Source organism: Prosopis cineraria, unplaced genomic scaffold (genome assembly GCF_029017545.1).
Source record: "Prosopis cineraria cultivar Desert tree isolate PC_DT_omini unplaced genomic scaffold, ASM2901754v1 PC8, whole genome shotgun sequence".
Classification (NCBI taxonomy): Eukaryota; Viridiplantae; Streptophyta; class Magnoliopsida; order Fabales; family Fabaceae; genus Prosopis; species Prosopis cineraria.
The window spans coordinates 15484610-15549042 of record NW_026555339.1 but is presented as its reverse complement, the minus strand read 5'-3'; the positions used below and the strand labels follow the sequence as shown (position 1 = coordinate 15549042).

Sequence of the window (64433 nt, the reverse complement as noted above, 5' to 3'; positions counted from 1 at the left end):
AAAAAAAAAAGTTAAATCATGAAAACTGTGGATCTATTAACCTTTTATCAGATGAATTGGATCGGTCTATTTATATCCATTTTCTCAATTTATCAATCTTCTTTACTCTTTGCATAGACCTGAACCAATAATGTCATAAAAACACCTACATAACAACCAAACCAAGTCATGCTGATCAGCCACATGAAGAAAAAATCGGAAACTCAAACAAGATTACATCAGGATATGGGTCATTTGGATTTCTTCAGAGATTAAGAACTCATTTGGTTGCTGGAGAAAATAGAATGAAATGGATTAAAAAATAAAAATAAAAATGAATTAAATCACCTTCCCACTTATAATAAATATGATAAACCTAATACCACATATTACAAACATAAGAATCACCATGTACTCCACAAATCTTATGAATGATTCTCAATCTTATAAAATAATTACCCTTCGCTTCTATGAACATGGTTAATTTATTTTTACTCCACAATCATTTTAATTTTAAATATATTTTTTTAATTCATTTTATCCATTTCTTTTCAGTAATCAAATGATATCTTTTAGAGAGGCAATCACAAAGTGTATGAGACTCCTGCAAATTGGGATTCATATTCTCTGCATATGGGTGCAGTGCAAAGCCAATCCAACAAATATAACGACCAGAAATTGACTTCTTGATTCAATAGCCATGGCAATTGCAAATGTAAACCATTGGATCTCTCAAACCAATGCTGGCATTGGTTGTTGCATATCCACGGATTTGGATCATCTCATTATCCTTTCTCTCCTCTTCTTCTCCTCATCTCATAGTCACCCATGGATTAAAAATTCAACAGTTGAGATTTAGTCAAATTCATATATTAATCATAGTCTACAGTTAGTTTACATTAGTGAAATGCTCAAATCAGATTTTAACAGTATATATCTATTTATTTATTTTTTCATTATATAGTTAGCAAGTTTGGCTTATAAAATTAGCAATACTCCTTATTCCAAGAAAAAGACAAAAATAGAATGATGACATGAAAAAAAAAACAGTGAAATAATTACCAACGAGGGTTGAGTTTAGCAAAAGATACTAGTTCCTCACAACATAGCAAATCAAGATTCAAATCCATGTAATAAAAAACAGTGAAGTAATTATATCAATAAGGATTTCAAGGTTGGAAAGTTAATGGAAAATTTTTGTCAGAAAAGTAAATGCATTAGTTTCTGAAAAGACTTGGAAAATTAGGAAGACAACAGCACTTAGTTCCAAAGACAAACACTACTTGAAAATATGCAAGGTGAATGCTTTATTTTCTACAACGCCTCCCAAAGCCAAGGCTTTTTTCTTGTGACGCAATCGACATGCATGATGAAATGAATTAAAGGATCGATCCTCAGATGAGTTCTGATAACTAAAATTCAGACTTTTAGAATAACATAGAGAATCAATCCTCAGATGAATTAAAGGATCAACTCCCAAAAGCATTTCCTATAATTTTCTACGAACGGCCACAAAACACATCGTTCCTGAAATTTTTAATAATTTTAATCTTTTTTCTATTTCGGTGATGAGAACATTGTTTTTTACAATATTAGAGAAACTTGATTTTTTAAAAAAAATAATTTAAAATTTACAAAGAATTGCAAATAACTAATATTTAGACTTTTAGATTAAAAACACTAAATGACAAAACTAGCTAGTCTTATTGGACTTGAGTGGTTCGTTAAAGGTGGCAAAAAGATTTGATGGCCAAAAAACAAAGTTGGCAAAATGATAAACACATGATGCATTATTTTATAAAGCGACTTGCAAAATTGGATGGAAAAGCACTTTGCTCTAAAGATGAACACTGAAGTATTTTCTACTCATGTCTTCCAATAACTATAGAGGATTTTTCTTGTGATGTGCGATATGCTGATGAAAATTATCAATTACAGGATCCTCCGACGACTACAAATAGTAAATGCATTATTTTCTACGGAAGATTTGGTCCAACACAAAGAAAAAGCAAGGAAGACCTATAGAAAGAAACTAGACCCTGTCAAAAAAAAAAGTTTTTTTTTTAATGACACGGTCCCTGTATCCTTTACAAATGCATAATGCGAATAAACAAATTCTGGGATTTGGATTCTCTCATTTTCTATCAGGAAATTAATTATTCTAACCCAATTTCTATTGGCGTACCAAAGCGCTTCTACATAAAAGTGCTCTGATATGTTGTTATCCTATTGGAGCACTTCTTTCATAAATGCTCCGATAGAAATGTGTTTTTTTTTCTCAATTTCATGTGCGCCTACTAGAGAGCTTTATATGTTATGCATGGAAGCATTTTGGAAGGAAAGACCTGGCAGAGCGCCATAAGCATTCCCATAGGTTCCGATTCAAATTTTAGGAGCATTTCTCTATAAAAGCGCACTCATTAGAGTGTTCCTATAATTTTTTTTTTTGTAATAATGCTAGATTACTTGATTGTTATGTATTATTGTAAATAATGCATAGAGTAGCAAAATGAGGGGTAAATAATTATCTTTCTACAACCTTGAGTAGGTAACTAAGGGGTTATTATAGAGTAGCTTGCAAGATTGTAGACACCAAGGGGTTATACCTGTAATTGCTCATAGATAGTTCTGTCATAAAGAGGAAGAAGATGTATATAGTGTGGAGACAAAACATTTAAATAATGACAAAACATTGTCAAATGTGGACATATTAAATTTGATTTTTCTTAAAATAACAATGATCAGCATACAAAATAACCATTTGAAACTAACGATGTTAAGATTAAGAGACTTAAAGATATTTTATAAAATTAAGGGATTAATTGAAATATTGTATAAAGTTAAAAGATCAAAAGTATATTTTAACTTTTTTATATAAAAGAAAAAGTTTAAATTTGTATGTATTTTATAAGAGTTTTAAGACACAAAAACTCTTATAAAAGTACATACAAATTGCTCATTGACAGTCCTCACATCGCAAGATTTGATCACATGTCCTTGTTTTTTAAATCCACAATCGCACTCACGTGAGTTTTTTTTTTTCTTTTTTTTTCTAAAATCAAATAGGCTTTCCTTAATCTTTGTAGCTTATAGTTTTAACACCCTTATAATTTATTCCATAAAATTAAATTTGATACAACTCAGGCTCTTTAATTTCTTGATCCTTGCACTTTATGACTCAACTACAACTAGTCTTTCCAGAAATAAATATTTTCTAAACTTGTAGGGACTGATTTATTAAATGACTTAAACTTGAAAAAGTTTAAGTGGAACTAGTTAAAGTTTAACGTCTAAATCATAAACGAGTAAAAGTACAACAACTAAATAATATAGTTTTTTAAGTATAAAATCATTGTTAAACACGTTTTTAAATATCGTTTTCCCTCACTAATTTATTAAACCCTTGTCGCACATTTTTTTTTTGTTCAGGAAGCGGTAAAGATACAAAGAATGAAATATAAACCCTTTGATCAATCCCATGTAATTTTAATTTTTATAATTGATTCTTATGAATTATATTTATTTTTTCAATGGTGAGCTGATTCAAATGAAATAACCAACAAACTAACCAAAGTTGCTTAATTATATGTGGCAAATGTGCCAATTAACATGGAAAACAATTATGATTGGCCTCAAATACTTAAACTTCAATACATTCACCTTCAAAAAGTAGTGATAACATAATACACTAATCTTAACGACAATACTTAACTGACATGATACAACAAGCCAAACATAGAACCAAACAAAAAAAAAAGACAAAAAAACTCATAAAACCATCCAAAGCCCGAATCTCTATCTGTTTCATTCTTCTTCAATTTGCATGAGCCCTCCTTCTTGTCCTTTTTGCTTTCACAGGTTGACTTCCAAAAATTTTAACAAGCCAATGAGGTTTCCCAATTGAGAACACAACATGTCCCATGAGGATTCCGAATACCATTCCACATCCATATCCCAAGGCTACTGGTTTCCAATCAAATCCAAATTTCTCATTAGATTCAAAAGTTGATGAAGGTCCATCCGTATTGCAAGTTTTTGACAATGGAACACCACACAATCCTACATTTCCCTCATATGAATCACTTTGGAATGTATCAAATTGTTTACCTCTTGGTATGGTTCCCTCAAGCTGATTTTGTGAAAGGTTCAAAATAGAAAGAAAGTTGAGATTTGTCAATTCTTGAGGAATGTCACCCACAAGCTTGTTACTTGATAGATCTAACCATTCTAGGCTTGTCAAATTCCCCATTGATTTTGGAATAGAACCAGTGATTCTATTGTGGGAGAGATTTAGTCCTATTAGTGCATGTAGCTCTCCAATAGCTTCTGGAATCTCCCCATCCAACCTATTATTTGACAAGTCCATAGTGCCGAATATTTTCAAGATCCTTTCCAGCTCTATGGTAAAACCTTTCCATGTGATCACCACTGAATCCTCATATGAATAATTTTTACTTCCCATATATTGTGAACCATCTTCAACATCATCTATTTTCATCATTCCTTTAAACTCCTTGATGTATGTTGTTGGCAAAGATCCATTAAAGTGGTTGTTGGAAATGTCAAAAATCCTTAACTTAGGGAATTAGGAATGGTCCCATAAAATCTATTTTCTCTTAAAACAAGCACTTGTAACTCTGGAAAACTTTCAAGCAACTTAGGAAATGCATCCTCAATCTCATTCTGTCCAACATCAAAAATTTCGAGCTGATTGCAATGAGCCAAAGATAGAGGCAATGATCCCTTGAATCGGTTGCTATTGAAATGTAGAGTTTGTAGGACATTTCTCTTTAAAAAATTGTTTGGTAAAGTTCCAAAAAAATTATTCATCTGTAGATCTAGAACAACGAGATTTGGGAGGGCAACAAGGCATTGTGGAATGGGACCTGACAAGTTGTTGTGAGACAAGTTGAGTATCTCAATTGAGCTTGCATTGCAAAAATGAAAGGAAATATCTCCCTTAAATTTATTGTTTGAGACTGAAAAAAATCTAGCTCTGAAGAATGGAATTGGGAGGTTTCCTTCCAACTTGTTGAAGCTAAGATCAAGAATTGTGACACTTGTATTTGAAAGGGATGAAGGCACTTGACCATTGAAATTATTATTATTAAGTTCCAAAGAGTGTAATTTATTGAGCTTTCCAAACACTTTTGGTATTCCACCACTAAAATTATTTATTGAAAGATCTAAATCTTGGAGACGTTCAAGGTTTCCAAGTGAGAGTGGCAGTTGACCACTAAAACTATTATTGGAAAGATATAAGGAAATCGGATTTACAAGTGTTGAAAGAAATGAAACCCCACCACTAAAATTATTGTTTGAAAGAACTAAGTCATTGAGACGTTCAAGGTTGGAAAGTGATGGAATTTGACCACTAAAGTTATTATTGGAAAGATTTATGTAAGTGAGATTTACGAGTGTTGAAAGAAATGAGATCCCACCACTAAATTTGTTCAACGAAAGGTCCAAAGAAGTGAGTTGAATGAGATTCTTGAAACTTGGAGGAATAGGCCCTTCAAATTGGCAATTTTTGAGATCTAACTCTTCAAGAGACTTCAAATGGCTTATAGAATTTGGTATCTTTCCTGAGAAAGGGATCCCAGTGAGAATCAAACTTGTTAGAGGAGAGCTCCGGTTGAGCTTTGAGATTTGTACCTTGACATCTGTATTCCAGCTCATATCTAGATATTTAAGATTTTCTAAATAGAAAATTCTATTTGTGATATTACCATGCAAAGAAGTTTCTTCAAGAGAAAGTTCAATCAAAGATGATGACAAATTCATGAGCAAAGAAAAAGATTTTGTGTAATAGAGGACATGTTCACATGGTCTAACCTTAGTACCTTTAAATTAGTTAAGTTTAGAATCAGCATTTCCCAAGTAGATAGTTCAAGTCTAAGTGATGAACTCCCCTTCATACCAAAATTTGAAGACAAGTCAAGTGAGGCTAATTTAGACAACTGTGAGATCTTAGATGGGATTTCCTCAACAAAATTATTGCCTTCAAGGTTTAAGAAAGTGAGATGTTCTAGGTATGAAAAGAATGAGATCTTGCCACTAAACATGTTGTCAGAAATGTCCAAATAAGTTAGTTGGGTAAGATTCTTGAAACCCAAAGGAACCCGCCCTTCAAATTTACAACTACTAAGATCTAAATGACTAAGATATTTTAACTTTCCAATGGAATCAAACACTCCTGAGAATGCTGCGTAACTAAGATCCAAAAATGAAAGAGAAGAGCTCCAATTGGATATTGGAAGATGATTGTTGAGATTTCTATTCCATGACAAATCTAGTTGCTGAAGATTTTTCAGACAAAAAACATCATTTGTGATTTTCCCTTGCAACTCAGTATGTTGAAGTCTAAGGGAGACCAAAGAGGATGACAAATTCATGAGTAAAGATAAGGAGCTTGGTGAAATAGAAGACATATTTACATAATTTAAAGCAAGTTCTCGCAAATAAGTCATGTTTAAAATGAGCTTCTCCCATGTGGATGTTTCTAGTCTCAAAGGACTCCACTTCTCAAATGAGTAAAATCCATTCCAAGACAAATCAAGAGAGACCAATTTTGACGAATATGCAAATTTTGATGGAATTTCACCAATGAAAAAAGAGTGGCTTAAGTTTAGATATGTGAGAGAAGGAAAATTACCAAACTGAGATGATATCAAAGACCCACTAAAATTATTGAAAGCCAAGTTGAGTGATTGGAGATGAGATAGTCGGAAGAGGCTATTATTTGGAAGGAGTTGACCTTGAAGCCAGCTACAACTAAGATCAAGGCCAATCACATGGCCTGACATGGAGTCACATGTGACCCCATCCCACAAGCAGCAATTTGAATAATTCCCCCATGAAGCCATCTTGGGGTAAGATGAATTCTCAAACCGAGTGGTATATGGGTAGTAGTCATCAAAATCCTCATCACATTCGATTGAAGCAGAATGATTAAGAGAGAAAGAGTGTTTGAATTGGAGAAGTGCAGAGGAGTCATGAGAAATACAAAAAGGCAGGTTGAGAGAAGAAGAAAGGGAGGGAGAAAGAAAGAACAAGTAGAAGCAAAGCATCATTGCAAATGCCATAACTGAAGAACATAAGAAGGAAATGATTGAGTGAATTGGCATCCACAAGATGAAGCTTCATTTATAGAAGGAGTCTCGTAATGGCGCGAGGGACCTACATCAAGACTTTTCATTTTTCAAAGCCTATAATTATTGTGTCTTGTTTTTCGTCTTTTGAATTCATGAAATCTCAACTAAACTAAAATGTCTAAATACTTTTTTCTTTAAAATTTTTCAATAAATGTTCTTTCAAAGGACGAATAGTAAAAATAGTTGTGTCTATTGCAAATTAAATTGGCGTATCCTCAAACTATAAGATCGACCATTGTACAAAATGGTTCTGTACTTTTGTTAAAAAAAATAAATCAGTACTGTGTTTCTATATTGTGGATGAGGTTGGAGAGCTATCTGGAATTTGCATTCGCATTATTGCTTAACTTGTTTAAAATAAATGAATTCCAAATTTGATTAATCAGTGTTAGTTGATTAAGAAATTAAGGAAGCTATTACTCTTAAAATTTTTTTAATTCATCTCATATTTTTTTATTTCTTAATTCGCTACAAATTAAAATAGAACTTCATGACGTGTGGGAATTTGTCACTAATTAGGACCATAAAATTTCGTTTGAGAGCGTGGAAAAAGAACGACTCTGCTGCCAATATGTGCCGTAATTTTTTTTTTAAAGGAATAAAAGGCATGATTCTAACATGCTTTCTGTTGATGTATTTAATTTAGCTATAAATAGTCTCGTATAAATAATTTTTTCCCTAAATTATACATAAAATTGATCTAAACTGTTAAGGACTGTAGTAAAAAGCATATAAAAAACATATAGTTTGTAAATATTAAATCTGGAACATTGAAAATTTAATTTAATGGCTAAAATGTGCAAAGAAAAAAGTGGAGGAACAAATAAACAAAGATAAGCCAAGTTCCAACAAAACTAGTAGACCTTTTTTCGCTATTAGTATAAATATTAAATACAATAAATAAATCACTTCGATTTCTTTTTCAGTTGACTTGGAAAATATTTTGTCATTTTTTATTGACGACTTCGAAAATATTTTGTGCACGTAATCTATGTGTAAAAGAATATTGTTCCTTTATAATACGATGGGCTTGGAAATGAATCAAAAGAATCCCATTCACTCATTCAAAGTAAATAACACGTTATAGAGGTCTATGAGATATCTAATTAATTTATAGCAAATTAATGGTGGCTAATATTTTGTCTATAATTTGTTAAAAATGCTCCTTATCAGATTTTGTCGAAATATTTTGTGCACGTAATCTATAGAAACTTCTCTGTTATTTCTAAAACACACACTTGTGTCTTTGAAGAACAAAAAAAAGCAAGTATGGATGTATTTATATAACTAAATAATCGAAGACTGATTTCTTTTTTTCTGGACTAAAATATACATTTAATTCTTTAACTTTATATATCATTTTATTTTAGTTTTTAATTTTATAAAATATCTTTTTAGTCCTTTAACCCTAACACTGTTCATTTTATCCCAATAAATTTTTATAATGAACTTTCAAATATTGACAAAACATTCTTAAATGTTGACATATTAAGTTTAATTTTTTTAAAATAACAATAATTGATACAAGAAATAATCATTTGAAACTAATGATATTAGGGTTAAAGGATTAAAAATATAATTTGCAAAATTAAAGGATCAAATTGAAACCTTATATAAAATTAGAGGGCTAAAATTATTTTTAGCCTTTCTTTCTTTCTTTCTTTCTTTATTTGAAGAATCGACATGTGCAACTTTCTACACACTATCATATAAATGGCCTAGAAATTAAGAAAATAATGACAGGAAAAAAATTAACGAAACTTGGTGGCTCTTTCTTACTTGACTTCAAAGTCTTCGCTATGATATACACAAATATTAGACAAATGATTTTACAAGATTTTGCAGGGTACCTGGGTCTTTCTTACTTGACTTCGAAGTCTTCGTTATAACTTTTTTAATATATTTTTGTTATAAAATTTTGGGTTAACTGTCATTTTTTTCCCTCTCAACTTTATACCTTGAAGGATTAGTGGACACCCTCAACTGACATATTTTATAATAAACAAATTAAAAAAAGTTAAATGTTGAGCCCAATAATAGTGAACAGATAATGAGTAAATAGCAAGGTGATGAGGGAGGAAATATTTAACATTGACAGATAAAATTGATCTATAGTTGAGTTAAGAGTGTCCAGCGACCCTTTGAGTAAAATTGAGAGGCAAAAATGATACTTAATCCATCATTTTAATGCAAGTGCTTACAAAATGGATGGTTTCTTTTTCTTTTTCACTTGACGTGGAAAATTTTTGTGTAAGCAATGTTAATTGATGTTTAAGACTTTTCCTTATATATAACTTGACCAGTGTGAAATTGCACCAAATGCATTGAATTTAATTTGAATCATTCTAATCCACTCGTTCAAAAGTAAATAACACGGTATCTAAAAAAAAAAAAAACTTTTCTTTAACATAAAAACATGCCCCATAGCTGCTAAACACTATATCTATCAATTTACTCTATTTTACTCCATCCGTTAAAAAATGTAAGGTATTTTTAACTGAATCTCACCCCCCAATAAAGTTCTTACCTACTTTCAAACTAACCCTCTCTTTCCATATTTATCCCAATTAACTACCCTATAATAAATATAAAGTCACCATCAATAGAGGCACTTTTGGAAAAAAAACAATGATTACACCTCGAAAAACTAAAAATATCTTACATTTTTAAACATCCAACTCCTCAAAAAATACCTTACATTTTTGAATGGAGGGAGTATTTTTTTTTATGATTGAACTCTATTTTATATTTAAATATGGACACAAACCACAAAAATTGAAAATCAAAATTATTTCCATATACTCAGACTTCAGCTTTACTTGAATTATTTCCAAGTAACTCCGCTTTTATTACTAGGAGCATTAAGTTAAAATATTAATCCATTGTGACAAAGAAATCATAATAGCATCCAAAGCTCTAATCTCTAGCTGCTTCATTCTTTTATTTGCAAAAAAAATTTGATATATCCTCCAAAACCCATATGTTGAATAAAAAGAAAGAGAAACAATTCCATCCATTCTCAAATAAGATACAAGAGGGAGGATTTCTTTGGTACTGAATATAAGACATTGGAAAGGTTACTTTCATGCATTAACTAATTATGTTTCCAACTTTAATGCAAAGAAATCTGTTGAAGGTACCAGTGTAGAGAGTTAAATATATTATCTTGAGTTTTTTATTATAATTTATTAAGTTTAATAACGAGATTTTCTTATTAACAATATATCCAAATATTTAATTGTTAATATATCACAATAAAGTTGTATAATTCATGTAATTGATCTCACTTGCTTATGGTTATTGCATAAATCTTCTCCCAAATAGGAGTTTTATTATAGAGATAAAATTAACTTTGAGGTTAAGGTGCAAATATATTCATAAATATATATTAACATGAATATCAAAAGCTTCTCATGTTCAGTATATAGACTTAGTATCCCCCACTATGGGCAGATACTAGCAAATGGATTACTTCAATTTCTTTTTCAGTTGACTTGGAAAATGTTTTGTGTATGTAATTCCTGTCTAAAAGAAGATTGTTCCTTATTATATCACGATTGGCTTGAAAATGAATCACAAAAATTCATTCACTCATTCAAAGTAAATAACACGGTATCTAGATATTTGAGATATATCTAATTAAGTTGAGAAAATAATAATGTTGGTTAATAATCAATTGTCTATACTTTTTCAAAAGACGGTACCCTATAAGACTTTGTAATAACTTTAATCGACGTAATTTGATTTTAACTCATGTTACTTTTATTATATATGCATGAGATTAAAATATATTGACTTTTCTTCGGTTTTGCTTAAATTAGTTGTTATAGAAACTTCTCTCTACTTTTTCTACACACACTTATGGATAGCTTCTATTTCTTTTTCACTTGACTTGAAAAGTTTGTGCAATTAATGTCAACTGATGTTTAAATAAAAGCCTCAATGTCATGAGCACTTCCATTGAAAGGCTGGTGGTGTCACTTAAATGGGCTACCCACAAAGGTTTTGACCAATAGAAGGCCGAGTAAAGTGAAGTACTGTGAAGTGGAGTTGCTAAGGATATCAGCTCTTTAATAGAGTAGCATTGTCATGAGTCTTATATCGAGAAGCCATACAAGTAGAGTGAGATTTATAAGCATAAAAGACTTTCTCATATAATAAGTTAGTCTTTTGAAATTGACTCTCTCTTTGGACTTGTAATCATGATAGAGTATTAAGTTAAAATATTAATCAACTGTGGATGGGGATTGTGGATTAGTCAAAATATCAATTGATTTAATTTCTTATTTAAGACTTACATATAATTCTCCCTTGATTTATACAACCTCATAAGGTCCTGCTGGTTCCCACCAAGAAATTACAAAAGCTGTTAGCTGAAAAGCATTGTTCTGTAATGAAGCTTGAGTCAATAAATCAAGACTCCCCGAAACAATTATATCAGGCATTGTCAGAGTCAAATAATAAAGACCATATATAAAGGCCAAGCATATGTTATTTAATTCTTGTTAAATATGGAAGAATGAAGCTCATGTTTTGTCTAGATTTCTTAAGATTTATCTCAAATATAAGATACTAGAGGGAGGATTACTTTGATTCAGAATATTTAAGTGTAAATAATGTTCGAGTGTATGTGAATTTGTGTTAATGCGAGAAGTCTCACAATAGATAATTTCAAACTTCATAACTAATATACAATAAAATGTAAGCACTCATAAACTTGAGTTTTGATGTTCTAAACTAAGATGTGATGTTCTTCCATTCCATTGTTAATTGCACATTTGTTCATTGGGTTAAAGTGACAAAAGAAACACGCATGACAATTTACAATATTTTATTATAATTATTTGATAATTTCAAATCTCCCATACACTTAAGTCATTCGAAATGTCATTCACTGTAGCTTTCTCTTTTCTTCTTGTTTTCATTTCCACCATCTCCCTCTTTTCATTATTTTTGAATTTGAATTCGAATTTTTTATACTACTCAAATAAAGAATCTTAAATGAAAATTTAAATCAAAATCCACCAATCTAAATGCTTCCTAAGTTTTTTTTTCTCATCTCTATGTTTTATTGTAAAGCGGTTGTGGTTTAATATGAATTGGGTGTTCTATTAAACTTAAGGATAGTTCCGTTAATATTATTACTTCATCGGTGCAAAGATCTTAATTAATTAGTCCATACATAAAAAGCTTGACCTCGCCCGCTAATCAATTTGATTATATTATCCATCATATGAAAATTAATATTTAAGAAATTATTTTAGATAAAAAGTCATTATATGAGGAGAAATTTCAAAGCGGTCCCTTGCTAATAAAAACATTTATAGTTTATTATCACGCTGAACTAATTAGTTTACTCGAACTAATTTCTTTACCATTCAAATATACCCCTCGATTGAGATGATCGATCCATTGTCCTTCAAGTCACTCTTTACTTGAAAATCAATAAAGAATAACAAAATTGAATAATGATAGTTTACTCTATTTTAAATTTTGATCTTGACATAAGCTTAGAATATTCAAAGTAATTTTATTTGCTCAAATGTTCATTGCCGTGTTTCTTTTCACTTGACTTGTAATAATCTCATTGATGACTCCATAGTGAAAGACGTCCACTGAAATTGGTAAAAAATGAACACTGATTTTCTTTTTCCAAGCATGACTTGGAATAATTGAAAAACTATGAATAACTACAAAAACTTTTCTTTGTGATGTGATATAGCAATGAAAATGCATTAAAAGGAACCACACATGACTCCGAAAAATGAATGCCTTATTCTCTACGATGCTTTGGACAATTAAAAAAAAAAATGAAGAGTGGAAGAGTAAAATGACTTGTCCCTGCCAACTTTATTACAACTTATAATGGGGGAAAAGCAAAATTTGGGATTCGCATTCTATCATTTTATGAGAAAATTATGGGCCGTTTAATTTTTATTTTCACTTTTTTAAAAAATTATTTTGCAATACAGTTTTAATTTTTTTTTTCAAAACAAAACAAAAGAAAAATCTGTTTGATTGTGTTAATTTAAAAATAGGGTTTATAATTAAAAAAATTGGTTAATAGTAATCGTCGCCGATGGTTAATGGTTATAGCTTATGATAATTATTAGCTAAAGTAACTATGATCTTTAATAATCAAATGTAATGTATTTTGAAAACAAGAAAAATAAAATAAAAATAGCTTTAAAATGTTTTCATTTTTTATTTTTAAAAATAGAACAATTTTAAAATCAATTAAATTCAAAATACTCCTCCAAACAAGTTTTTTGCTTAATTTTTTGTTTTAATTTTTTTAAAATAGAAACCAGACAGGTTTTAAATGATTTGTATTGAACTGGTGGTTTATTTCTCCAATCAATCTTTTCACAAATTATAAACAGGTCAAAATACTATGTTTATTTTTTCATTAAGTTTATTTTTTTAATTAATGATATGAGAGGATCGTCTTTTATTATTTAAAGATACGTGATATTATCCTATGATTAAAAAACTAAACAAATTCTTACTATTTAAAAAATTGAAAAATGGCAATGAAAATTTTATTATATTTAGTCATACATAACAACAGTAAGTCAGTAACATAAGAGATAATCAAATGGTTGATCAAGTTGTTGATAAAAAAATCTGTTAAAAATTTAACAAATTATAGACAAAACATAGCCACCATTAATTTTCTCAATTTAATGAAAAAATAGCAATCATCTTGTAAGGAACAATCTTCCTTTGAACATGGATTAATTACACCAAATATTTTTCAAGTCAACTCAAAAAGAAATTGAAGTCATCCGTTTGTTAGCATTTGATATTTATATTAATGGAGCAGACTTTGAAGTCAAGCCAAAAAGAACCAACCACCCAGTTTCGTTCATTATTTTATTCCTGCAATTATTTTCTTTTATGGGTCAAGTCAAGTCTATTGCATGGAGTCAAAACTGAGCATATATATGCTATTTCCCTCATGTCTGTATGTCAGACCTAAGGAGACAAGTTTTTATTACCATTTACGTAACGTCTTACCAGTTTTTCTAATAAAAAGAAGAATATTTCAAAAAATCCATATTCAAAAACTTAGAAGAGAGTTGTCCTTGTAAATTATATGATTTATGAACATCAATTAACAATTAATGCGTGTGTGTTAGCTACATTTACCTATGTCCGGACAAAAGCAAAACTTAGAAGACTTGTCCGTGCAAATTACTCTCAATGATTTATAAACATCAATTAACAATTAACATGTGTGTGTTAGTTATATTTTTTACTTTGATGTAAATTATGAATTGGCAAGGAGTTAACTAAATTAAGAAACATAATAAATCAAAATTTTAATTTAAAAAATTAGTTTTCCTTGTACCACAAATATGTCATTATTTCTGCATCTTTTGTTATGAATCTGGAATATGAATTATAAGTCAAATCAATTTATTGCCATATTTTGGCTTAACATTAATACAAATGTTTTTCAATTTTACAAATGCTTGTTTTAAGAGAGAATAGATTTTGGGGCATTCCTATTTCCAATACCAAGCACCCATTTCCAAACTTAAGGATTTACATTTCCAGCAACCATTTCAACGGATCTTTGCCGACAACATACATGAAGGAGTTTAAAGGAATGTTGAAAATAGATAATGTTGAAAATGGTTCACATTATTTGTTAAGTAAAACTTATCCAACATATAAGGATCCAGTGATGATTACATGGAAAAGTTTTTACCATAGAAATGGAAAGGATCTTGACAATATTCATCACCATTGACTTGTCAAATAATATATTTGATGGGGAGATTCTAAAAACCATTGGGGAGCTACATTCACTAATAGGGCTAAATCTCTTCCACAAAAGAATCACCGGTTCTATTAAAAATCAATGGAACATTTGACAAGTCTAGAATGGTTAGATCTATCATGTAACAAGCTTGTGGGTCAATAGATTCCTCAGGAATTGATGAATCTCAACTTTCTTGCTTTTTGAACCTTTTACGAAATCAGCTTGGGGGGAACATACCAAGAGATAAACAATTTGATACATTCCAAAATGATTCATATGAGAGAAATGTAAGATTGTGCGGCGTTCCATTGTCAAAAACATGCAATAAGTCATCAACCTTTAATCTGATCAGAAATTTGGATTCGATTTCATGGGATATATATTGTATTCTCAATTGGAAAACCTCATTGCCTTGTTAGAATTTTTGGGGATCAATCTAAGGAAAAAGCAAAAAAGGCAAGAAGGAGGGCCTGTGCAAATTGAATAAGAATGAAGCAGGAAGAGATTAGGGCTTTGGATTCTGCCATGAATTCTATGTCATTTTCTTTGTTCTTCGTTTGGCTTGTTGTATCATGTCAATTAATATTGTAGCGAGAATAGGATCAGTGTTTTATGTTTTCTTTTAAATGTTAAAGCCTGAATATTTTGTATATGTAATCTACATGATTTGTTATCACTATTTTTCTTTTTTCTTTTTTTCTTTTTGCATGTGAATGTAATGTAGAATAATTTGAGGCCAAACAGAATTGTTTTCCATGTCAGCACATTTGCCACATATATATAAACAACTTGGGTTAGTTTCTTGGTTATTTCATTTGAATTAGCACATTATTGAAAAAGTAAAAATAATTTAGAAGATTCAATTGCAAAAATTAAAATTACATTCGAATTGATCAAACGGTTTATATTTTGATTCAAAAAAGAATTTCAAAACAAAATATGAAGAAAATTGGTTTCAATTATATAAAAATAATTTGAAGATGTTGTAGTTAATGTGAGCCCTTTGCAAAAACAAACGTCACCCACAAATTAAACACGGATTTTGCAAATGTTTAAACACGGTACAACATCATCCACAAACACGGATTTCCTTTCAAACCAATAAATAACTATTAGTAGTGGTGAAGCCATGACCCTGAATTGATCAAGAGATGTAGGACAATGTAATTTAAAAATTAATAATTAAATAATAATATTCTAATTTTTTAAAATTAATTACAACAGGCAAAAAATAATAACAAAAGTAAAATTATACATACTTCTATTTGGGCAAAATGTATTGAGATTTTTTTTTGTCAAAAATATATCATGATATAGAATTTAAATTGAGACCTCAAATATATATATGTAATTTTTTTCATGTGAGGGGATGTATTTGCCCCTCCTCACATGAACTTGACTCCACCATTGATCATTTCTAATTAGAACTCCCTCATCCGATGCACGGGGAAGATTTCATCATATGTTAGGGAAGTTATTTTAGTTTAAAAGATATTAATATGTAATATATAAAAACAAAAAAAACTAATTAAATTTGTTGTATAGGGTGTTCAATCAAATCAATTCACAACAACAGATTACATGAGTTAAAAGTTATTAGATTGATATATATATATATATGCTTAATACAATACTCAATTTTGAGTGTTTAATATTTTTTATGGTCTATCCATGTTACAGTTTAAAAGAATGTGTTTGAAACTCAATGCTACTTTGCTTCTCAACATTAGATTTTCACAAGAATTTTGGGTCGATTAAACATTAAACGTATATAATAACAATTTGGTCTGCCAAAACTAATATGCATGATCTAGATTTAAGCTTGTTATACATTCATCAAGAAAGCGAAGCTCTAACACTAAAACAATTTGCTGGAAATGGAAGGCATGTGAACAATCAAATACTTTTCACCAGCTAAATTTAATTGTAAGCAAAAGAAGCATAACAAAAACTAAGATCCGCCATTCCACCTACATGCGATGTACAAGGTTTTTTTTTTTTTTTTTTGGCCACACAAATGCACAAGGTTCAGTAATGAGGGAAATCAATGTTTCAACTATTTTCAACAGTTTAATTTGTTTCAAATTTCTGAAAATAAAAAAATAAATAATTCTTTTGATAAAATGGATCAATATATTAAAAAAAACAAGAAAATTAAAGTACAGTACGTAGTCCAAAAACAAAAAAGATGGAAAGTAGAAGTTAGTTTAACATTTAAAAAGAGGAAATAATTTGCAAGGGTAGGTTAAGTAATGTGCTATAGAAACCTATGAAGAATTAATGTTTTTAAAAAAAGGAGGGGGAGGGGCATTTGGTTGAGCCTAGAGGGAAAAGTGGTGGCTTAAGTTTGTGGTGGACTAATGAGGTGGTAGTAGAAGTATTAGCTTCTTATGATCATTCTATTCATGTACAAATCAGGTCTGCAGAGTTTATAACTTCTGTAAATGACCCTCCTAGAGAGAGAGAGAGAGAGAGAGAGAGAGATAAGGTGTGGACAAATCTTCAGAATTTGATTGGGGTAGTGAGGGATGAATGGTTGTGGACGGGGGATTTCAATGACATGACTTCTCAAAGTGAAAAGTTAGGGAGAAAGCCAAGGGCAATAAGGAAGATATTGAAATTTCAGCAGCCTATAGCTGATTGTATTTTGAAAGATATGTGGTATAATGTCTCAAATTACACCTGGAGTAATAAGAGAGTAGGAGATGATCATATAAAATAAATAATTGATAGTGTTTGGTAATGTGGATTTAAGGAGAAATTTCCTAGAGCACAGGTTTTTCATCTTGAGGCTATTGGTTCTGACCATAATATGATACAAGTGGATCTGTGCTACAAGAGTTTTACCACTCCACAGAGATTTAAGTTTTAGAATATGTGGCCTACTCATCCTGATTATGCTGAATGAAGTGGTGAGACAAGGTTGGAAAGAGGTTAGATGGGAAGCTGGAAATGGTGTGAATGATGTTATTAAAATGTTGAATCACTGCAGGAAGGTGTTAAAGGAATGGAGCAGAAGAGAATATCCTTATAAGAAACTTATTGATGAACTAATGAGAAAAAAAAGTTGATGACTACTCTAATGGTTCTTCCGCGGCAGATAAGTTGTGAAATATGGAAGAAGTAGAAAAATTTGGCAGAGAGAGGAGGAATATTGGAGACCAAGGTCAAGAATTTCTTGGCTGCAATCGAGTATAAGAATTCCATTTTTTTTTTTCCACCTGTCCACAGTCCAGAGAAGACAGAGAAATACTGTTTTGAAGATAAAAGGTAGGAATGATCAAATGGTTGGAGGAAGAAAGTGATATTTCTAGGATGATTTGTTGTTTATTATGAAGTTCTCTTTTGGCCTTCTGTTACTTGGGATTTAGTAAGGTGCTACAATATGTTGACTGTAGAATAACAAGAGATATGAATTCAGATCTGGTGAGGCCTGTTCTTAGAGAAGAAATTTATGATTCTGTATGTCAATTGGGAGGGAATAAAGCTACCTGGTGGGTTTAATGGCAAGTTTTTCCAAGCTTCTTAGAGTGATGTGAAAGAAGAAATTTGTAGCATGGTGCAAGATTTATTTGAAAGCAAGGGTACCATAGCTAAGCTTAACTAGACAAATGTCACTTCAATTCCAAAAGTCGAAAAATCTGACGATGTTTCACAATTTAGACATATGTTTATGAAATTTTTCTTACAAAATTGCGTCAAAAGTCTTAGCTAATAGACTAAAACCCTTATGAAGCTTCTGTATATCTCAAAGTCAAGAGTCTTTCATACCTGGAAAATTGATACATGATAATGTCATTATTACACGAGATTTTTCATTATTTGAGGAATAGAAGAACTGGTTTGACAAGTGAGTTTGCATTAGTTCCTATTGTTCCAGGGAGAGGTTTGAGGCAAGGTGAACCTTGTCTCCATACATCTTTATCATAATGGCAGAAGTCTTGTCTTGCATGATTAGTAAGAGTGCTGAAATGGGTCTGTTGAAGCGTATAATAAATCGCTTGGAAGATGATATGGAATGTTAAAGCTCTTCCAAAAATAAATCATTTCCTATGGATATGTTTGCTAGAGCAGTACCTGTTAGAGTAGCCCAAAAAAGGAGGAGTTGCTGTTATTTTGATATGTGTCCTGTATATCTTAAGGAGGTAGAAATTTTGCAGCATGATCTATTCCTGTGTCCTTGGGCAAGAAATGTCTGAACATATATAACGGTCTCTAATCTTGTAAATACCTTAATATTTACCATATTTCAACATTTTATTAGTAATCCTTTCTTATGGAAAGATAGATCCATTGAATTACTTTCAAACTTTAAATGTAGGACTTTTTCCTACTTTAGATAATATAGACACACATTCTTAACAAAAGCATATACTTGTGAGAATAGCCAACAACTATTTTGAAAAGAAAAATTCCAAACAAGTCTTCTAATGTCACACCCCTAAAACAGAGAGTGACCGGCATAGGATGTGAATTATATTATACATCCCTTAAGCCTCAAATTAAGTAAAATTTCACTTTTCAAAAAACATAATTATATTTTTATTGAAATTATGATATCTTTAACAATGATTGTTTTAATAAAAGTTTTAATATTTATAAAAATTTCGGCAAAACTTTCTTTATAAATAAGATTTTCCGAAATCTCTATAACAAAAATTACTATAGTATGCATTCAACAGGTTGAAACTATGTTTCCCAGATATAAACAGTCAACATAATAGAACAAAAATCAGGATCCTAACTATAGTTAACGTGGAGCTCCTAAAGCATAAATTTTTTTTAATAAAACATCTAATTGAATATTTACCTTAAAAGAGAAGGGATTTACAAAAATAAATATTTATCCAGCATAGTTGCAGGCCCTTAAAGGTCGGCAAGAGGTCCAGCGTCAATTAATAAATCTGAGACAAAAATAATTTCCAGTGAATAGCATCCCCAAAAATAAAATTTAACCGAGCAAAATAATAAACTTACTATTATGTGAAATAATTGAAAGGAAATTAATTCAGATTAATAACTCACAATATCTAGAAATATTAATTATAATAATAAAACATGAATGCATAAAAATTTCTCGAATCTGATATGTTAAAGGAGGATAATTTACTCATAATTGAGTAAAAGTAGCAAACTTACTAACTGCAAGCATTGAAAATTCAATTATACTAGCTGAAAACAATCAATATAATATAATCATGAATTTGAAGATTAAGAAGTTCCATATAACTTCAAAGTACTAAACCACCAAATTGATACTAACAAAACAGTTCAACTCTTTGTGCTGGTAAAGAAAATTAAATAAATAAATAAATAAAAGTACCCTTTATTAAATAAAACTAATGAAGCATTTATTCATAAATCAATTAAAAGCTAATATTTTTAAGGACTTTTGCAGAACAAATATCAAACGTGGACACACAGTCCACGAGGGTAAAATAACCAAACGCGGCTTATGCCACGAAAACAAACGTGGACACACCAGTCCACGAGGGTAAATAACCAAACACAGCCGAAGCTACGAAACAAACGTGGACACACAATCTACGAGGGTAAGTAACCAAACGCAGCTCAAGGCCACGAAACAAATGCAAGTGCGAGGCTCGCGAATAACAAACGTGAGAACAGAGCTCACAAAAACCAAACTAGCTAGTCATTAACCAAGGCGCACCAAGGGCTAACGGAACTGCCATTAGCAACAGTGTTCTGCTTAAAGTCCTCGTGAAATCACTTTTCAAACATGCGAGAATAATCATTGTTGAAATACACTTTGTGTTCTCAATATCAAACTCGCATGAATCATTTCAAATCTCAGAGTTTGCCAAAACATTGTTTCATAGCAAATGTATAAGCTTGTACTAGTTGAGTAACCAAGAATTTCAAGAGTAAAATAAACAAAGATACCTCCATCGATCTTGAAAATATATTTCGTAAAGGAAATACATGCATATACCATAATTTAATTAACTTTTACCATCATTCTAAAATTTTTAGAACCAAAATGATTTCATTAACAAAGTACGTAATAATTATCGTAGTTGTAAAAATGATTTATATGAAAATGTAATATTTTCAAAAACAGACTGCTTTAATTGAAAAATGATGGGATGCTATTCACTTACCTGTTAAATTCCAAACCCAATGATTTCCTTCCTCAATTCTTATCAAGAGACTCATCTTCCACATACCCTATATGAATAAATGAAACCTCAATTTGCTTCCTATAGTTATATAAACTTTATTCCATTACCAACACAATCCCAACCACTTAGAAATATTCAAGATTTCAAAAACCAAAATTTATATCTTAATGGTCTCCAAACATCATCACTTACCACCAAGTTACCTCATATCATACCAATCATAACTTCTATTTAAATGAGATATGATTTTTCTTATACCTTGTGTCAAACACCTTGGGTGCAAAATTTCCAAACACCTACAATTAAATTTATCATGCTTATTTTGCCCATTTCTCAAATATCTTAAATGTATTCTTAAGGTCGAATGATAAACACCCCTTTTTCGTATGAATTTATAAAATACTCAACATAAATCTTCTAAAAGTTCAGCTAACCACACTATAACTCAAGAATCAAACTTCTTACAATGCTCAAGTTAAAACTCACATAAATAAAAATTTGAATCGGTCATGCCGCTCATCCTACTAAATAGAATTTCAGAAAAGTCTAAATCTAGCAAAACTCTTCAAACAAGCATCTTACCGAACACCTTATAAACACCAATCTCAATCTTATGCCTAAGCCCTTCCCTTCCAACTTCATCCCACCAAATCCTCAAAATCAATCAATCCAAAAAAAAATTACTTTATCATAAAATTCAGACCCACATATACCATCATGAACCTATAAGATATTTTTTTTTGAACTCAACTTTGAATTTTCATTCATTTTTTTTATTTTCTACACAGCACGGACGAAGGCAGAACCAAAAGAAAAATTTGAAATTTCATCTCTATCACTTCACCCAGTCACACGCACAGAATTTATCCAAGAAAAAGAAAAGAAATCAAAGCTCCTCACCTCATATAAACCCAAACGCACGAACAGGGAGAGGAAGAAAAACAGAGCCTGTACAGAGGAGGAAAGGAGATCATCGTTGAGTGCAGAGAAGAGATGAACAGATCGGTGACTGATAAAACAAGGAAAAGAAAGCAAACCATCTTACACTCATCCACACAGTCACCGACAGCGCAGAAGAACGAGCTTCGGCGAGCTGAAACAGAGGAGAAGAAAGGAACAGAAGCCATGATTTGCTGGATCAATACCGGACGGAACAGCGACAAACATACACACGCCGGCGAAGTTGTAATCGGAAGGATGAAGGAGAAGGTAAAGCAGAAGAACCGACATTAGAGCCTTTCTCTCTCTCTCTCAGTCGCGAGTCTGGAAAAATCGAAGGAGCAGAGGAGAATATATCAGATTTGAGAGAGGGGCAAATTGGTAATTTCACAGAGGAAAAAGGCAAAAATAATTCTCCTTCTGGCTTCCAGCAGATTTGAACTTAGGACCTATCAGAGCAATACTTGCACAGCCACCACAACACCAGCTTTCCTTGTTGACATATTTGTTCCAATAATTACTATATTTACAATCAATACACATTATTACATATTTTAAATTTTTTTTTAGGTTATTACATCTAATTATTTTAAAATAACCATTATATATTAGGGGTATATATAACAGTTATTTTGAAATAACTGTTATATAATTTGGATATTTAACAATTATTTTAAACCAATCACTATATAATTGGAACCATACAACGGTTATTTTGTTAGGGACTTAATTATTATTAATTCAATACTCTAGGACCTAGCTGTTATTCTCCCTTAAAAATACCCATGTCCCTATTATAGACCACCTTTCTAAATAATTTCTTGATACTTAATATAAGGCATTTAGTGGGTATTAATTATTATAAGTATCTTAGGTATTTCAAGATGTAATTGATAATTTTTTTAAAAAATATTTTTAATTAGGAGGTGTAATTAATAATGTTTTTCAATTAAAATATTTAATTAAATAAGGGTAAATATGACCAATAGAAGTTGGTTATAGTAAAAAGGGTTATGGCTGCTTAAGTATGAGGTATTAAATTCAAATCCATATAAATGCAAAAAATGTCTTTCAAAAAATTACTTTCAATCAAGCACGACAATGCTCGAATTAACCCTATCAAATGCCTATATTAAAAAAAGGTAAAAACAGAAAAATATGATCTTTTAAAGAAAATTAACTAATTCATTGAAAATATAATTTAGTTAAATGTGATTTATAATAATAGATAGATGAAATACTAAATTATTGAGTAATTGATTCAATTAATATTTTATTTTTTGTTGGTAAAATTAATATTTGATCTTGAGTTAAGGCATTCAAATTACTTTTTTGTTCCTCCAACCAAGTTTCTTAATCGAATGGGCTTTCCTACATAAAGCCCAACCAAACGATGGACAAACGATGAAATAAAAAATGCAATTAATTCCAACATGTATATGGCCCAATGACCAAGAGATGATCAGGTCAGGAAAAAAAAAGGCCAAGAGAAGACCGTTGCTTGGAATCTGTCTTTAAAGACAGAGATTTGACAACTTTTCTTTTTTAGTAAAAAGGCAATAATGTTAACAAAAGTAAAAAATTGACAACTGTTTAATTTTAATAATTAATCAATATATATTTTTTGAAATTTACGGCTATTGTAATTAATTGGAAGACTGGCAAAATATAAATGCCATTGCTTTAATCGATATCCTGTTCAATCAATTTATATTATATTTTTTAAAAGTTCACAGCAGTTATAACTTTAATACTTAATCAATTTATATTACTCAAAATTTACAGCAATTGTAAGACTGTCAAAATTTAAATATTTATAATTGTAATTGTAATCAATTTATGTTTTTAAAAAAAAAATTGACAGCTGTTATAACATTAACCAAGAGCTGTTATATTTTGACTTGATTTGATTAATTTGGCAAGTTTAAATTTAGAGCACTCTAAAAACATATATAAGAGCGAGCCCTTCGCTTCCTTTCCGTTCCGGAGATACTGAAGTTCCAACACACTGTTGCTATGTGTCTTCTATGGAGTCGTTTGCTCCAGAAGAACAAAGCCTCATGGCGGATCGGTTCCCCCGGGAACCAAGTAAAAATAAAAGAGGGATTTTCTTTTTCTTTTTGTTGTAAAGTAATTTGACGTAAAAAAGAATTGTATGATTAGGAAAGATGATCACTAAGCTAGATTCCAATTTGAAATTCAGTTTCATTGCTACTGATCTCCAACAGCACGAACTAGCAAATACGGAATCAATTTTGGCCTGTTGAGACCGCTATCTGGGGGAATCTTGAAGCTTAAGTTTTAATGCGTGTGACGGGTAGAAGTTCAACCCGAACTCCTGAAGCAAGTCTGTCTGTTTATCCTACAGAATAAGAGACTGGGAATGATCAACGTTTTCAATTTTAGGACCTTCATTGAATTTTTCAGTGTTAAGACTATTAGCTTCAGAGTCGCACTCCTCTTCATTTACAATGCGACTGATTTTGACAATGGCATCATTTTGTTGCTCATTTCCGTCTGAGTCGATGCCTACTTTTAAGCTGCTAACGGGATGCCTCAAATAGTTTCTTCACAAGACCTATGAAATTTCTGCTCATTTGGTTTTATATTTGAATATTATTTCTATATTCCTCCTAGGTCTCACGTTGCATGTATGTTTCGTAGCATCAATATCTATCATTCTTGACTTTAGGTTGAGTTTTTTATTTGGTAGTTGTGGCATTCTACTTTTTTATGTATCTCATAGCTATAATATCTTTTTACAGTAAAATATCAAGCGAACCCTTTGGTCATTTACAGCAGCACTAAATGTGGATAAGCCCTCTTGTCTGCTTTGCAACGAAGTGGTATAATGCTTATTATGTGGTTGAGGTAACTATTTAAGTGATGCAGATGGTCAAGTAGACAATGCTCCTACAGTAAAGCTTGTGAAAATCTCAATATTTAGCTATGTACAAGCATGGCACTGGTATTGAAGTTGTCATGATCTTGAAGGGAAGATATGGTTTTGTATCTTTTTGGTGTTGAAATATATAAATACTAAACTTGGATGTCCGTTCTTCATAATTCACAATGATATGTTTGCTCTTTGCAACGCATCAAAATTAAAGTGGTTTCACTTACAAAAGTAACAAAAGACCTATGTTGTATTCTTGGTTGACGTTTAGTGATTTGTAGACACCTTCTAGTTAATGGTGGATGTTTTTTTTATTTTTTACCAAATAATGGTGGATGTTTAGGGCCATCCTTTTTAGCATATATAATGGCGACCGGGTATCATCACCTCTGTTACTACATGTGCTGACGTGTATGCAGGAGAGTTTCCTCTGTTAACTTTAATGTATATTCTTTTTTAATTATCCAAATCAGGTGCGTAATGGCAGTGAACTAGTAGGCTATTATTATTATTATTACTGTTGTTATTATTATTATTATTATTTAATCTAGGTGCTACCCTATAATTTTATAGTAGCTTCATCAAAACTTCTCAATTCTCATATTAAATTCCAGTTTATTTAATCAGAACACATATAACTATTATTGATATTATGACACCTTTTTCATGAACCTACCGCGAATGGAAAATTAATCTATCTTCAGGTAGCAGGAATGGATGATGGATTAAATGTCACGGAGAGGATTTGCTACATGAGTCAGGATATATCTAGTATTGTGCTCGATCATCTATGTCTAAGGATATCATAACAATGGATGGTCCATTTCCTGAGGTTGTCATCCAGTAACTAACATAAATGCATGCACATGGTTAGTAATTGTAGTCTTTGTTCTTGGACTATTTGTTACTTGCATAAAGACATGATTCCAAAAACTGGTGAGCATTTAATAGCTGGACCCACAGGGTACATTGTATATTTAATCTCTCATCACTATGAAAATTAAGGAACTTTTATTGTTGATAAATTTGTTTTATGTTCTTTGCTTAAGTTAACTAGGTATTTTATATGGTCTCTTTTTCAATATGTGTTCTTACTGAAGGCCCTTCCTTTGATTTTGTAAAGTGATCTAAATGTGTAATATTCCTATGTTTGCTTACCCAATCATTTTGTTTGATTTCTGCTGTCAATCTCAGTTTTCTAAACTTCTTGTGTGTTTCCATGTTCTTACTTCCTTGTTGCAACTGCAGTTGAATTCCATGATGGACATGAGAAGTGAAGTGCAAGTTCGGGCCAGCAGTGGCCTTCTTGCAATATTAGAGAGAGAGGATTGTAGACACTCTCGAATAAAAGGAATCTGGCAATGCATCAATCACAAGAGATTCTGTACGTCATGAATAAGGTTTGTTGCTTTCAAATTTAGATTATGCCAATGTCGTAGCATGCATAACTAACCATTTCTACTTCATGCAGTGTGTGACACCACCTGGTATAAGCTCTCGCTATAATTTTGTTAGCTTCAGATTCATGGGAATGAGGTTAAACTACAATATTATTTTCCTAATATAAAATCCCTCTGTACATCCACTGAATTTTCAATTAACCATTAAATGCAAATTTTCTTTGGTGGAAAATAGATATTTTTCTTTGTTTGCTCAGAAGAACTGGTTGCTTCTTTACACAAAACCCTGAAATCTGTGAAGGACATTCCTTACTTGCTGAAGTTAACAGATTAATTCAATTCCTTTTTTCTTTTCTCTCACTAATCGGACTAAATTTCTTATTGTAATGACCCAAATTTTTTAAAGTTAATGTAAATTAATTTTTCTCTCAACTAATATTTTATTTAAATTAGTTTTATAACAAGTAAAGAGGGATAATTTAGAGAAACTTATCTTAAAATTTTAAGGGCCAGAGTTTGAATTTTATTTAAAAACAATGTAATTTTATCTTGTTTTAAATTATAAAAAAAATTTGTGCCAATTTTTGTAATTTTTCCTTGTGATATTCTTGTAGTTTTCCCAATTATTCATTTTGTTCAGAATTTATATCACTTACGCGAAAACAGAGCGCTCGTCCAATCCATTTCCTTCCTTTCCTTCACCGACACGAACGCTCTAATTCTTCACCGCCAATGGAGACCGATCGGGAAGCTTCTCCCCTGTACTTCCTTCTTGGTTTTCAGCTGTCGCCGGTACTGATGAGTCCAGAGTTTCGTCCGCGGCTGCTAAGAGTTTGAGTCGCGAGTTCTCCTAGGTGTGTCGTCGATCGTTTTCCCCTCCCTTGCTGTGACGTCGTCCGGTGTGCGTGTGAACCTCGAATTTCAGTTCTCCCTACTCTGCTTCCCGTCCGACTTCCTCTCTTTTTACTCATCGTCGGCGTGCTGGTGGGAGTGCTTCAGATTTTCTCCTCCTCCTCCTCCTCCTTCACAGTTGCTGAGCTACACCTTCTTCTTCCTCTTTTTGCTGCTGTCAACGTGATTCAGCTGGAATCTAGCTGAAAATTCTTTGTACTGAAAGAGGTTGCTGTTGGTCCTTTTATTTTTCTTCCTCTATTGCTGCAATAACTGAAAGTCTCCATTCCCCTGTTCAGCATGAGTTTCGAGTTCTCCTTCCCTTCTCTGTCTCTAGTTGGTAATATGAGGTATAGAACTTTAAGTTCTCTTTTTGCTGTCCTGTGCGTGTGTTTTGGCTAAGTTGTGGACTTTTATTTTCGTTTAACCATGTGAAATGCATAGATAAGAATTGGGACTTATGTGGTTGAGATTAATTTTCTATTAAGGCATATATATATATATATATTGGAGTTTGAAGGATTTAAATATCTTCATTGTAAATTTTGAAAGTTGGAATCGATGAAGGAAAAGTTAGTATTAGTTTATGACTTAATGCTTATGAAGTGTTTGATAAAATGCTTGCTAGAAGGAATTTTGTCTGAAGATGTATTTTGAGATTTAACTAACTCACATATAAGTATATCTAATTTGAACCTAACTTGAATATTATAAAGAAATTTAACAATAAAGCGTGGTAGGGATATGTGTATAGCTAGTTGAAAGTTAAAAAGCTTTATTGTGTGGTTCTTGGTGTCCTAACAAAAAACTTAATTTAATGGAGTAATTAGCAATGGCTATTGAGCAATTTTTATATGTAAAGTCTTGGTTTAAAAATTTCAAATCTATTATAGTTGGGGGTGATAATGTTGGGAGGGAACTCTTGAACTTATTCAGTGTTAACTAAGACCTTGATATATTTTATAGGGTGTTTATAAGAGAAGAAATTTGATTGAAGGTATAAGAGGGGAACTTTGAATCTTGGGAATATTTTAAGTAAGTGAATAATGTCCTAGTCAATTTATATATTAGAAATTTTTCTTTATTAAAATATTGTTTTTAATAATTTACATATACTTATATATTTCTCTTGCTTTAGCTACTTATGTTAATTGAATTGTTTAGCTTCTTGGAGTCATGACTTATATTTTTCTTATTGATGAAAATGTTTTTACAAATTCTGGTAATCCTTTAATTGATAAAGTCAACTATGAAAATTGATAACCAATTTATGAGATATTAGTTATGAATTTTCATATTCAGATAAATCGATGTTTTTATACATTTCATGTGAGTTTGATATTTGGAAGAAAAATTATATTTTTAAAAGTGATGATTTTCTCGCATGTCTGAAAGTGAATTTAAGAAGGGACTGTATACAGAACATTGGTTGCTAACGCCAGTTCCGTTAGTCCTTGGCACACCATGGTGAATGACTAGTTAGTTCTATTTTTGTGAGTTTTATTATCATGTTTGATATTCGTGGGTCTCGTACCTACGTCTGTTTTATGGCTTCAACCACGTTTGGTTACTTATTCTTGTGGACTGTGTGTCCACATCTATTTCATGACTTTAACCACGTCTGGTTACTTACCTTCATGGATTGTGTGTCCACGTCTATTTCGTGGCTTCAACCACGTCTGGTTACTTATCCTCGTGGATTGTGTGTCCACGTTTGTTAATTGTTTTGATAAGTTACTATAAATATGAAATTGATTATTTAATGATTTTATATCACATTAGTTTTAATTAATAATTTGTTTTTAATTATTTGTTTCATTTATTTGCTTCCTTGAAATTAAGTGATAACAGTGTTTGATGTGATAACTTAATGGTTTAAGATTTCATTTAAAGTTATGTAGAATCTTTTATTCTGAATTTGTTTAAATTTTTATGGAGATCGTTGTTTTTTTTAACTTACATAATTATTATTAGCTTTTTTTTATTCATGTTTAATTATTTGCTATTAGGATGTTATTCACTGTAAATGATTTTGGTCCAGATAGTGTGGCCAATGCTGAACCTCTTGCTGATAAATATTGAGGGGATTTATTATTGACTAGAATGGAAGGACCTAAGGTTAAATTTTTTTTATGTAAAATTTGAGTTATGAAATTTTATTTTTGTAAATTTATATCTAGGTGCTCCACATAGGTTATAGTTAGGTTCTTTATTTTATTGTATATTCTGTCTACTGGCTAGAAGGAGCTAAGCTCTTAATTAAAATGATCTTTTGTGTAAAATATTGTGTTGTAGAGTTTTCGGGAGATCCTATTTATAGGAGAGGTTTTGCCAAAATTTCTTCAAAAATATTAAAACTTTTATTAAGATGAAAATGGTTGTGCATGTTATAAATTAATATAAATATAATTATGTTTTAATAATTGAAAAATCTCTCGATTTAAAGCTTGAGGGATGTGCGATGTGGTTCACATCCTGTGCCAGTTACTCTTAATTTTTGGGACGTGATACTTATAGGACTATTTGTGAAGTTCTCTTCTTTAGTTTCAGTAATGTTCAAGAGTCTCAAGACCTTCAGGTAATTGAAAAAAGCATGATGTGCACAACACTAACTATATATGTTTGCTAATTGCATGGGTCGAAATTTTGCATTAGTCGTTGAAGTAGAGTGGTTTTCATTCTGCTATGCTGGGTTCTTGAAAGCGCAAACTACTGTTATTCGAAGATAGGCCAACATGATTCGGTACAATGAAAAAATTGTTTACTAAAATTTACTTTCGATGCTTCTCTGTTCTGCATTCCCTGCATACTAATATTTTTAGATATTTAATTTCAGCACCGAAGAAATTTGATTCCCCAAGCTCGATATGCACCAGCTTTGATTGGACAGCTCTTTTGAAAGTGAATTTTCCTAACATGTCTTTAAACTTTCAGTTTCTTATTCAGATGCTGGCATGAAGAATGCATGCTAATTTTTTCTTGTTCACATTTGCTGTGAATCAATGTTTGCTTTTACCTGTTGATAAAAAAAACTATTTCTTGTTTTGTATTCTTTACATCTATTAGAGTATTTGATAAACAAGATGTTTGAAGTTGGAATTTCTAAAGGTCTACGAGAAGAACTGACGTGCTTGAAGTTGAATATCATTGAGTAGGTGCAAATCTTTCTTCTTGAAGCGTGCATGTGTACGATTATGTCAAAGTCTAAATGATTTATTGGTGTTTAGCTCTCTGGCAAGCAGTTTCATGCATAATGACAGAGCTTGCTTATGTCTATGAGATGGTAAATTCAATTTCACCGGCTTCAACTTCATTAAAATGGTGACTATTGTTTGTCATATTTATGGAAACTAATGACATGGAAATGTATTTTGCATTTGTGCAAAATTTCCCTTGAATTGGGTGGGCGAAAGTTTAATTTAAAAGTAGCAGTAAAATTTGTGTTAATGTGGACGTGCTGAAGCATAAAACTGATTTAAACAGGCCTAAGTAAGTTATCGGGCCTCATCATTGTCACAAACAAAATTATCCATTAACTTCATTTTAATTGTATATTTCTCCTTTGAGTGAGTGTCTTGCTGTTACTCGGTTCCTATGTTCAGATGTAAGATTAAAATATTGCAATAAAGACTAAATGGACACTAATTACCTTTTTATTTACTTTCTTCTTTTTACTGTTTCACTTCTACTCCCAACTTATCACAGTTCCCTGTCCTTCAGCTCTTGTCCCAAAATGTAGTATATGAAAGTTAGAATGTTGGATTATTTACTTGCCCTTTTAAGCGGTTTTAAATTAATCTTGACAATAATTCCCCTCAAAATAGTGATTTTTTCAATTCATTTAGAAGACTGAAAACTTATATTGTTCCTTTCTTACAAGTTTTGAACAGAGGACAATTCATCTTGAGAGAGAGGACCTATACATCGTCATTTTATAAAGTATAGGAAGATTCATAAGGTTGGGGACTTTGGAAGGGCAGCAAAATGATATTGTAGAAAGACAGGAAGAGAGAAATAAAGGAGAAAATAAAGTATAGGGGAATAGGAAAGAGAGATGAGAGAAGAGAGAGAAAGGAAAATAGAGAATGGAGAGAAACTGGACCATATTATTGTCAAATGCCTCTACAACCTACTGAACACAAAGCACCATGGATGCATATCTAAACATTTGTTGAAAGATTCACTTTGCCCATCCGGTTGACGATGGTAAAAGCTAAGCTCAATTTCAAATGGGTACCTTGCAACTTTAACAGTTGCTGCCAAAATTGAGTAAGATTAGAGTCGATAATAAGGGTCAGGTTTGGAAGGTCGAACTTGTAAGTCCTGTTTAAATAAGGGTTCAGGCTTTGAAAATTATTTTTTTTCAAAGGAATCGGGCTTGAGGGCCTGGCCTTGATAAACCCTGTGAAAAAGGGCTTGAGCCCGAGCAATCCTCCAAGTCCTGATAAACCTGATTATTTTATACATATATACACATACATACATATATTTGATTTACAATGACATAATTTGGTTACTATTTATTGTAGGTGATCAAGAAGAAGTTGTAAAAGTAATTGACATTAAATTTTCACCTCCATCTTCAACAAGTACGCTTACATCGAAGGGATCTAATATTTTATTTGTAGATGATAAGGATAAGTAGGATTTGAGTTTTGATTGATGAATGTGTGTTGTTTAGATTTCTAAATATAATGTTTAATTTTTAAAATATTGTGTGAATTTTAATTTTTTTAATTTCAAAATATTTTAATTAATTTATAATGTCTAATTTTATTTTAATTTATTTTATTTTTTTGAACAAGGCTTCCAGGCCCGGCCATGAGTCCTTTACATAAGGGCTGGGCCTCAAAAAAGAAACTGAAAATGGACAACTGGGCTCAAGGGTCGGGCCTACCCATATTCCCAACTATAAGTAAGACCTTGTCCTTATCTGAAACAATGGGAGGAGGAATTCCACATAACATGACTATATTATTGACAAATGCATCTGCAACCTGTTGACTAGGGTAAGAAGCCCTTGAAGGAATAAAATGTCCAGATTTAGATAACCTATCAACAACAACCCTTATGATAACAGAAAATCCCCTAAAATTTGGCAATCCAATTAAGGATTTAACCCTTTTAATAAATTCAATCTTTTTTATCAATGCATGACATGAGAAAATTCTGATACAAAAGATAGATGATATTAATTGGATTTAAGGATATTTTTTTTCCACTGATATTTCAAGAAAAAAGATATGGATTTCTCCCCCCTCCAAAGAAAAACTAGCGGGGGAGGGGTGGATGTGGAATTTTTTTCAACTATCATATAAATGACCCACAAATAATGAAACTAATTGCTGAAAAAAAAATTAACGAACCTTGGTGGCTCTTTCTTGACTACAAACTCTTCTTTATAATATAGGCAAATATTAAACAAATAATCACAACTTGTACAGAGACTTTTATTTGTGATGTGATGCACATTAAATTGTATTAAAGGAACCTCATATGAAAAAAAGTGAACGCATCATTTTCTACAAATTATTTGAACAATTTTTTTAAAAAATAAGGAAGACAAAAGATTAGTCCCTACGAATTAAAAAATATTGAAATAATCCGAAGGGCATAAAAAAAATTGTCATGTACTTTTTAATAAATTTAATATGGAAGAATGAGCCCACTTATAGCAAGGAAACAAAAGTCCTTTTATTAAATCTTTTTTCTGCTATTTTATAATTTTATAATAATAAATTTTTTATTATTTATCTGTGTGAAATATGTAAGTATTGACCTTTTAGACAGTGAATGATGTGCAAGAAGGTGTATGATGAAATTTCAAAATAGTGTCCCATATTATTAATAAGAGTTATTATCATATATGAAGAAATTTTAAAATATAATGGTGCAATGTTAACATAATCTATCATCTTAAGAATTGGTGCTTGAAGCCTCTACATATTTATCAAATTGGAGTTAATCAGTTTTCTAAATGCTAATGTTACATGAACACTGTGATTATTGATTATTATATCAACTACTTATTTTGAGTTCAATTTGTGAATATGAATGTATATTAACTTATTTAAATTTATATATTAGTTTATATATTAGGTCTTTGGTTTCTTATATAATATTTTAATATTGAGATAAAAATGTAATAATTTCATAACGATTAGCTTGATCACGATCAAACTTACAAATTATGACTATTGCCGTGAGAAATTCAATAACTGTTGAGATTGAGGCTCCATGAAGGAGGGGGAGATTGCACCTAACTCATTAAAGAATTTATGTCCTCAAAATTTAAAATTCCTTCAAATTGTCTCGATCATAATTTCGTTAAATTGATCATTCTCATAGAATTTAGAGTAAAATACAAAGATCTTCATTTCATTTTGCTAAAATTACAAAGAAAAAAAAGTCGATCAGTCATGGACCTTTTATGATATGTCACATGTGTAGAAGAATTAAGGTGCCGTGAATAATGGTTTGCAGAGTCATCTTATAAAGAATTTTCAAAATGGGTCCCATATTAACAAATTTTATTGACCATATGTGACTAGGATTTGATGGGAATCAAATGTAAGGGCTTTTCTTTTTTTTTTCTTTTTTGGATACAAATTCAAGGACTTTCTGTTTATAATTTAAATTAGCATCAAATTTCAAATCTGAAATAATTATACATGAACAAAGTAATGAATGTCTGATGGCCTGATGCTCAAAATTAATAATAATTAACTATCATTATTAGTAATTAATCTGAAATTTGAGTAATCACATACAATTGGTAATTTGGATTTTTTTTCTTTTGTAAATTTAAAATGTTCGTAAGACAGATTTGGAAAATATGTAAGATACGCTATGATGTTTGAAGACAGACCAACTTATGTAATAATAATATTGTTTTATAAAAACAATGCAATAATAAGATTGAATGTAATTCAGATTTTGTAATAGAATCTTAATTATTTTTATTTTTCCGATGGTCTGCTAGTTTAAATGAAATAATAAAGAAACTAACCAATGTTGCTCATACTTCAAAACACGTTGAAAAAAAACGATAGTGATAACAAATCACTTAAATTACATAAAAAAATATTCAGGCTATTACATTTAAAAGAAAACATAATACGCTGATCTTATTGTCAGTACAATACTTAATTGACATGATACAACAAGCCAAACAAAGAACCAAAAAAAAAAAGACAATGAAACCACAACAACATCCAAATCCCCAATCTCTAGCTGCCTCATTCTTCTTCAATGTGCATGAGCCCTCCTTCTTGTCCCTTTTGCTTGTTTCATATGTTGACTTCCAAAAATTTTAACAAGCCAATAAGGTTTCCCAATTGAGAACACAACATATCCCATGAGGATTCCAAATACCATTCCTCATCCATATCCCAAGGCTACTGGTTTCCAATCAAATCCAAATTTCTCATGAGATTCAAAAGTTGATGAAGATCCATCCTTAATATTGCAAGTTTTTGACAATGGAACACCACACAATCCTACATTTCCCTCATATGAATCACTTTGGAATGTATCAAATTGTTTACCTCTTGGTATGTTCCCCTCAAGCTGATTTTGTGAAAGGTTCAAAACAGCAAGAAAGTTGAGATTTGTCAATTCTTGAGGAATCTCACCCACAATCTTGTTACATGATAGATCTAACCATTCTAGACTTGTCAAATTCCCCATTGATTTTGGAATAGAACCAGTGATTCTATTGTGGGAGAGGTTTAGCCCTATTAGTGCATGTAGCTCTCCAATGGCAATTGGAATCTCCCCATCAAATTTATTACTTGACAAGTCAATGGTGGTGAATATTGTCAAGATCCTTTCCAACTCTATGGTGTAACCTTTCCATGTGATCACCACTGAATCCTTATAAATAGAATAATTTTTATTTCCCATGTATTGCGCACCAACTTCAATACTATCTATTTTCATCATTCCTTTAAGCTCCTTGATGTATGTTGTTGGCAAAGATCCATTAAAGTGGTTGTTGGAAATGTCAAAAATCCTTAACTTAGGAAATGGATTCTTGGTATTGGAACTAGGAATGGCCCCATAAAACCTATTATCTCTTAAAACAAGTACTTGCAACTCTAGTAAAGCATCAAGCTAACAAGGAAGTGTATCCTCAATCTCATTCTGTCCAACATCAAATATTTCTAGCTGAGTACAATGACCCAAAGACATAGGCAATGATCCCTTGAATCGGTTGCTGTTGAAATGCAAAGTTTGCAGGACATTACTCTTTGAAAAATTGTTCGGTAAAGTTCCAGAAAAATTATTCATCTGTAGATCTAGAACAGAGAGATTTGGGAGGGCAACAAGGCATTGTGGAATAGGGCCTGACAAGTTGTTGTGAGACAAGTTGAGTATCTCAAGTGAGCTTGCATTGCAAAATAGAAAGGAAATATCTCCCTTAAATTTATTGTTTGAGACTGAAAAAAATTCAGCTCCAAAGAATGGAATTGGGAGGTTTCCTTCTAACTCGTTAAAGCTAAGATCAAGAAATTCAACACTCATATTTGAAAGGAATGAAGGAACTTGACCACTGGAATTATTATTATTGAGTTCCAAATAGCGTAATTCACTAAGCTTCCCAAATACATTCGACATTCCACCACTAAAATTATTCATTGAAAGATCTAAGTATTGGAGATGTTCAATATTTCCAAGTGATGATGGGAGTTGACCACTAAAACTATTATTGGAAAGAGATAAGGAAGTGAGATTTACTAGTGTTGAAAGAAATGAGACCCCACCACTAAAATTATTGTTTGAAAGATCTAACTCATGAAGACATTCAAGGTTGGAAAGGGATGGGATTTGACCACTAAAGTTATTATTGGAAAGATTTATCCAAGTGAGATTTACAAGTGTTGAAAGGAATGAGATCCCACCACTAAATTTGCTTGACGAAAGGTCCAAAATGGCGAGTTGAGTGAGATTCTTGAAACTTGGAGGAATAGGCCCTTCAAATTGGAAATTTTTGAGATCTAGGTCTTCAAGAGACTTCAAATGGCCTATAGAATCTAGTATCTCTCTTGAGAAAGGTGTCCCCTCAAGAACCAAACCCCTTAGAGGAGAGCTTCAGTTGAGCTTTGAAAGTTGAACCTTTGCATTTGTATTCCAACTCATGTCTAGATATTTAAGATTTTCTAAATAGAAAATGCTATTTGTGATATCACCTTGCAAAGAAGTTTCTTCAAAAGAAAGATAAATTAAAGATGACGACAAATTCATAAGATGAGAAAGAGAGTTTGGTGTAATGGAGGACATGTTCACATAATCTAACCTTAGTACCCTTAAATTGGTTTAGTTTAGAATCAGCTTTTCCCAAGTAGATGGTTCAAGTCTAAGTAATGAGCTCCCCATTATACCAGAACTCCAAGACAAGTCAAGTGAGGCCAATTTAGACAACTGTGACATTTCAGATGGGATTTCACCAAAAAAATTATTTTGTCCTAGTCTTAAGTAAGTGAGATGTTGTAGGTTTGAAAGGAATGAGATCTCACCACTAAACTTGTTAGAAGAAATGCCCAAATAAGTTAGTTGGGTGAGATTCTTGAAGTCTGTAGGAACCTACCCTTCAAATTTACACCAACTTAGATCCAAATGATTAAGATATTTCAACTGGCCAATGGAGTTAGACATTGTTCCTGAGAAAGATGTGTCACCAAGATCCAAAGTGAAAGAGGAGAGCTCCAATTGGACTTTGGAAGTTGACCATTGAGATTTCTATTCCATGATAAGTCTAGTTCTGAAGATTTTTTAGGCAGAGAACGTCACTTGTGATATTCCCCTGCAACTTAGTATCATGAAGTCTAAGGGAGACCAAAGAGGATGACAAATTCATGAGTAATGACAAGGAGCTTGGTGGAATAGAAGACATATTTACATAATCTAAATTAAGTTCTCGTAGATCAGTCATGTTTAGAATGAGATTCTTCCAAGTGGATGGTTCAACTCTTAAACTCAAAAATTGATCATAAAAGGAAAGCCAATTCCGTGACAAATCAAGAGAGACCAATTTATACAATTTTGATATTTTGGAAGGAATTTCACCAATAAAACGTGAGTGGCTTAAGTTTAGATGCATGAGAGTGGAAAGCTCACCAAATTGAGATGATATGAGAGACCAACTAAAATTATTGAAAGCCAAGTTGAGTGATTGGAGATCAGAAAGCTGGAAGAGGCTACTATTAGGATGGAGTTCACCTTGAAGCCAGCTACAACTGAGATCAAGGCCAATCACATGGCCTGACATGGAGTCACACGTGACCCCATCCCACAAGCAGCAATTGGAATCATTCCCCCATGAAGCCGTCTTTGGGTAAGATGAGTTCCTAAGCTGAAAGGCATAGGAGTGGTCATCAAAATACTCATCACACTCAATTGAAGCTGAGTGATTGAGAGAGAAAGAGTGTTTGAAATGGAGAATGGCAGAGGAGTCATGAGAATTACAAAAAGGGGGGTTGAGAGAAGAAGAAAGGGAAGGAGAAAGAAAGAACAAGTAGAAACAGAGCATCATTGCAAATGCCATAACTCAAGTAGCTAGGAAAGGAATGATTAAGGGAATGATGGATATGGTGCTTCTGGCATCTACAAGATGAAGCTTCATTTATAGAAGGAGTCTCGTAATGGTGGGAGGGACCTACATCAAGACTTTTCCTTACCAAAGAAACCCCTAAGCCCATAATTATTGTGTCTTATTTTTTGTCTCTTGAATTTTCGAAATCTCAATGAAACCAAAACAGTAAGATGTCTAAAATCTTTTTTCTTTGTATTCTTTTAATAAACGTTCTTTCAAAGGACGAATAACAAAATTAGGTTGTGCCTATTACAAATTAAATTGGCTTATCCTCAAACTATAAGATTGATTATTGTACAAAAATTGCTCTGTACTTTTTTCTTATCCGTGCTCTGTTTATACGTGGATGAGATTGTACGGCGAGCCACATCTGGAATTTGCATTCGCATTATTGCTTGACTTGTTTAAAATAAATGAATTCCAAATTTGATTAATCAGTGTTAGTTGATTACAGAACAAAAGAAGCTGTTACTCTTTACAAAATTTTTAAATTCATCTCATGTTCTTTATTTCTTAATTTGCAACAAATTAAAATATAACTTCGTGATGAGGGTAATTTTTCATTAATTAATATCTTAAAATGATACAAATTCGTTTAAGAACGTGGAAAAAGCATGGCGCTGACAGGGCATGTGTGCTTAATATGTACCGTAAATTAATTTTTTTTAAAAGGAAAACGTAGCTATAAAAAAATAAAAAAGGAAAACGTAAAAGGCATGATTCTAACGCGCTTTCTGTTGTTGGACCAAAAAAAAAAAAAAAGCTCTCTGTTGATGTATTTAATTTAGCGATAAACACATTCGTATAAATATTATTTTTGGCCCTAAATTATACATAAAATTGATTGAAACAGTTAAGAACTGCAGTAAAAAGTATTTGAAAATTATATTTTGTAAATATTAAACTGGACCATTGAAAATTTAATCTAATGGCTAAAATGTGCAAAAAAAAAAAATGGAAGAATAAATAATCAAAGAGAAGCCCAGTTTCAACGAAACTAGGTGATATTTTTCACTTGACTTCAAAGTATTTGTTATTAATATAAATATTAAATACAACAAATAAATAAATTCAATTTAATTTTCAGTTGATCACTTAGAAAAATATTTCTTGTTTTTTGGAAAATATTTCATGTACGTAATATATGTCCAAAAGAAGATTGTTCATTTTAATCTCATTCACTCATTAAAAGTAAATGACATGGCATAGAAATATATGAGATATCTAAATTATAGGCTTATAACACCATATAGAAAAAAGGAAGACGAAAAACTTTTGTTGACATTTAAATATACCCTATAATTTGAATAATCTCATTCGCTCGGTAATTTGATTATTAATTTTTATAAATTTAAAAAGTTGGTAAGAAACAACCGGGAAATATGAAAAAAAATGTTTCTAATGCTTGGAGACCTGCCATCATATGTACTGGAATTTTTTTGATTAAAGTATAATTTTGGTCCTGTAACTTTATATAAGGTTTTAATTTGATCTTTTAATTTTATAAAATATATTTTAGTCTTTTAACTCTAAGACTATTACTTTTAAATGATTTTTTCATACCAATCATTGTTATTTTTTAAAAAAATTGAACTTAATAAATCAATATTTCATAATGCTTTTACAATATTTAAAAGCTCAATGTAAAATGTTTTTGTAATGAAATTAACAGTGTTAATGTTAAAAGACTGAAAAAGAAAATATTATTATTGGTCTCTATAATTTCATTAGCTCTTGCTTTTAGTCCATGTATCTTCTTTTCATTGTTCTCAGTTCCTATAGTTTCAATAAGATTGGGTAATGTTTTTTTCTCAAGTTATAACAATGTTAAATTATAGGAACTACAAGGAATGAAAACAAATTATAAAGACTAAAAGTAAATGTAATAAAATTATATAAACTAATGATTGTGTTTTCTCAACTGAAAATACACTTTATAAAATTAAGATTCTAAAATAAAATAGTGTGTAAAGTTATAGGGGTAAAAGTATATTTATCAAAAAAAATTTTATGTTTTTCTTTTCCTCTGTGCACACGCGCACACGGTGAGTGCAACATAAAATAATAAATTTCTTTAAGATTTACTTTAAACTTTGATAATAACTCCACTTATATTACTATGAGAGTTAAAATATTAATCAATTGTTAATGTGTGCGTATCTCACTCTCCCTCACTCGCGTGCACGAATTGTGATTATATTATTGGATATAAATTTAACAATTGTGAGATTCATGCAAAATAAAGTTAGTGAATGACTTTGCCCTCAATATCTCAACTAAACAAAGAATTATTGCGTCTTATTGTTTTCCGTCTTTTGAATCTCTGAAATCTCAACTAAACTAAAATGTCTAAAAACTTTTTTTCTTTTAAATTTCTTAATAAATGTTCTTTCAAAGGACGAATAGCAAAAAATAGTTGTGTCTATTACAAATTAAACGGCGTATCCTCAACCTATAAGATTGACTATTGTACAAAAATGGTTCTGTCCTTTTTTTGTTTTTTTTTTAAATGACTACTCTGTTTATATGTGGATGAGGTTGGGAGCCATCTGGAATTTGCATTTGAATTATTGCTTGACTTGTTTAAAATAAATGAATACTCCAAATTTGATTAATCAGTGTTAGTTGATTAAGAAATTAAAGAAGCTGTTTCTCTTTACAAAATTTGTAAATTCATCTAATATTTTTAATTTCTTATAGTAGCACTATAAAATGATAAAATTTTGTTTAAGAACGTGGAAAAAAGCATGACTCTGACAGTGAATGTGTGCTTAATATGTACCATAAATTATTTTTTAAAAAAAAAATAAACCGTAGCCATAAACGCCCTCGTGTAAATAATTTTCTTGGACCTAAACAGTTAAGAACTGTGGTAAAAAGTATTTAAAAGCATATATTTTGTAAATATTACATCTGCACCATTGAAAATTTAATCTAAGGGATAAAATAAGAGAAGCCAAGTTGCAACGAAACTAGGTGATATTTTTTACTTGACTTCAAAGTCTTGGCTATTAATATAAATATCAAATACAACAAATAAATCACATTCAATTTCTTTTTCAGTTGACTTGGAAAATATTTCTTGTTTTTTATTGACGACTTGGAAAATATTTCATGTATGTAATCTATGAACCAAAAGATTCTCAGTCACTTATTCAAAGTAAATAACACGGTATAGGGATATGAGATATCTAACCAAGTGATAGCAAATTAATGGTGGCTACTCTTTTATCTATAATTTGTTAAACGATGCCTCCTATCATTTTTTTTAACAATTTAATCAACGATTTGATGATTTGATCAACTCCTATGTTACTGTTATTATATATGATTGAGATTAAAATATCTTTACATTTCTTCAATTTTACTAAAATTAATTGTTATAAAAACTTCTCTTTTATTTTTAGAACACATACTTATGTGTTAGGAGAATAAAGAAAATTAAAGCAAGTATGGATATTTTTATATAACTAAATATTTGAACGGATTTATTTTTTATTTTTTGAAGAGCCGACATGTGGAATTTTCTTGACACTATCATATAAGTGACCTAGAAATAAAGAAAATGACGGCCAAAAAAAAAAAAATTAACGAAACTTGGTTGTCCTATCTTGACTTCAAAGTCTTCGCTATAATATGGACAAATATTAGACAAACGAATTTACAAGCTTTTCCAGGGTTCACATATAATGTTCAAATTTTTGCAGTTTGAAAATCATTTTTAATGCATGTGCCTACAAAATGGATGTTTAAGACTTCCTTATAATGTGAAATTTTGAATCATTCTAATTCACTCATTCAATGTAAATAACACGGTATAGAAGAAAAAATAAAAAAAAATCTTTAACATTTAAATACGACCCATAGCACCTAAATATTATATCTATCGATTTACTATATTTTATATTTAAATATTGACACTAACTACAGAAACTGAAAACAATGGCAGAGCCACATGTTGTTGACGGGTATGAGTTTTCCTATTTTGCTGTTTGCACACCCTTTCTTTCTTATACTTTGTACCTTTTATTTTAATATTTAAAATTTAAAATCCATTTCAATCTTGTTTTCTTAGCCTAGATCTAAAATTTAATTTTTTAACTCAAAGCCCAGTGAATATTAGCCTATAATTTCACTATACTTAAATATCAATATTATTTATTAATCCTCTAAAAAATTAAAAAAAAACTAATTTGACTAAACTAGACTCACACCATCCTTGTTCTGAATGAGTACTAGTCTAAAAAAGGAAATGCAAAATGAAGATTTAAAACCCAAGAATAAACTAACGTTTTGAATTAAGAAACAAAAAAAAGAAAGAATGGAAGAGAAACGGTGAATTTAGAAGAGATGGAAAAGTTTTTCTTGTACTGAAGATCCCGATTCTGTTACTGCTCCCTGACCTAGGACCCTAGCTCTGCTACTGCTGAAAACAAAACTTTTTTAACATTACTCTGACTTCAGCTTACTTAGCTTGAATACGAATGTTAAGTTAAAATAATAATCATTTGTGGATTAGTATGTGTGTCTCACTTTCACTTGCTCACTCACGCGTGGGTGCATTATGATTATATTATTTGATATAATTAACAGAACAATTTTTGAGATTCATGTAAAACAAAGTTAGTGAATGGCATTTTATGATATGTATAGATGATTTTTTTCCCCCTAAAGTATGTATAGATGAATTGATGTCCCGTGAATAGAAGTTTGTAGAGTGATACCTATAAAGAATTTTCCAAACTGTCCCATATCAACAAATTTTATTGACCACATGTCTCATGTACACATTGTAATATCGAGGATAAGGTTTGATGGACGACCAAAATGCAAACACACTTTTTTTTAATATATATTAAATTGGCATCACATCTAGAATAATTATCGACAAAGCATTTGACTATAATAAATAATAATAAAAATAAATCTAAAATTTGAATAATATCATTTACTTGGTAATTTGATTATTAATTTTTATAAATTTAAAATGTTGGTAAGAAACAACCGGAAAATATATATGTAATAAGATGCTGGAGGGATGATTTCTTTGGTCCAGATAATAGGCCATTGGAGAGGTTATTTTGATGCATTAACTAATTATTTTCAAATTTATTAAACCTAATTATAAATCTCCTCCCAATTATAATTCAATTGAGAAGAAAATGATAGAAAATCTTTTAAGATGATTTAAATATGTATAAAAAAGACAGTTGGATGTGCCGGTGATGATGGTGGAATATTTAGTCTTGTGTTTTTTTGAAGATGCCATAGAGGGGAATCAAAAAGAACAATCGATTAAGTTTTTTGAACTGGATATTCTTGTTAACAATATACGTAAAGATTTGGATGTCAATAAAGAACAATGGTGCCATGCAATTCATAGAGTCAATCCTACCTACTAGGGACATGAGGCTTGTTGTAGCATAAATCTTGCCACAAATATAAATTTTTATTATAAAGAAAAAAATTAATATTTGTGTTAATGTGTAAAAACTCATAAAGTATCATGTGAGGAGTTTTGACATCCTTATTAAATTAAACTTGGACTTTTATTTAGACCTCTTGAAAAAAAAAAAACTGCTATTTCTATGCTTGACTTGGATCAACAAAAATTTGTAGGCTATCTCTACGGATATTATCCACTCATTTGATCATATCATCATTGAATTCATCATTTGATTTGATATTTTGAGCGGCATAAAAATTGAAAAGAAAAAAGAAAGACGACTGGGAAAGTATTTATATTACTAGATATATTTAAATATGGATTTCTTTAAACTCCCTTTTCTATTAGGAAAAGCGTTAGCTCGGTTAAAAAAAAAAATGAGACTCCATGCAATATACTTGACTTTGGTACCCATAAAAGAAAATAATTAAGGAAAAAAAATAATCAATGAAACTATGTGGCTCTTTTTTTCTTGACTTGAAAAGTCTTCTCTATTAATATAAATATTATAATACCTTTTCATGGCTGAAAATAGACTTATAGCTCATATCCTCCAATATGGGCAAATACAAACAAATGGATTACTTCAATTTCTTTATCAGTTGACTTGGAAAATATTTTGTATTCCGAATCGATATATAAAAGAAGACTGTTCTCATCCACTCATTCAAAGTAAATATCACTGTATAAAAGAAAAAGAGGAAATTTTTTCTTTATCATTTAAATATATCCCATGCATAAATGCTAAACAATTTCTCAGTTTACTCTAATTTATATTTAAATATGGACACAAACCACAAAAATGGAAAATAAAACTAATTTGCATCACTCAGACTTCATCTTACTTTAATTATCTCCAAGTAACATCACTTTTATACATACATAAACATATACAAAAATTGAACAATTTTGAAAGTTAGTGAATGATATTGTAAGATATGTACAGGTGAATTGATATGCCATGAATAAACGTTTGTACAGTCATCATCTTATAAAGAATTTTCAAAATAGATCCCATGTTAACAAATTTGATTGACCACATGTGTCATATACATCGTAATAACGAGGATAAGGTTTGATGAAGAAAGATCAACGACCACCATGAAGATCAAAGAGAACAATTGATTAAGTTTTTGAATGGGATTTTTTGATTAATAATATATCCAAGTATTTGGTTGCTAATATAGTTCAATGACACCATATAATTGATGTAGCTGATCCCATCTAGTAAAATAAACTATTCTTATTGCATAGAGCTTTCCCCCAATAGGAGTTTTATTAGAGAGAGAAAAATTAACATTTGGGTTAAGGTGTAAACATATTCATAAATATATTAATATAAATGTCAAAACCTTCTCATGTTTAGTAATTAGACTTAGCTCATATCCACCAATATGGGCAGATACTAACAATTGGATTACTTTAATTTCTTTTTCAGTTGACTTGGAAAATATTTTGGGCACATAATTCATGTCCAAAAGAAGATTGTTCCTTATATCACGATGGGCTTGAAAATGAACTAAAAGAATCTCATTCACTCATTCAAAGTAAATAACACGATATAGAGATATCTAGTTAAGTTGAGCAAATGATAATGTTGGTTAATCTTGTCTTTCCTTTTTCAAAAGACATTCCTAATCTGATTTTTTAACAACTCAATCAACACGATTTGATTTTAACTCATATGTTACTATTATTCTATATGGATGAAATTAAAATGTGTTGACCTTTCTTCAATTTTACTAAAATTAATTATTATAGAAACGTCTCTTTTTAAAGAAAATAATAAAAGAAAAAATTAACGAAATTTGGTGGTCCTTTCTTACTTGACTTCAAAGTCTTGCTTATAATATGGACAAATATAAAACAAACCATTTTGCAAGCTTTTGCTGTCCACATATTGTGGATAAATTTTACAATTTGAAATTCATTTTAATGCAGGCACCTACAAAATGGGTGTCCTCTATTTTGTTCACTCACACACGCGCGGATCATTGTGATTACATTATTCAATATAAATTGAACAATTATGAGATTTATCAAAAATAAATTTAGCGAATGACATTTTTATGATATGGATAGATGAATTGATCCGCCTTGAATAAAGGTTTGTAGAGTCATTCTATAGAGAACTTTCAAAATAGGTCCCATATTAACAAATTTTATTGACCACATGTTTCATATACATTGCAATATCGAGGATAAGGTTTGATGAAGGAACAAATGCAAACAATTTCTTTTGTTAATATATAATTAAATTAACATCACATCTAGAATAATTATCAACAAAGCATTGAATGTCTGATGCTCTTAATTGTAATTAATAATAACAATAATAAATCTAAAATTTGAATATTCTCATTAACTTTGTAATTTGATTATTTTTTCATAAATTTAAAAACCTGGTATGAAACAATTGGAAAATTTGTGAAAACGGTTCTAAAGCTTGGAGACCGGTCATCGTGTGTACTGGAATTTTTCCTTTCGTTTGTTTTGTCTTTCTTTGTGTGGAAATGCATTAATATTTGCATTCACACACACAGAGCAAACTGAAGGTTATTTAAATTTTTGTATTTAGTTATATTTATTATATGGTGATAAAATTTGACTAGAAGAGCAATTGATTTGTATAACCTCAGAAGATCCACGTTCACACCATGAAACAAAAGCTGTTAACTGGAAAACATTAATGTTCTAAACAAAAGTTGTTGTGAGACAAGTTGAGTATCTCAAGTGAGCTTGCATTGCAAAATAGAAAGGAAATATCTCCCTTAAATTTATTGTTTGAGATTGCAAAAAATTCAGCTCTAAAGAATGGAATTGGGAGGTTTCCTTGTAATTTGTTGAAGCTAAGATCAAGAAATGTGACACTTGTATTCAAAAGGGATGAAGGCACTTGACCATTGAAATTATTGTCATTTAGTTCCAAATATCGCAATTCACCAAGCTTTCCAAGCACATCTGGTATTCCACCACTAAAATTATTCATTGAAAGATCTAAGGATCGGAGACATTCAAGGTATCCAAGTGATGATGGGAGTTGACCACTAAAACTATTATTAGAAATATATAAGGAAGTGAGATTTGCAAGTGTTGAAAGGAATGAGACCCCACCACTCAATTTGTTTGAGGAAAGGTCCAACATTAATAATTTACTTAGCTTTCCAAACACATCTGGTATTCCACCACTAAAATTATTCATTGAAAGATCTAAGAGTTGGAGACATTTAAGGTATCCGAGTGATGATGGAAGTTGACCACTAAAACTATTATTAGAAAGAAATAAGGAAGTGAGATTTGCAAGTGTTGAAAGGAACGAGACCCCACCACTCAATTTGTTTGAGGAAAGGTCCAACCCTAATAAGTTACTAAGCTTTCCAAACACATCCGGTATTCCACCACTAAAATTATTCATTGAAAGATCTAAGAATTGGAGACATTTAAGGTATCCGAGTGATGATGGGAGTTGACCACTAAAACTATTATTAGAAAGATATAAGGAAGTGAGATTTGCAAGTGTTGAAAGGAATGGGACCCCACCACTCAATTTTTTTGAGGAAAGGTCCAACATTAATAATTTACTTAGCTTTCCAAACACATCTGGTCTTCCGCCACTAAAATTATTCATTGAAAGATCTAAGAATTGGAGACATTCAAGGTATCCGAGTGATGATGGGAGTTGACCACTAAAACTATTATTAGAAAGATATAAGTAAGTGAGATTTGCAAGTGTTGAAAGGAATGGGACCCCACCACTCAATTTGTTTGAGGAAAGGTCCAAACTAATGAGTTGTGTGAGATTCTTGAAACCTGGAGGTATAGGACCTTCAAATTGGCAATTTCTGAGATTTAAGCCTTTAAGAAACTTCAAATGGCCTATGGAATCTGTTAGTTCTCCTGAGAAAGGTATGCCACTGAGTTGCAAGTAAATTAGAGGAGAGCTCCAGTTGAGCTTTGAAAGTTGAACCTTAACATTTGTATTCCTACTCATATCTAGATATTTAAGATTTTCTAAATGGAAAATGCTATTTGTGATATCACCTTGCAAAGAAGTTTCTCCAAGAGAAAGATAAATTAAAGATGACGACAAATTCATGAGTCGAGAAAAAGTGTTTGGTGTAATAGAAGACATGATCACATGATCTAACCCAAGTTTCCTTAAATTGGTTTTATTTAGAACTAACTTTTCCCAAGTAGATGGTTTAAGTCTAAGTGATGAGCTCCCCATTGTACCAGAACTCCAAGACAAGTCAAGTGAGGCCAATTTAGACAACTGTGACATTTCAGATGGGATTTCACCAAAAAAATTATTATTTCCTAGTCTTAAGTAAGTGAGATGTTGTAGGTTTGAAAGGAATGAGATCTCACCAATAAACTTGTTGGAAGAAATGTCCAAATAAGTTAGTTGGGTGAGATTCTTGAAGTCTGTAGGAACCTGCCCTTCAAATTTACACCAACTTAGATCTAAATGATTAAGATATTTCAACTGGCCAATGGAATTAGACACTGTTCCTGAGAAAGATGTGTCATTAAGATCCAAAAATGAAAAAGGAGAGCTCCAATTGGACTTTGGAAGTTGACCATTGAGATTTCCATTCCATGATAAGTCTAGTTGCTGAAGATTTTTTAAGCAAAGAACGTCACTTGTGATATTTCCCTGTAACTCAGTATCTTGAAGTCTAAGGGAGACCAAAGAGGATGACAAATTCATGAGTAAAGACAAGGAGCTTGGTGGAATGGAAGACATATTTACAACATCTAAAGCAAGTTCTCGTACATTAGTCATGTTTAGAATGAGCTTCACCCATGTGGATGGTTCAAGTCCCAAAGGATTCCACTTCTCAAATGAGGAAAATCCATTCCAAGACAAATCAAGAGAGACCAATTTAAACAAATATGCAATTTTGGAAGGAATTTCACCACTAAAACTAGAGTAGCTTAAATTGAGATGAGTGAGAGTAGAAAGCTCACCAAACTGAGATGATATCAAGGACCCACTAAAATCATTGCAAGCCAAGTTGAGTGTTTGGAGATGAGAAAGTTGGAAAAGGCTACTATGTGGATGGAGTTGACCTTGAAGCCAGCTACAACTGAGATCAAGGCCAATCACGTGGCCTAACATGGAGTTACACGTGACCCTATCCCACAAGCAACAATTTGAATCATTCCCCCATGAAGCCGTCTTTGGGTAAGATGAGTTCTTAAAGTGAACAGTATAGGGGAAAGAGTCATCAAAATACTCATCACACATAATTGAAGCGGAATGATTGAGAGAGAAAGAGTGTTTGAATTGGAGAAGGGCAGAGGAGTCATGAGAATTACATAAAGGGAGGTTGAGAGAAGAAGAAAGGGAAGGAGAAAGAAAGAACAAGTAGAAACAGAGCATCATTGCAAATGCCATAACTCAAGTAGCTAAGAAGGGAATGATTAAGCGAATGATGGATATGGTGCTTTTGGCATCTACAAGATGAAGCTTCATTTATAGACGGAGTCTGGTAATGGTGGGAGGGACCTACATCAAGACTTTTCCTTACCAAAGAAACCCCTAAGCCCATAATTGTTGTGTCCTATTTTTTTTTTTTTTTTGGTCTCTTGAATTTTCGAAATCTCGACGAAACTAAAATAGTAAAATGTCTAAAATCTTTTTTCTTTGTATTCTTTCAATAACAAAGTTAGGTGTGTCTATTACAAATTAAATTGGCTTATCCTCAAACTATAAGATTGATAATTGTACAAAAATTGCTCTGCACTTTTTTCTTATCAGTGCTCTGTTTATATGTGGATGAGATTGTACGGCGAGCCACATCTGGAATTTGCATTCGCATTATTGCTTGACTTGTTTAAAATAAATGGATGCCAAATTTGATTAATGAGTGTTAGTTGATTAAAGAACAAAAGAAGCTGTTACTCTTTACAAAAATTTTAAATTCATCTCATATTCTTTATTTCTTAATTTGCAACAAATTAAAATATAACTTCATGACGAGGGTAATTTTTCATTAACTAATATCTTAAAATGATAAAAATTCGTTTAAGAACGTGCAAAAAGCATGACGCTGACAGTGCATGTGTGCTTAATATGTACCGTAAATTATTTGTTTTTAAGGAAAACGTAGCAATAAAAAAATAAAAAAGGAAAACGTAAAAGGCATGATTCTGATGGCACAAAAAAGTAAAAGGCATGATTCTAACACGCTTTCTGTTGTTTGACCCAAAAAAAAAAATCTGTTGATGATTTAATATAGCGATAAACACATTCGTATAAATAATTTTTTTGGCCCTAAATTATATATTTTTCACTTGACTTCAAATTCTTTGGTATTAATATAAATATTAAATACAACAAATAAATAACTTCAATTTAATTTTCAGTTGATCACTTAGAAAATATTTCTTATTTTTTATTGACGACTTGGAAAATATTTCATGTGCATAATCTATGTCCAAAAGAAGATTGTTTATTATAATCTCATCCACTCATGAAAAGTAAATGACATGGTGTAGAAATATATGACATATCTAAGTTATAGGCTTGTGACACCATATAGAAAAAGGAAGAAAAACTTTTGTTAACATTTAAATATACCCTATAACTGGTAAAAAAATCTATCAATTTACTCCATTTTATATTTAAATATTGACACAAACCACAAAAACTTAAAATAAAGCATATTTACATTTCTCCAACTTCAGCTTACTTAGCTTGAATTATCTCAAAGGAACTCTACGATGAGTTTTAAGTTAAAATATTAATCAATTGTGGATTAGTGTGTGTGTCTTATTCTCACTTACTAACTCAACGCGTATTGTGATTTTATTATTGAATATAATTAATTGAACAATTTTAAGATTCATGCAAAATGAAGTTAGTGAGTGACATTTTATGATAAGGTTTGACAGGTGAACAAATGCAAAGACACTTTTTTTGTTGATATATATTTAAATTAACAACATATCTAGAATAATTATCAACAAAGCATTGAATGTCTGGTGCTCTAGCTATAATAATAGTAGTAGTAGTAGTAGTGATAATAATAAATATAAAATTTGAATAATCTCATTCACTCGGTAATTTGATTATTAATTTTTATAAATTTAAAAGTTGGTAAGAAACAACCGGACAATATGAAAAAATGTTTCTAATGCTTGGAGACCCGCCATCATATGTATTGGAATTTTTTTGGTTAAAGTGTAATTTTGGTCCTCTAACTTTATATAAGGTTTTAATTTAGTCCCTTAATTTTATAAGATATATTTGAGTCTTTTAACTCTAAGACTATTAGTTTTAAATGATTTTTTCGTACCAATCATTGTTATTTTAAAAAAAATTGAACTTAATAAATTAATATTTGATAATGTTTTTTTAATATTTAAAAGTTCAATATAACTTGTTTTTGTGATGAAATTAACAGTGTTAATGTTAAAAGACTGAAAAAGAAAATATTATTATTGGTCCCTATAATTTCATTAGATCTTGGTTTTAGTCCATGTATCTTCTTTTCATTCTTTTCAGTCACTATAGTTTCAATAAAATTGGGTAACATTTTTTGTCAAGTTATAACGATGTTAAATTATAGGAATTATAAAGAATGAAAACAAATTATAGAGACTTTTGTAAACATAATAAAATTATAGAGACTAATAATTGTGTTTTCTCAACTGAAAATACACTTTATAGAATTAAAGTTTCAAAATAAAATAGTGTATAAAGTTATAGGGGTAAAAGTATATTTATCAAAATTTTCTTTATGTTTTTCTTTTCCTCTGCACGCACACGCACACGGTCAGTACAACATAAAATAATAAATTTCTTTAAGATTTATTTTAAACTCTAACACTACTACTTCTTCTTTTACCCACCGTTTGGATGGAAAGAAAAATTAACAAGAAAGAAAATAAAAGGAAAAAAAGTAAAGAGAAGAGAAAACTGGAAAAAAAAATATTGTTATATCAGAGAAAGTATTGTTATTGCATAAATATAACCTTTCCCCAAATAGGAGTTTTATCAGAGAAAGAAAAATTAAGGGTAAGGTGTAAAAATATTTACAAATATATCAATATAAATATCAAAGCATTCTCATGTTCGGTAATTAGATTTAGCTCGTATCCTCCAAAACGGGAATTGGATTACTTTAATTTCTTTTTCAGTTGACTTGGAAAATATTTTGTATACGTAATTCATATATAAAAGAAGATTGTTCCTTATATCAAGATGGGCTTGAAAAGAAATTAAAGAATCTCATTCACTCATTCAAAGTAAATAACACGGTATAGATATATATGAGATATCTAATTAAGCTGAGCAAATAATAATGTTGGTTAATCTTATCTTTACTTTTTCAAATGACGCTCCTTAACAGATTTTTTAACAACCTAATCAACACGATTTTATTTTAACTCAAATGTTACTGTTATTATATATGGGTGAAATTAAAATATATTGACCTTTCTTCAATTTTAGTAAAATTAATTATTATCGAAACTTCTCTTTTTGAAAAACAACACACTCTTATGTGTTTGAAGAACCAAAAAAAAAAAAGCAGGCATGGATTTATTTATATAATTAAATACTTGATGAAGACAAATTTCTTTTTTCTTTTTTCTTTTTCTGAAGAACCGTCAATTCACATTATCACATAAATGACTGAAAATTAAAGAAAATAATAAAAGAAAGAATCAACGAAATTTGGCAGCTCTTTCTTCCTTCACTTCAAAGTCTTCGCTATCATAACCCAAAAAAAAAAAAACAAAAGAAAAGAACAGTCTTCGCTATAATATGGACAAATATTAAACAAACCATTTTACAAGCTTTTGCTGTCCACATATTGTGGATAAATTTTACAATTTCAAAATCATTTTAATGCAGATGCCTACAAATTGGATAGCTTCTATTTTTTCACTTGACTTGGAAAGAAAAACCCAAAGTAAAATTGTCTTTTGCATTAAAACTTCATCCACTCGAAGTAAATAACACGTACAGAAGAAGAAAGAAAAAAATTCTCTTTCGCATTAAAATTTTGACACAAACCAAAAAAACTGAAAATAAAACTTAATTACATTACTCCGACTTCAGCTTACTTAGCTTGAATTATCTCCAAGTAACACTACTATATATGAGTGTTGAGTTAAAACAATAATCAATTATGGATTAGTGAGTGTGTCTCACTCTCCCTGATCACTCCCTCATGCGTGGATGCATTGTGATTATATTATTTGATGTAATTAATTGAACAACTTTGAGAATCATGCAAAATAAAACTAGTGAATGGCATATTATGATATGTATAGATGAATTATTGTGCCGTGAATAAAGGTTTGTAGAGTCATCCAATAAATAATTTTCAAACTAGGTCCCATATTAACAAATTTTACTGACCACATGTACATGTAATATGGAGGACAAGGTTTGATGGATGAAGAAATGCAAACACACCTTTTTTTGTTAATATATATTTAAATTAACATCACATCTAGAATGATTATCAGCAAAGCATTGAATGTCTGATGCCCTTAACTATAATTAATAATAATAATTCTAAAATTTGAATAATCTCATTCAATTGGTAAGTTGATCATTAATTTTTATAAAATTTAAAAAGTTGGTAAGAAACAATCGGAAAATATATGTACTGGAAATTTTCTTTTCTTCTGCACACGCGTCTACACACACCCGGCACAACATCAAATTAAATAATAAATATGCTATATCCTGCAAAATCCATGTGTCGAATGAAAAGAAAGAGAAACTACTCCATCCATTCTTAAATATATGATACTTGAGGGATGATTTATTTGGTCCAGATTATAAGCCATTGGAGAGGTTATTTTGATGCATTAACTAATTATTTCCAACTTCATTAAACCTAATTAAAAATCTTCTCTCAATTATGAATCAATTGGGGAGAAAATGATAAAAAATTATTTTAGGTAGTTTGAACATGAACAAAAAATATAGCTGGAGGTGTTGAGTTTTTTTGAAGGGATAGAGAAAGATCATAGAGAGAAACATTTATCTTTTTGAACTAGATCTTTTAGTTAATAACATACCTAAAGATTTGGTTACCATTAGAATACAATAATGTTGTGCAATTCATATAGCTGATCCTACCTAATGAAATATAAGGCTTCTTGTTTTTGAATATATTTTCAACATTAATTTGCATTACTCAGACTTCATCTTACTCGAATTATCTCCAAGTAGCTCCACTTATATCACTACGAGTGTTAAGTTAAAATATTAATCAATTGAGGATGTGCTCATCTTACTCTCACTCGCGTGCGCACATATTGTAATTATATTAATCGATATAATTTTAACAATTTTGAGATTCATGCAAAATAAAGTTAGTGAATGACTTTGCCTTCGATACCACAATGGAGATAATTTCTCTAGTCGATGGAATCTACTTCTTCTACTATATAAAAAAAGAAGTTAGTAAATGACATTTTATGATATGCATAGATGAATTGATGTGCCATGAATAAAGCTTTGTATAATCATCCTATAAAGAATTTTTAAGATAGGTCCCATATTAACAAATTTTATTACTATGAGTGTTAAGTTAAAATATTAATCAATTATGTGGATTAGTTAAATCCCTTGACTTACACAATCTCATGCCCATAATAAGGTCCTGTTGGTTCCCTCAAAGAAACAAAAGCTGTTACCTGGAAAACATTGTGCCATACAAATGACCATAAAGCTCAAGCATATTTAATGTATTAAATTCTTGTCAAATACGGAAGAATGAGCCCATATATAATACCTGTGGATTAATTTTGTTTTCATCTCATTTCCAAGGCTTTACCTTCTGCTGTATTAAAAAAAAAATTCACGTTTCAGAACTACTTTGGGGGGGAATGTAAGGCTTTTTTTATTACCTGTTTTCACTAGTTTTTCGTTTTGAAAAAAATGAAAAAACTTATTTAAAAATATTATTTTCTTTTATTTGTTCTGAAAAGCAAGAAAATAAAATAAAATAAAATAAAAGTTGTTCTGGAAAACTAAACAAACCAGAACATATCTGAGATGTCTGTAACCTTTTGTTCTGCAACACTAGAGAAAAGAGAAAATATCATGTTTTTATTAATAACAATTATATTGATAAAATAAATTATTCTTTCACCCTTTATTTCACTAATTTATACTCCCTTCGTTTAAAAATATAAGGTATTTTGTGAGGATTTGAATGTTCAAAAATACAAGGCATTTTTAGTCTTTCAAGGTATAATCATTGCCTTTTTTTCAAACATGCCCTTATTGATGAATGACTTTATATTTATTGTAGGGTATTTAATAAGAGTAAATGTGAAAAGATAAAGTTAGTTTGAAAGTAGGTAACTACTTTATTGAAAGTGAAATTCGGTTAAAAATGCCTTACATTTTTTAACAGAGAAAGTATATGTTTTTCAAAATAATGATTCAATTTTTTTTTTTGGGTTTTGAAAACTTGTTCTAAGAAAATACTTTATAGAATCATGTTTAAGAACATAAAAACAGAAAACAGAATAAAATAAGCCTGTAAAAACCGTGATGCTTCTATGCTTGACTTGGATCAACAGATGCAAGTCTTAGATTAGATTAGAAGACTTTTCCTTATAAACAAGGGGCATTTGTTAAAAGATGCTCCTTATCATAGTTTTTGTATCAACAACTTAATCAACGATTTGATTATCTCTTATGTTGCTGACTTACAGTTATTACAAATGAATGGTATATATAAATATACATTGACCTATTTTCAATTTTACTAAAATTAATTATAATAGAATTAAGAGAAATATTTAGGTAGATCAGGTACACCACGTTATGTGTGGTTTGCCCAATAAAAATATAATATTTAGATGGTATTAAATATAAATTAATTATGATATTGATGACAATAGAGAGAAAAAAGACAAGAAATCAAATGTGTATTTTGTTATAAAAATAAAATCAATTTAAAAAATATCATACAATATTTTATTTAGACTACTTGAAATATTTTAATTGAATAAACTACAAATGATATGGTGCATCTGATTTATCTAAGTATTTCTCTAAAATTAAACTTCTCTCTTTTTTTAATGCACGCTTGTGCGTTTGAAGAATAAAGAAAAGCAAGGATGGAAGTATTTATATAACAAATTAAATATTTACATTTTTATTAATTTTGTATGAAGATTCTATATATGTATAAAAAATATTTAGAAAACAACCTAATTATAGAAATTTTGAGTTATAAAAATTATGTAATTAATTCTAAAGTTATATAATCATTTAATAAAAATATAAAAGTTTTTAATTTTTTTAAATAAAAAATATATGATTTTAACCTTCAGGGATTAGAAAATTTAATTGATCAAACTATAAGAAGCTCAATTAAATATAACTAACACAGGCATGTTAATTGTTAATTGATGTTCATAAATATTATCATATACGCGGACAAGTCTTCATCATCATCCTAGAACTCATTTGATTTTTTTTAGTAAATTTTGAATATGGATTTTTTTTTTGAAATATTATTCTTTTTATAAGAAAAATTGGTAACACGTTGGGTAAATGGTAATAAAAACCTGTCTCCTTAGGTCCCACATATAAATAATGAACGAAACTAGGTGGTTCTTTTTTGGTTAACTTCAAAGTCTTCTCCATTAGTATAAATATCAAATATTAACAAATGGATGACTTCAATTTCTTTTTCAGTTGACTTGGAAAATATTTGGTGTACGTATAATCCATTTTAAAAGAAGATTGTTCCTTGTACTATGGTGGCTGTTTTTTTTAATTAAGTTGAAAAAAATTAATGGTGGCTATGTTTTGTGTATAATTTGTTAAAAGATGTCCCTTATCAGATTTTTTTCTATCAACAACTTAATCAACGATTTGATTATCTCTTATGTTACTGACTTACTGTTATTGTATATGAATGATATATAAATATATATTGAACTTTTTTCAATTTTACTAAAATCAATTATTATAGAATTAAAATTCTTTTTCATTTTTAAAACCCATGCCGTGTTTGAAGAACGAGGAAAAGAATGGACGGAAGTATTTATACAACTAAATATTTGAAGATAGATTTCTTTTTTCTTTTCTTTTCTTTTTTCCTGAAGAACTGTCATGTGGAATTTTCTTCACCGAGAAATAAAGAAAAAAAAATCAACCAAACTAGGTGGCTCATTTGAAGTTTTCGCTATATAATATGGACAAATGTTAAACAAATCTTCATTTTGCAGGGTTCACATATTGTGGATAAATTTTGAAATTTGAAAATCACTTTAATAATGCAAGTGCTTACAGAATGGATGGCTTCTTTCTTTTTTTCAGTTGACTTGGAAAATGTTTGTGTAAGTAATGTTAATTGATGTTTTTAAGACTTTTCCTTATAACGTGACGGATGTGAAATTGCACCAAACGTGTTGAATTTTGAATCACTCTAATCCACTCACGTTCAAAGTTTATAACACGTTATATATATAAAAAGAGAAAAAAGAAAAACTTTTCTTTAACATTTGAATATTCCCCATAACTGCTAAACACTATATCTATCAATTTAGTCTATTTTATATTTAAATATGGACACAAACCACAAACTGAAAATCAAAATTATTTTCATTACTCAAACTTTAGCATACTTGAATTATTTCCAAGCAACTCCACTTATATTACTATGAGCGTTAAAATATTAATCAATTGTGGATGTGTGCATCTCACTCTCACTCACTCGCATGCACGCATTGTGATTATATTATTCGATATAAACTTAACAGTTTTAAGATTCATGCAAAATAAATTTAGTGAATGACTTTGCCCCTCAATATCTCAACTAAACAAAGAATTATTGTGTCTTATTATTTTCCGTCTTTTGAATTTTTGAAATCTCAACTAAACTGAAATGTCTAAAAACTTTTTTCTTTTAAATTTCTTAATAAATGTTCTTTCAAAGGACGGATAACAAAAAACAGTCGTGTCTATTACAAATTAAATGGCGTATCCTCAAACTATAAGAGTGACTATTGTACAAAAATGGTTCTGTATTTTTTTTTTATGAGTACTCTATTTATATGTGAATGATGTTGGGAGCCATCTACAATTTACAGTTGAATTATTGCTTGACTTGTTTAAAATAAATGAATAATCCAAATTTCATTAAACAGTGTTAATTGATTAAGAAATTAAAGAAGCTGTTACTCTTTACAAAATTTTTAAATTCAATTGATTAAGAAATTAAAGAAGCTGTTACTCTTTACAAAATTTTTAAATTCATCTCATATTTTTTATTTCTTATTTCGTTTCATGTTAAAATATAACTTCATAACGTGGGGCAATTTTTCATTTATTAGTACTTTTTGGACTTAAATTATACATAAAATTGATCTAAACAGTTAAGATTCTAACATGCTTTCAGTTGATGTATTTAATTTAGCTATAAACAATCTCTTACAAAAAAAAAAAATTGGACTTAAATTGTATATAAAATTGATCTAAACAGTTAAGAACTGTAGTAAAAAGCATTTAAAAGCATATATTTTGTAAATATTACATCAGGACCATTGTAAAAGTCAAAAACTAGCATTAAGAAATTTAGTTTTAAACTTATTTTCACTTAATAACATTTTATTTTCTAAATAATTATTATATATTATTATTTTATTAAAATTATTTTTTTTATTTTTTACTTATCACGTGCAACGTACGGGCGACATACTAGTTAATATAAATATCAAATGCAACAAATAAATCACTTCAATTTCTTTTGCAGTTGATTTGGAAAATATTTCTTGTTTTTTATGGACGACTTGGAAATGAAACAAAAGAATCTCATTCACTCATTCAAAGTAAATAATACGGCATAGAGATATGAGATATCTAACCAAGTTATAGCAAATTAATGGTGGCTAATCTTTTATCTATAATTTGTTAAAGGATCCTTCTTATCAGATTTGTTTTAACAACTTAATCAACGATTTTGATCGACTCCTATATTAATGTTATAGAAACTTTTACTAAAATTAATTGTTATAGAAACTTCTCTTTTATTTTTAAAACACACACTTATGTGTTTGGAGAAATATAATATGGATAAATATTAGACAAATGAATTTACAAGTTTTTGTTAGTTATAACAGCTCTCATATACACAAAATTGAATAACATTAATTTTAATGTTAAGCCAACATGTGGCAATAAATTGATTTGACTTAGAATTCACATTCCTGATTCAAAACAAAACATACAGAAATTATGACATCTCTGTGGCGCAAGGAAAACTAATTTTTTAATTAAAATTTTGATTTATTATGTTTCTTCATTTAGTTAACTCCTTGCCAATTCATCTTTTATATATGTAATTATAAAAACCTAATTCAAAATTAAGTGAAACTGTAAGGACCTGCAGATATATTTTTCTTAAAAAATATAACTAACACACACATGTTAATTGTTAATTGATTATGTCTTATGTTACTGACTTACTGTTATTATATATGAATGATATATAAATATATATTGACCTTTTTTCAATTTTACTAAAATTAATTATTTATGGAATTAAACTTCTTTTCTTATTTTTAAAACGACCGCTTGTGTGTTTGAAGGGCAAAGAGAAGCAAGGATGGAAGTGTTTATATAACTAAATATTTGAAGACATATTTCTTTTTCCTTTTAAAGAAGAATTGTCATGTGGAATTTTCTACACATACAAAAGACCCAGAAATAAAAAAAAAATTATGGCTTCAAAAACTTGGCCATAATTTGGACAAATGTTAAACAAATCTTCAGTACATATTGTGGATATATTTTGAAATTTGAAAATCATTTTAATGCAAGTGCTTCCAAAATGAATGGCTTCTGTTTCTTTTTCACTTGACTTGGAAAATTTGTGTAAGTAATGTTAATTGATGTTTTGAAGACTTTTCCTTATAACGTGACGGATGTGAAATTGCACCAAATGGGTTGAATTTTGAATCATTCTAATCCACTCACATTCAAAAGTATATAACGCGTTATATAAAAAAGACAAACAATAAAAACATGAAAATTTGACTTTAACTACCATCTGTAATTTGCATTTGAATTATTGCTTGACTTAATGTTTAAAATAAACGAATATCCAAATTTGATTAATCGTGTTAGTTGATTAAGAAATTAAAGAAGCTGTTACTCTTTACAAAAATTTAAATTCATCTCATATTTTTTATTTCTTATTTCGCTACAAATTAAAATACAACTTCATGATGTGGGGCAATTTTTCATTAATTCGTACTATAAAATGATAAAATTTTGTTTAAAGAACGTGGAAAAAAGAATGACTCTGACAGTGAATGTGTGCTTAATATGTATCGTAAATTATTTTTCAACAAAGGAAAACGTAAAAGGCATGATTTTAACATGCTTTCTGTTATTATTTATGATTGCGATTAAAATACATTAACATTTCTTCAATCTTACATATTACCAAAATATTTCCAAAATTAATACAAATACAATTAAAACACATTATTATATATTTTAAATTTTACTTAAAACTTTTGGGTATTACACAAGTATAATTGTGGGAATGATTTGATTCCAAGTATCAATTGATCGCGCTTAGGTTCTCGTCTATGGTATGGGATCAAACAGACTTGGCATTTGATGCTTACTAGTTTTGAATGCACCACAAGACATAATGGGCGGGAAACTATTCGTTGGAAACATGAAAAGCACGAGAACTTCCTGATAAAATGTGCATATTCTCTACTTCATGAAATTTAGTGTTCAACAATAGTGTAAATCCTTTCTTTATTTGACTCTCCATGATCGTTTTCTAACAAACAGATTGAGAGTGAGGAAGAATTTGTGTTCAAGTGCAGTTTGTACCTGGTGTCATTCAACGGAGTATCGTATTTTACACGTTGTTCGTAACTGTCATAAAGTGAAGGAAATTTAGCGTAGGAGTGTGAAACTTGAATATTTAGAGAGGTTCTTTGCTCTCCAGTTATGGGATTGGCGCAAACTTATTGTCACTACAAACATGGGATTATTTAAGGAGCAATGGGGTAGCTGGTTTGCAATGGTACGTTAGCTTATGTAGAGGAGAAGAAATGAGCAGATTTTTCAAAATACCGCATCTTCTAATGCTGATATTCGGCTCAGGCACATGGCATCTTACGATGCATGTCTAAAGCCTAGGTTCTGTTAAGGTTGCTACTGTTCTTGGTGAGGAATTTTAATTCTCAACACTCTATTCTCCCCACCATGGATAAGGCTATAGTATTTGTTGATGGTGCTCATTTGATTCAGTCATGGACGACAGGCTATAGGAGGGTATTCAAAAATCATCAAGGAGAGAACGTAGGGGCATTCATGTTTTGGCCCATTAAGGGTGATGCTCTCACAAGCTAAGTGAGATATGGGCATTCCTCATGGGATTAAAATTTTCCTAGGATAAAGGATTGAAAAGGTTTTTCCTCCGGACTGATTATATGGAAGTGCTCAAACTCATAAAGGTAAAGAATGTTGATCCCCATGAGAAATGCAATGAGCTACTGACTATCAAGGAGCTGTTGAATTGTAGTTGGCAGGTTCGTATTCAGCATGTTTCACATGATTTCAAAATGGAAGATGACGCCCTTGCTAAACATGTTTTGTCTCTTTCACTTGGATTCTACCATGTCATAACTGATGTATCTGCTTTGCCAGAGCTGTTATGGCCTCCATAGTTTGCTTTCTATTTTGTATTTTTCCTTGTTGGTATTTGTTTTGTTTGTTCTGTTCCTTCCTATTAAAAAAGTATTATATGGTTTGACAAATCTTTATTTTTTAAGATAAAAATTGGAATTAGCTAAAAAAGAAAAAATAAAATAAAAAACTAACAATTCAAGTATTGGAGCGGCTTGAAAGCTCGAGGTGTTAAGATTAGGCTTGATTATATGTGAATTTTCAATGTTCAAGTATCTGAAATCTGACTCAAATAAGCTTTTACCTAAATTAAGTCCGATCTAAATAAGTCTGGCTCATTCAAATTAACAGCTCTACTGATATTCCCATCTCTACCCTCAAGCCCCATTTGGTATAAAGCATTCATTTTTATGACATTGGGTATGAAACGGGGAGTGAGAATAAACTTTAAAATTATGTTTGGTATGTGTTGGGATTAAAAAAATAGACTTAAATCAAAGAAAAATAAGGTAAAAGACCCAATTGTCCTCATCTTCTTCCATCTTGCTGCCAAGTTGCCTTCCTTATCGTGTTGCTGTCGCTATCCTCTTCTCCATCGCGGGTAGTGCAAGTAGTTGTAAGTGAAATGCAAAAGGAGATTGTTTACCAAATATAAAGAATGTACTTGTGTATGCTTGTTCACCAATAAATAATTGTTACTAACTAGAATTCTCCATCATCCGATGCATGGGGAAGATTTCATCATACGTAAGGGGAGTTATTCTAGTTTAAAATATATTAATCTATAATAAATAAATAAATAAGTAATTAAATTTGTTATAGAGGGTGTCAGTCAAATCAATTCACAACAATAGATTAAATGAGTTAAAAGTTATCAGATTGATATGTGTTTAATACAAGATTCATTTTTGGATGTTTAATATTTTTTATGTTCTATCCATGTTATAGTTTAAAAGAATGTGTTTGAAGCTCATTGATATTTTGTTTCTCAACATTAGATTTTCACAAGAATTTTGGGTTGTTTAAAACATTAAACATATAATAATTTGGTGTGCTAAAAGTAATATGCATGATCTAGATTTAAGCACATTAGTACATTCATCAAGAAATCGAGAAGCTCTAACGCTAAAACAATTTGCTAGAAATGGAAGGCATGTGAAGGATCAAATATTTTTCAATAGCTAAACTTAATTTTAAGCAAAGGAAGCATGACAAAAGCCAAGATGTGCCATTCCCATAATACTAAAATTATTCCCTATATGTGATGTACGAGGTGTTTTTTTTTTTTTTTTTGCCAAACAAATGCACAAGGTTTAGTACAAGGGCAAATCAATGTTTCAACTATTCTCAAAAATTTAATTTGTTTCAAATTTCTAAAAATAAAAAATAAAATTATTCTTTTGATAAAATGGATCAATATATTTAAAACAAAGAAAATTAAAGTACAATAGTCGAAAAGTAAAAAAGATGGAAAGAAGAAGTTATTTAAAAAAAAAAAGGAAATAATTGGCAAAGGCAGGTTCAACAATGTGCTATAGAAACCTATAGGGAATTTTTTTTTTTTTAAGGAAAAAAAGGAGGGGGTATTTGGTTAAGCGTAGAGGGAAAAGTTGTGGCTTATGTTTGTGGTGGAATAATGAGGTGGATGTAGAAGTATTAACTTCCCTCATCATTATATTCATGTCAAAATCATGTCTGCCGCAACTGAAGTGCCTGATTTTGTAAATGTTGCACATGCTCTCAGAGAGAGAGAGAGAGAGAGATAAGGTGTGGACAAATCTTCAAAATTTGGCTGGGGAGAGTGAGGGATGAATGGTTGTGGACAGGAATTTCAATGACATGACTTCTCAAAGTGAAAAGTTAGGAAGAAAGCCAAGGGCAATGAAGAAGATATTGAAATTTCAGCAGCTCATTACTGACTGTATTTTGACTGATGTTGGATATAATGGCTCAAATTACACCTGGAGTAATTAGAGAGTAGGAGATGATCATATGAAAGAATGAATTGATAGTGTTTGGTAATGTGGATTTAAGGGAGAAATTTCCTCCAGCACAAGCTTTTTATCTTGAGGCTATTGGTTCCAACCATAATATGATACTAGTGGATCTTTGCTACAAGATTTTTACTACTCCAAGGAGACTTAAGTTTGAGAATATGTGGCATACTCATCCTGATTATGCTGAAGTGGTGAGACAAGGGTGGAAAGAGGTAAGGGGGAAGCTAGAACTTGTGTGAATGATGTTATTAAAAGATTGAATCACTGTTGAAAGGTGTTAAAGGAATGGAGCATAAGAGAATATCTAAATAATAAGAAACTTATTGATGAATTGATGACTGCTCTTATGGTTCTTTCACGGAGGATAAGTTGTGAAATCTGGAAGAAGCAGAAATAGAATTAAAGAACATTTGGCAAAGGAAGGAGCAATATTGGAGGCAAAGGTCAAGAATATTCTTGGCTGCAATAGGGGGATATGAATTCCAAATTTTTTAACCTGTCCACAATCCAGAGAAGATAGAGAAATACTATTTTAAAGATAAAAGGTATGAATGGTGAATGGTTGGAAGAAGCAAGTGATATTTCTAAATGCTTTGTAGACTATTATGAGGATCCCTTTCGGCCTTCTGCTCCTAGTGATTTAGTAAGGTGCTACAATATGTTGACTGTAGAATAACAAGAGATATGAATTCAGATCTGATGAGGTTTGTTCTTAGAGAAGAAATGTGTGATGCTGTATTTCAATTAGGAGGGAATAAAGCTCCCAGGCCTGAAGGGTTTAATGGCAAGTTTTCCCAAGATTCTTGAAGGGATGTGAAATAAGAAATTTGTAGCATGATGCAAGATTTCTTTGAAGGTAAGGACTCTATAACAAAGCTTAACTGGACAAATATCACTTTAATTCCAAAAGTTGATGAACCTGAACTTGTTTCACAATTTTGGCCTATTGATTTATGTAATTTTACTTATAAAATGGTGTTAGAAGTCTTAACTAGTAGACTAAAACCCTTATTGAGCTGCTATATTTCTCAAAGTCAGGGGGCTTTCATGCCTGAAAAAATGATATATGATAATGTCATTATTCCACATGAAATTCTTCACTATTTGAGGAATAGAAGAACTAGTTTAAGATGTTAATTTGCATTAAAAATGGATATGGGTACAACTTATGATGGAGTAGATTGGGATTTTGTGGAAGCTACTCTTTTAAAACTTGGTTTTTATGAATCTTGGGTAAGGTTGGCGATGGAAGGTATAGATACTGTGACGTTGAATATTTGTTTGTCAAGACGAAGGGTAGCTTCTATTATTTTTGGGAGAGGTTTGAGACAAGGTGATCCTTTGTATCCATACATATTTATCATAATGGTAGAAGTTTTTCCTTATATGATTAGTAAGAATGCTGAAGGGTATAAGGATGAGTTCCAGTTGTGACACATAGCTTCCTGCAAATGATATTCTTTTTTTCATGAATGCCAATGAAGATATAAGTAAATATTTGGCTGAAATTGTGAGCCTTTAAGGTAGGAAGCTAACTTGTCTAATTATGGAAATTTTTTTCCTCCAAGAATGC

The 64433-nt window shown here is 30.5% G+C and overlaps 3 protein-coding genes and 1 pseudogene across 3 annotated transcripts; all 4 read right to left on the bottom strand.

Moving 5' to 3' along the window:
- Positions 1 to 3793: 3793 nt before the first annotated feature.
- On the bottom strand, positions 3794 to 7064 carry LOC129317377 (receptor-like protein 6). The gene is given in 3 exon segments (XM_054961711.1): positions 3794 to 4566; positions 4569 to 5642; positions 5900 to 7064. Coding segments are annotated over 3 exon segments (3012 nt in total).
- A 27144-nt stretch (positions 7065 to 34208) lies between these two features.
- Positions 34209 to 37722, bottom strand: LOC129319028 (receptor-like protein Cf-9; annotated as a pseudogene).
- Positions 34554 to 35792, bottom strand: LOC129317376 (receptor-like protein 33). Its single transcript, XM_054961709.1, has 2 exons — positions 35357 to 35792; positions 34554 to 35272 (listed from the first exon to the last, which is right to left on the bottom strand). The coding sequence occupies exons 1-2, from the start codon at positions 35790 to 35792 to the stop codon at positions 34554 to 34556; spliced, it is 1155 nt and encodes a 384-aa protein (XP_054817684.1).
- Positions 37723 to 45899: 8177 nt separating the features above from the next.
- LOC129317375 (receptor-like protein Cf-9 homolog) lies at positions 45900 to 48464 on the bottom strand. Its single transcript, XM_054961708.1, has one exon. The coding sequence runs from the start codon at positions 48462 to 48464 to the stop codon at positions 45900 to 45902; it is 2565 nt and encodes an 854-aa protein (XP_054817683.1).
- Between the last annotated feature and the right edge of the window lie 15969 nt (positions 48465 to 64433).

Coding starts and splice junctions, on each gene's coding strand:
- LOC129317375 (XM_054961708.1), bottom strand. CDS start 48,464: ATGTGTGATGAGTATTTTGATGACTCTTTCCCCTATACTGTTCACTTT.
- LOC129317376 (XM_054961709.1), bottom strand. CDS start 35,792: ATGTCGAATGTATTTGGGAAGCTTAGTGAATTACGCTATTTGGAACTC. Junction 35,273..35,356: donor ATCATTGCCTATGTCTTTGG/GTCATTGTACTC, acceptor ATGCTTTACTAG/AGTTGCAAGTACTTGTTTTA.